Source organism: Carettochelys insculpta, chromosome 30 (assembly GCF_033958435.1).
Source record: "Carettochelys insculpta isolate YL-2023 chromosome 30, ASM3395843v1, whole genome shotgun sequence".
Lineage (NCBI taxonomy): Eukaryota > Metazoa > Chordata > Testudines > Carettochelyidae > Carettochelys > Carettochelys insculpta.
Genome location: NC_134166.1, coordinates 15,904,484 through 15,965,431, shown reverse-complemented (window position 1 = coordinate 15,965,431; position 60,948 = coordinate 15,904,484). Strand labels below are relative to the sequence as shown.

Here is a 60,948-nt window from a genome sequence, read left to right as displayed (position 1 = left end):
GACTTGGCCAGTCCCCAGAGCCCCCGGTCCTGAACGTGCCTTCCTTCAGCCAAGGCCTTGGCTATGGCAATGCGCCCCCCCCGCCCCCCTCCCCAGCCCAGCCTGTCTCATGGCCGCTCCCAGGCACCCCATGAGCCAACACCCCCAGGCCCGTCCAGGACTCCTCTCTGGCCCCTTGAGCATCACTCTAGTGAGTGCCGCCCTGCGCCCACAGCCCTCGTCCACCTGGGCCAACACCCCTGTTCTGTGCCATGGGCTCCCACCATCCCCACCCACCATCCCCACACTGAGCTGCAGCCTACACCTGAACATGTGGCCAGGGCAGGAGTGCGCTATGGGGTAGCGGTTAGCTATGGGGTTAGGGCAAATGGGCAGGGGTTAGCTATGGGGCAGGACTAGGGGTGAAGGCTATGAGGCAGGACAGGGATAAGGCTATGGGGCAGGGGTTAGCTGTGGGGCAGGACAGGGGTAAGACTATGGGGCAGGAGTTGGCTATGGGGCAGGACTAGGGGGTGAAGGCTATGGGGCAGAGGTTAGCTGTGGGGCAGGACAAGTAAGGCTATGGGGCAGGGGTTAGCTATGGGGCACGACGGGGGTAAGGCTATGGGGGGGTGCCTATGGGGCACGACGGGGGTAAGGCTATGGGGCAGGGGTTGGCTATGGGGTGAGGGTTTAGCTATGGGACAGAGCTGTGAGGCAGGGGGCTAGCTGTGAGGTGAGGGCCATGGGGCAGGAGCTAGCTATGGGGTTGAGAGCGACGCCCTGTGTCACCAGGGGAGCAGTGATCCCCTGGCCGCCCTACAGGGGGGATCGCTCCAGCCCGGCCTGCGCCTGACCACCAGCTCCTCTGCGGCAGTGTCAGGAACTGGGATCCCCCCATCCCGGCAGCTCCCTGAACCGGGGGAAGCTCCTGATGGTCACCCCCAGCTGGAGTCTCCGCAGAGCTCACCTGCCGGGTCTGCGGGGGCAGGCAGCTTTCCATAGAGGCGGGGCAGGGCGGATGGGGCCGCAGCGCACAGGGCCGGGGTGAGTTAAAGGGCATTTGGCAAAATGGTTGTGCCTCAGTTTCCCCTTCCATGCCGCACAATAGGTTTGGAAGGTTCCCCCTGTTGCGAGAGGTTACAAGACTCATTACAGGGAACAATGGTGAGTTTGCAGAATTACAAACTCCTTCAGGGTGCAATTTGTGCTTCTACATCCATGTCAACACCTTACATGGCTCTTTGCAAACATCTGGTACATGGTACCGTTCCACAGCTTTGGGTAGCAGCACCCATTGGCTACAGCAGTGAAACAACAATCGACCTCCCTCTGGCTTTACAGGGGCCCTGCTCCCCTGAGCCACAACCAACTCCTTCTGGGCTTCAGCTGCGCTCAGATCCAACTCTGGGATCTTATCACCATTTTGAGCCACCCTAGGCTCGGGCAAAGGACCAGCTTCCCCAGAAGCAGAAGCACCTTCCTCACACCAAGGAGCAGCGTCCTTATCAGGGATGTCACTGCCCAGCCCAGAGACATTCCCTCTGTTCCAGCCCTGCTGGCTGGTCTCTGCACACACACAGGTGAGGCAGCTTCTCTCACAGACAACTTGCCATTCCCCGTGGACAAGCTGCTTTCCTGCACAGACACACAGGCACCTTCCTCGGCCCAGGCCTGGAAAACTCTTCGCAGGCCTGTCTTCGGCACTAGTAGACGGTGGGTTGGAATCGCCCCTTCCCTTCTTGAGCTGCGGCAGGCCACTCGGTTCAGAGCTCCATGCGGTCCACGGCTCCCTGCCCCGATCTGGGCTCACCCCTGCAGGAGTTTCCTTGACCCTCAGCTCTGCCATTGCACATCCATGCAGCCTTGCCCAGCTCCTTTAATCTCAGTTCAGTTTCCACGCGCTGCTGCTTCACAGTGCAGCTGCTGAGCAGGGTTGCAGACTCACAGACCAATACTGCTGCCCCCACGATTCCTGGAAGAATCCCTTCAGTGTGCCAGACTCCTCGCAGGTCACATGTTCCCGGGGTTAGGCCATAGGCCCCTCTGCCCTCTGGGACCGACTCCAACAGACTCCCAGGAGTAACCCCTCCTCGGGTTTGACTCCCCTCTCGAGGACCACGACTGCACTCTCTCAGGTTCAGTCACAGGCCCCTCTGCCTCAGGGATCCGCACCTCACTGCCCGTCAGCACACGTGGGTCTCGCTGGCCCCCCTTCTTCCTGGGTCCCTGTCACTTACTGCTGGATGCTCCACCCCCAGGGTGCAGTACATCCCACTTCTCACACCAGCTGTAATGGGATTTGGGGGTCCCCAAGCTCTGCACCCATCCACAGGCAGGAGTGACTCTCACTCAGCAGGAGAACAGCGGGTTTATTAGCTGACAGGACACAGCGTCATACAGAGGAGTCAGTACAGCCAGCAGAGACAGCCAGTCCCATCCATGCTGGGGAGAGGAGGCCCCAAGGGCCCCCAGAGCCAGGGCCTTGTCCCCTCCTTTGTCTCTCTCTCTCCCAGCCCAGCCTCACTGCTTCCAACTCCCAGTTCCAATTCAAACCCCTCAGGCTCCACCTCCTCCTTTGTCTGCAGCCCAGAGGTGTCACCCGGTTGCCCGGTTACCCTCAGCAGGAGCCCCCCACCCTCTGTGAGCCCCCCCTCATGTATTGCCCACTATATCACACCTGGCAAGGAGCCCAGCTCAGCCCAGCTCCCATGGGCGTGGGCCAAGGGGGCACAGTGACACCCCAGCCTAGAGCAGCACCCTGGGAAGGGGAGCGGGGAGCCTGGGGCTCAGGTGGGAAGTGCAGAAGGGGGAGCCCAGTGGGGGTGTAAGAGGCTGGTAGAACCGGCACTGGGGGTCTGTACTCCCAGGGGCAGCGACTGTAGGGGGGGGGTCTCTGGAGGTCTCTGCCCCCAGGGCTGCTGCTGGTCCCCTGCACCCCCATCACACGGGCTCCATCTGCAGCTCCTCAGCCTCCCCCGCCTCCAGCTCATGGAAAGCAGCATGGGAGCCAATCACCACCAGGGTGGCACCTGTGGGGACAACAGAGTGAAGGGGTATCAGAGACCATCCCCTGCACCACCTCCCCTCCCCTCCCCCGCCACCCCCTGCTCCACCTCCCCTCCCCCACAGCCCCAGTGGATCCCATACAGCAAGGGGTGTGGGTACCCGTCGCATACAGTGGCACCCAGACCACTCACACAAACCCAACGACTCCATCACTGGAGCTATTTAAGAAGGGGTTAGATAGGTGGTTTTCAGGGATGGTCTAGAAAGTGCTTGGTCCTGCCATGAGGGTCCCATGAGGCCCCTTCCAGTCCTACTCTTCTATGATTCCCTGTTGCACCAGCACTGCCTCGACCCCATCGCTGCCCCCAGCTCCACCTCCCCTCCCCGGCTGCCCCATCGGGGGTTACACAGGTGGGGGAGGAGGGGTCAGGGATTCTGTGCCGTGGTGGGGGAGGGGAAGGGGTTGTGTGGGATGGTGGAGGAGGGGTCAGGGAGTCTGTGCCGTGGTGGGGGAAGGGCAGGGGTTGTGTGGGGTATGGGGGGTGGTTGAGATCATACAGGGTGGCAGGGAGGGGGCGGGGTCACGCAGGGTGTGGGGGAGGGGTTGCTTACCTAGCACCCAGAAGACGGCGGAGCCGGCACCTGCCAGCCAAAAGAAGGGGAAGGCAACGCCCCCGGCCAGCCCGTACTGGTGAGCGGTGCTGAGCTCCCGGCCTGGGGAGAGAGAGAGTCACATCCTGCACCTCGGGAGCGCCCACAACCCTCGAGAGCCTGGCTCAAGGTGCTGGTGGCGCCTGCGACAGCCCTGCCCGGCGCCGGAACCCACGGGCCCTGCCCAGAGCCCGGCAGCACAGACCCCAGCAGCTGCAAGGCCTCCTGAGGCACTCAGCCCCGCCCCATGCGCGCAGACCGTCCCCCCGAGCACACAGGGGGGCCCCTGCCAATGGAGCCACCAGCAGAGCAGATGGGCCCAGGCTCCAAGGGGGGAGATGTGCTGCAAACACCAGTCAGGGGTGCCTCGGTGCTGCCCCCAGTCTCACGTCACTACAGAGCAGGCTGCAGGCGTTTTACTGCCTTGGATAGCTGAGGACGGGGGGGGCTCAGCAGGTTCGCCTGTGGGGGGGGGGCACATGGGGTCACTGGTGTAACACGGGAGGGGACAGGGAGTTGGTTGTTACTGTAACAGTACAACCAAGATGGTTTCTCTTGCCAAATGGAGAGTCCTAGAGCTTTTCTGCAGCCAGACTAAAGAGCAGCAGCCACATGAACTGTGAAGCTACAAGTCACACACTCACATTCCATCTACATGTCAGTACAATAGTGTCACATCAGGCTGGTGAGAAGACAACATCCTAATTCCACTCGCTGTTAAACAGATCTCAAGAGGGCAAAGAAAACTTAGCTAACAGCATTTTGTCTGGCAGGCAACGACCTATCAGTAGCTGAGGTTGTGGAATCACCATTCTCTGATGATTGTCTTCACTTTTCTACTGTTTTCTGTATAATCTCTGTCTGGTTTGACATTGCTCCTAGCTGCTGCATAATTCATTTTGTTAGGTGTAAATCAGTTAAGGTGGTGGGTTGTGATTGGTTAGGTAATTCTGTTAGTATAGAAACAAAGAACAGTCAAGTAGCACTTTAAAGACTAGCAAAATAGTTTATTAGGTGAGCTTTCGTGGGACAGACCCACTTCTTCAGACCATAGCCAGACCAGAACAGAACTGAGTCTGTTCTGGTCTGGCTATGGTCTGTCCCACGAAAGCTCACCTAATAAACTATTTTGCTAGTCTTTAAAGTGCTACTTGACTGCTTTTTGTTTTGATAGTGTATAGACTAGCAGGGCTTTCTCTCTGTTTCTGTTAGTATAGGTTATGATTGGTTAGTAAAATTGTACTAAAATAATAATAAAACAATGGACTACTCCTTTTGAGCCTTTGTTCTGAAAACGACCTGACTATTACCAACACTCTGTTCCGACAAGCGGATAAATACAAAACAATGTGGATGCACCCTAGGTCTAAACAGCGGCATCGGATAGATTATGCCATTGTCAGAAGGCGAGACATCCGAGACGTACTGATCACCAGAGTAATGCGAGGTGCGGAGTGCTGGACAGATCACAGATTAGTCAGGATGTCTCTTCAACTTTACATTGCTCCCTCTCGGCACAAATGCCTTAAGCATGTGCGACCTGCTTTTAACATATTCAAACTGAAGGATGCCCAATGTTTAAACAATTTTGAGAAGAGTCTGGATGACAAATTAACATCCCACAGTCAACTGGTCGGTACTGTAACCAAAAAGGGGGATCAGTTCAAGCAGATAGTGACTGACACAGCAATAACATCGCTTGGACCAAAGAAAAGAATACATCGGGACTGGTTTGATGAGAACCAAGAAGAAATATGTTCAGCACTGGAACTAAAGAGAAAAGCCTTTATTGAATGGCAGAATGACCCCTCCTCAGCCTCCGAACGGGACCATTTCAAGCACCTTCAGAGCAGAACACAGAAAAACCTTTGTCAGATACAAGACAGCTGGTGGGAGAGCAAAGCCAAAGAAATTGAGCACTATGCTGAGACCCACAACTCAAAGATGTTCTTTAGTGCTATTAAGATTGTCTATGGACCTTCTAAACCAAGAACTACCCCATTGCTCTCATCAGACAACACAAGGCTGGTCAAAGACAAAGAGGGCATCAACGAAAGATGGCGAGAACACTTTAGCAACCTCCTTAACAGACCACTGACTGTGAATAATGACGTCCTCAATGAAATTCCACAACAACCCGTCCTGACAGATCTTGACTTTCCACCCACTACAGATGAGATCAAGAAAGCCGTTGGCCAGATGAGTTCAGGAAAAGCTCCTGGAAAGGATGGGACACCAGCAGCGATATATAAAGTGGCAGGTCCAGCAGCACTAGCAGCATTCCATAGCGTGATCTTCAGCATCTGGGAGGATGAAAACATACCACAGGACCTCCGCGATGCTATTATTGTCTCCCTCTTCAAGAATAAAGGCAGCAAAGCAGAATGTGGAAACTACAGAGGCACATCCCTCCTCTCAGTTGGAGGGAAGATCATCGCCCGCATCATCTTGAACCGCCTAAAAGCCAGTATTTCCGAGGCAAATCTACCTGAAAGTCAATGAGGTTTTCGACCTGGCCGGAGCACAGCTGATATGGTGTTTGCCGTCAGACAAATACAAGAGAAGTGCATTGACCAGAACATGCACCTGTATTCTGTCTTCATAGATCTGACAAAGGCATTTGATACTGTCAACAGGGAAGCCCTTTGGACCATTCTAATATGACCTGGCTGCCCAAGAAAATTTGTCCAGATTAAACTCCTTTTCCACGACAATATGACAGGCGAAGTACTGTCTGATGGAGCCACATCAGCCCCCGTCAACATCACCAACGGCGTGAAACAAGGATGTGTTCTCGCTCCTGTCTTATTTAACTTGTTCTTTGCATGCGTCCTTAACCATGCAATGAAAGATCTGGACCGAGGTATATACCTGAAATACCGGCACGATGGTTCATTTTTTGACCTCCGTCACCTGAACACAAAGACTAAGACAGTGCAGAAACTCCTTTCTGAGGCACTCTTTGCTGACGACTGTGCCCTTATGGCTCACACTAAAAACGATCTTCAGCACATTGTCAACAAGTTTGCTGAGGCCTCGCAACTTTTCGGACTAACTATCAGCCTCGGAAAGACAGAAGTTCTCCATCAACCTGCACCTGGATCAAACGCTCCTGTCCCGAGTATCTCCATTGACGGCACTCAGCTTAAAGTAGTGGAGACCTTTAAATACCTGGGTAGTGTCAAATCCAGTGATGAATTGCTGGATAATGAGATCAACGCGCGAATATCCAAAGCGAGCCAGGCACTTGGCTGTCTGCGTGTCAAAGTTCTAAACCACCATAACATCCGGATGTCAACAAAACTGCTTGTGTACAGAGCTGTTATTCTCTCATCTCTTTTGTACGGGTGCGAAACATGGACACTATATAGGCGTCACATCAAGCAGCTTGAAGCCTCCGTAACATCATGAAGATCCGCTGGCAAGACAAAGTGCCCACTCTTGAGGTCCTCGAGACAGCCCAGATGACAAGCATCGAAATGATGATTATGAAGTCACAACTACGTTGGACCGGTCATGTCAGCTGCATGGATGCCACCAGAATCCCTCTCCAGCTTCTGTATGGTGAACTCTCCCAGGGCATCCGGCGTGTAGGTCGTCCATGAAAACGCTACAAGGATACCATCAAAGCCAATCTGCAGTACAGCAGTATCAAACCTAGGGACCTTGAGGACGCCACCAGTGACAGAACATAGTGGCGTGCAACAGTCAGAAATACCTGCATTGCCTTTGAGGAAGACCGCTGCCGGCATCTACAAGAGGCACACGAACGACATCACAGAGCATCAGCAATGCACAACCCACAGATTGCAAACTTCCCATGCACCATCTGTGGCAAAATGTGCACCTCTAGAATTGGCTTATACAGTCACCAGAGGGCACACCATGAGACCAACAACAGATGATCTGCACAGATTTATCATTGGATCGATGGACTACCATTATTACTATAATAATTGGTCAAGGTAGAGCTAAGCAGGATTCAAGTTTCATTACTCAAACTGGGCTCCAAGATGGAAAAAAGGGGGAGAGAAGAATTGAACATCAAGCAGGAAGGAAAGGAAAGAACATCATGCAGGAAAGATGAAAGAGGGAACACCTTAAGGAGCACTTGACCCCCAAAACCCTGAGGTGCAGCAACGAGCATCCAGAGAGCGACTGTGTCCGTCCCAACAGGGGAAGGCTGCTGCCTTATTAGGATTGGTGAGCGTGATACCATGTGCTTAGTGTGTATTCTGCTTTCTTGGTAGTCGTAAATAAACAGAGAATAAGAATATTACTGTCTAAGGCCTTTTCAGCGGCACAGATCCTGCAGACCCGCAGGGAATTACGCCCTGAGCCCAGTTCCAGCCCTAGGAACTGGGTAGGGTGGGAGTTTAAATTAACAGGGTCACGCCATGAACACTATGGATTGGGTAAAGGTGTGTATGTTCCTGAGTGTGGAAGGGATGAGAAATTTGTGCGGGTTGTTTGAACCAAATTGATCGAGCCTAACACAGCAATAGGAGAAGCAGAATAGTGGTGGCATTGTGACATATGGTAAAATGTTCACCCCGAAGGAACACGAGAGAAAGGAAAACAAGCAAAGGGACCAAGGGGGCGGGTGTTAGCTGAAGAGCCCCCTCTCCTTGGTAAGTGGGTAGCAGAATGGGGACACGATTCTTTCCAGGGGAGGGAGGCCCTTGATTCTGCTGATAAGGGATTTGAAACATTCTGTAATGGCACAAAATAAAAACCCAAGAGAAAGGCTGTCAAAGCAGCAGCAGCCTGGGCATTGTGGAAAACTGTCACTCACCTCTCCAGCCTGGTAGCACATCAGGAAAGGCAAATGGAGGATTATAAATTTGAGCTGACTATTGTGAAGGACAATCTGCCTCAGTATAAGGCATCAGAGTGTGCCAGTGCAGCTTCAGCATTACAGAGTGCAACAGCTCTACAAGCAAAGACAGGAGAGTGTGAACAACTGACGCTCACAGTGGGAAGCCTGAATAGGGAGCTATCTACTTTGCAAATGGAGTTGCAGGATGCACAGGCAGCTGTGAGAGCAGTGTTACAGGAAGGTAAGGATCGGGCCCAGACAGGCAATGACGATTCAGTTTGCAGACAGCGAACAGAAAAGCTGGAAAACATGTTGGGAGCCCAGAAGGGCATAACAGCAGCAGTAAAGGGAGGTGTGAGTGTGGACCCTGGGGACACAGAGACCTGGGAGGAAACCTGGAATAAGAAAAGCTGGCTGGATCCTGAACAGAGGGGTCCTGGGTGCCCAGATCCCCCTGGTGCTTTTCCTGAGGGGCCCTATGCCCTGTACAAAGGGAACTGTAGGATTTAAAGGTAAAGGCACAAGAGCTCAATCCTGTGGCTCCAGTTATCACTAGGTGGTACCAAGAGCAGAACCCGACCCACAACAACAAAGGCAATTCATGCAAACCATTACTGAGGTTTCTGATTTGACCCCAGATCAGGTACGAGCATCTGCTCAGCAACTGGGACCCCTGGAAAAGGGCACAAGTCTGGACTGGGTGGGGAAGGTGTTGTCCCGGACTGGGAGGAGGGCAGCAGATTATGAGATTTTGGCCCAGGCCCAGGGGCTTCGGACTGGGCAGTGATACACAGCACTGAGGGGCGCTTAGGTGGCAATGGTGTTACTGCTACTGGCTGGGGCTGGGTGAAGGAAGTAAGGAAGGTTGTGATGTCAGCCAGACAGCTGGGGAAATTGTTTCATGTAACAGAACAGGGCCCTGGTGACTCCCCAGAGCTGTATGTTATTGAGAAGAAAACATTGGCCATGGCTTCTGGGGTTGTGCCAGTGGTACCAGCAACTGCCCTGATTTCAATACACTGGCCTGTAAGACTGCCTTGCTGGATGGCTTGAATTCAAAGATGAAGGTGATTTTAGGACCCATTGACCCGGGAGGGGATACCCAGAGTTAAAGCAGGATGTTTTCTGAGCAGCAGTAGTTTTTCAGGATGCACAGGGACAGGCAGGAAAAGGAAAGAAGGACAGGAGAATGGAGCCTGTACAGGCAGTAACTTTCGCCAACAATGGGCCCCCAGACCTTCCAGGGGAGCCAGTAGATAAGGGGTCTGGTGCACAGTGGCCTGGTAGAGGGAGAGGATGGAGCAGTGCAGTGAGCAACAGAGGAGTGAGAGGAAGGAATAAGTGTCAGATGCAGCATAGAGGTCATTGCACTGAGGGTACAAGAGATGCTTTGAGAGCAGAGGTCATGACGGCTGGGGAGCCAAAAGGGAGATGGGATGGGAAGCCCACCAGTGAGCTCCTGCAGAGGGCTGCCCAGTTAGAGAGGCAAGAGGAATGGACTGATGAGGCTCCTGTAAATCCCATAATAGACCCCGAGCCATCAGCACCACTCCAGTGGGGGTGCCCGTCTCCCCAGAACCCCCTTAAGGTTCTGGCTAAACTGCAGTATGACAAATGGGGGCGTTCCACTGTAGCAGCAATAATGGCGGGGGGGAAACAAACACGCCCCACTGTGCTAATTGACACTGGAGCATCAGTCTGTGTGCTGGGAGAGAAATGGCTTCCCAGGAATGGGGTAGAGACAGAAAATCCAGCACAGCTGGTATCACATACAGGGGAGACAAGGAAGGCACACGTCACAAGAGCAATCCTGACCTGTGTGGGGAATCAGGAGTCATGGATCAAATCCTGTGTTCAGAAACAGGATCAAACTGCTCGTGAGAACAAGGAGGGTGGAGCCCTGGGAACGCCTCACCTTAGTCAGGGGATAGTGGATTTAGCAGCTATAAAGGCCTCAGCAGGAGGCAAACAGGGAAGGGACCCAGGGGTGGGAAAGTTTCCTGGCGTTTGGACTAAGAATGAATTGGCATGTGGGCAAATGGATGCTCAGGTTGTAATTCGAGGGCCAGACCCTCCTCCCCAGCGTCAATATGAGTGTCCCCAAGAGGCAGAGGAAGCCCTGTTAACCCCAAGTGAGACAGAGGAGGAGGTGATCAGTGCAGTAACCAGAGCACAAAAGCAGGTGACGAGTCCAGAGACCTTGGATCTGCAAACACTACAGGAAGGGGACGAAGAGATTGAGCAAGTCCGGAGGCAAGGACTAGTGAGAGGGAAATGGGCTGTACACAGAGACTGCGAAGGGGCAGTGTGGGCCACTAAATGTGGCCCAGACCTTGGGGGCAGCGGAAGAGGTGGCTGGCACCTAAAAAGGTCAGAATGGAACTGGTTCAGTATGTTTTGGGGTGGACAAGACTGTGGGAGGGGTCAAAGACACAGGGTGGGGCCCACCTTACGGGGTGATGTAAAGCGGTGGTGTAATAATCGTTTGCAGTGTACTATGGTCAATGCCGACCCACAGACTCAAAGGATCCCATTGCTCACCAGAGAAGTGTGAGTCCCTGGACCCGGATACAGATGGGCTATATTGGACCCCTACCAGTGACTCCAAGAAACAACAAGTATTGTTTGGTAATTGTGGCTCCCTTTACAAAATGGGCAGAAGCCATCCCAACCAACACGAGCACAGCTTGAACTACAGCCAGGCACTCATGCAATGTGGTGTTTAGCCGGTGGGGGCTGCCAAAGAAAATTGATTCAGACCAAGGCCCACAATTCACTGGGGAAACTATGCAGGAACTATGTAAAATGCTGAGCATTAAGCAAAGGTTCCACACAGCAGGATACCCCTAGTCCTCAGGACAAGTGGAAAGAACTAACCGCACTCTAAAGGGTGTTCTACAAAAAATGGTAAAAGAAAATGGGAAAGACTGGGATGAAAAGCTGCCTATAATCCTAATGGCATTCAGGTCAGTCCCAGCAAGTCACGGTTGTACTCCTTGTATACCAGTGACAGGAAGAAACATGCGAACACCCCAGCAGTGGTGGTTAGATATTGATATTCCAGATGGGTAGCAACCCAAAGTCTTAAATGACCAGTGGATCCAGTCTCTGTTGGAGGCATTACCAGAAATCCATACGAAAATAGCAGAGCAGGTGGATGTGAACATAAAAAAGGTGAATAAAAGGCTGGGCTGGGTAAAAAGGCCGATCGAATGGGAGGTTGGAGATCAGGTGCTGTATCAGAAATTTGCAGAGCAAGAGCATTCCCTGGGAATGAAATGGGAAGGCCCAGTGCGTACTGTGGAGAAGGCCAGCCCAGCGGTGTACCAGGTACAAATCTGGTCCAAGAGGCTAAACATGCCAAAGTTAAAATGGTTCCATTCCTCACAGCTTAAACCCTGGAGAGGGGAGGCCAACCAGTAACCTTGGAGTGGCCCCATGCGGGGGGAGGGGAAGGAAGATGTCGATTTTTGTCTTTCAGAATTCTGAGAAAAGGCTGGTACCAGCAGGAAAACACAAGTGACCCGGGCACCATTATGAAGAAGCTGCTGTTGCGACTGTGTGTTTGTTTTATCCTACATGTTGTTTGTCTACTGGCTAACCCTATTCTCTGGCCTGTCAACATCCATGTCGTAAATTGCGTGGAAAAATAAGTCCTGGGGAATGACACAATGCTGGATCAATCCAGTGGTATTCAATCACACCAGCTGTTGCTTGTGGTGGGAAAGGGGCTTTGCCCATTACTGTAACAGAACAACTGGTGGGCTGTCACCAGGTGCCCTACCACAGTCTAAGTTGTCATTAATGAGTGGATATTCTGACACTATGATGGGAAACTGTACAGGACCAAAAACTACCATATACAATATTGACTGCCTGAAGCTCACACAGAAAACAAGAAATCAATATGCTTAAAGATCCTGTGTTCTCTCCAAAACGTGGGATATTAAAAGTTACGGGGTTTGCATGGCAGCCAGGAGGGGACACTGACATTAGGATGTTAATGGGGTTTAATGAACCTCACCTGCATCAAATCTGGGAATTAAGGCGCAGCACCCTGACAAGTCCCTCAGGGAAACAATTGCAAATAACAGGAAACTGCACTAACACACCATGGCAGGTGGATATCCAGGACATAGGGGAACTGGGACCTCAGAAATGGATTCAACAAACACAGGGCAGAAATTGTGTTAAAAGACAGACTGAAGTTCAATTACAAACTCAGTGTCTGATTAACTTTCTTGCTATCCCTACTGAAGAAGGTGCATATATATTGCAAGGCCTTTGGGTAAAATTAAATTTTAAAATAATTGCAAAATTTACAAGAAAAGGATGAATGTTTCTATGTAAAGGACAAAGGAATCCAAAGATGTGTGTTTGATATATTCACTGAACAAAAGTCAGCTGTTGTATATGCAGGAAGGGGATGTGTTTGTGTAAGAAGTCATTGTCCAACTGCAGTAGTAGATGATAAGGAATTACATTTTATGGCTCATTTAGTTAATAGATGTTTTTGTAACATTACAAAGATTAAGAGTTGTGATTTTCAATATTATGTACCTGTGTGGACTATCGACTATATGAGGTCTAAACCACAATTGTATCACAATGTAACACCTGTAACCTTAGGTATGAATACGACTAATATGAAAATTGATGATCCATCTTATGTTACAGTCACATTTACAGTATATTACACAAACAGGAGAACAAATACGTATTGAATAATGCAGAAATCACTCATGTACCAAACACCATTGCAAATGCAGGATATCACTCCTGGGCTGTGTCTACACTAGCCCCAAACTTCGAAATGGCCATGCAAATGGCCATTTCGAAGTTTACTAATGAAGCGCTGAAATGCATATTCAGTGCTTCAGTAGCATGCAGGCGGCCGCGGCACTTCGAAATTGACGTGCCTCACTGCCGCGCATCTCGTCCAGATGGGGCTCCTTTTCGAAAGGACGCCGCCTACTTCGAAGTCCCCTTATTCCCATCAGCTCAAGGGAATAAGGGGACTTCGAAGTAGGTGAGGTCCTTTAGAAAAGGAGCCCCGTCGGGACAAGCCGCGCAGCGGTGAGGTGCGTCAATTTCGAAGTGCCGCAGCCGCCTGCATGCTAATGAAGAGCTGAATATGCATTTCAGCGCTTCATTAGTAGACTTCGAAATGGCCATTTGCATGGCCATTTCGAAGTTTGGGGCTAGTGTAGACGTAGCCCTGGCGGGAAACACTATTAGGTTGGTCGCGTTCTGCAACAGACCTGCTAAATATTATGGTTCACCCCTTGGTGGTGATCATTGGAATCCAATTGGCATTACTAGTGAGTATAGTCGCTAGGGCTTGCTGGATGAAGAGAACTGTGCGCAGGATTGTGATGGAGTGGGGGGGGTGCAAATGCGAGACTCAGGCTGGATGTGAGAGACAAGCAGAATAGCTCCCAGTGGCTAAGGATGACCCTGGGGCTACAACTGGCAGGTAACACCTCTGCCCTGAACAAAGAGGAGGGAGGAGCCGAGCTGGTTTTTTGAATCAGGGGACGGCAGTTAGAGGCTAGGGAAAGAGAGAGCTGGAAGGCAGCCAGCCTGAGGAGGGGGAAAGCTACACCCCAGAGGGGCACCCCTCGGGGTCTTCTCCCCAGGACGGGTTGGAAGGACTGTCTCTGACTGCTGTACTGGCGCTTCTGTAAGAAACTGGGCATCTGTTGCCTAATAAACCTCCTGTTGTACCTGCTGAGAGTCACTCCTGCCAGCGGATGGGGTGCAGTGCAGGGGGACCCCTGAACCCCATCACAAGGATACAGGAAGCTGGCATGCAAAGTGAAATAAGGCCATTGTTAATAATACCCAGGAGGCAAGACCACGCTCAGCAAGTCTGAGTATTGGACTCCTGCAATAGCAATGACAGCTTTAATAAAAGCGTCATTAAGGAGGGAAGTGTAACAGGATAGCCAATATGGTTTCTCTCACCAAATGGAGAGTCCTAGAGCTTTTCTGCAGCCAGACTAAAGAGCAGCAGCCACATGAACTGTGAAGCTACAAGTCACACACTCACATTCCATCTACATGTCAGTACAATAGTGTCACATCAGGCTAGTGAGAATACAACATCCTAATTCCACTCGCTGTTAAACAGATCTCAAGAGGGCAAAGAAAACTTAGCTAACAGCATTTTGTCTGGCAGGCAACGACCTATCAATAGCTGAGGTTGTGGAATCACCATTCTCTGATGATTGTCTTCACTTTTCTACTGTTTTCTGTATAATCTCTGTCTGGTTTGACATTGCTCCTAGCCGCTGCATAATTCATTTTGTTAGGTAGGTGTAAATCAGTTAAGGTGGTGGGTTGTGATTGGTTAGGTAATTCTGTTAGCATAGGTTATGATTGGTTAGTAAAATTGTACTAAAATAATTGGTCAAGGTAGAGCTAAGCAGGACTCAAGTTTCACTACTTAAACTGGGCTCCAAGAAGGAAAAAGGCGGGAGAGAAGAACAGAAGATCAAGCAGGAAAGATGGAAGAGGGAACACCTTAAGGAGGACTCGCCTCCCAAGACCCTGAGGTGCAGCAATCAGCATCCAGAGAAAGCCGTCCAATAGCACTTTAAAGACTAATAAATTATTTTGTTACTCTTTAAAGTACTACCCGACTGCTTGTTTTGATAATATATAGACTAACACGGCTATCTGCTACTATTCAGCATCCAGAGAGTGACTGTGTCTGTCCCAATAGGGGAAGGCTGCTGCCTTAACAGGACTGATGAGCATGATACTATGTGCTTAGCATGTATTCTGCTTTCTTGGTAGTTGTAAATAAATAGAGAATAAGAATATTACTGTCTAAGGCTTTTTCGGTGGCACAGATTCTGCAGACCTGCAGGGAATTACACTCTGAGCCCTAAGAATTGGGTAGGGTGGGAATTTAAGAGGGTCAGGCCTTGAGCCCTATGAATTGGGTAAAGGTGTGTGTGTGTGTCCCTCAGTGTGGAAGGGATGAGAAATTTCTGTAGCTAACAGTAACAGGGACCAGCACAGAACTGGGGCCCTGGCCAGCAGCAGCCGAAGAAGAGAGACCCCAGTGACTGGTGCCCTGGTGCCCGGCAGATCCAGTGTGGGTGGCACAGCCGGGCCTGGCCAGGAGGAGGACAAGGGGCTGCGGAGAGCGGAGCCCTGCCCAGCAGGTCCCAGTCGGAGGTGGGAGGGGGAACAAAGGCCGGAGGAGAGGCGAGGCGGAGGAGAGGGGCCCAGGCGCCCCTGGTTACCTGGCGGAGGACGAAGGAGGCGGGAGGGGCCGCTGGGGGTGTCAGAGGCTCTGCTGGAAGCAGGGGCTGTGGGATGGGGTGGGGCAGAGATCAGGCAGAGGGGCCCCCCGCCCCAGCCACAGGGCAGACTCAGCCAGGCAGCACCGCAAGGGCCCAGGCCCACAGGCCGGAGAGGTCTGTGCTGGGGTCAGTGCTGAATAATCTGTGTGAGGCCGGCTGAGCGTCACTCTGGACTGGGGCACAGGGCCGCGTTGCTCCCTCAGGGCGTGGGGGGCAGAGTGAGGGGACTCCCCAAGGGTCCTGGAAGAGACAGGAATGTGAGACGCTCAGAGAGTGCAGGCCCAGGAGGCTGAGAGGTTGAACCCCTGAGAGACAGGGGCCGTCGCACTGAGAGGGGTCCCTCCAAGGACATGGCAGTCAGTGACAGTAACGGACCTTTTGCCCATCACTTAGGCTCTTTTGCAGTCAGTGATCTGGCGCGTGCCACTGCCAGCAGACAGGACACAGGCTTGAGGGGCCCTGGGCCTGCCCCACCTGGTTGCTCTCAGGAGTTTGCTCAGAGACTCAGGCGGTAGTGTCCTGTCCCATGGCTGAAGGGCAGAACCAGTGAATGGTTGGGGGATTCGGCAGGTGCCAGCGTCTGATCTGCAAGTGGCTCTGGGGCATTCCTGCTCTGCACCTGGGCACACCCGGGCTGTGCTGAGCGACAGCAGCTCCTGGCCACAGGTGAGGCATTGGAGAGACAGCACAGGCTGGCGAGCTAAGGGGGAGCCCCAACACCCCCTAAGCCACCCCAAGGCTGGATGAGGTTCTGGTGGCTCCTAGAGGGAAAGGCTCCATGTCCCAGGGCCCTGGGCCAGCCAGTCCCTGCCCTGGCACCAGCCCCACATCACACTCACCTAACAGCACCAGCCGGGACTGCTGGGTGCGCAGGTAGATGAGGTAACAGGCCCCAAAGAAGACAGCCAGCGCCACCAGGAGCAGGGGGGAGGTGATGCTGCAGGGGGATGGCCAGAGGTTGGGGGCGCAGGGCACATCCCTCCATACCCTGCCCCCCACTACTCACATCACCCCACTCTCCCCACTGTGTACAGATGCCCCAGCTCCCACCTCCCCATTCCAGAGCCTCCCCCACCCCACACCTTTGCAGAACCAGCTTCTTCTAGGCCCAGGTATGGCCCCCAGCCCCTGTGTTTCTGAGCCTCTTCCACCTATCTCAACCTTCAGCCCTGGGCCTGCCTTCTGCTATACCCACTGCCCCAGTCCTCTACCATCCCCGTGGCCCCAAGACACCCGTCTCCTGCTGGCCTGCAGCTCTCCAGCCCCTGATCCCGCCCAGCCCTGCAACTCCCCAGCCCCCTGCCCCCCCCCCAGCCCTCTGGTCCCCCACCCCCAGCTCCACAGCCCCCTGGTACCTCCAGCCCTCTTGTAGCCTCCTGCCCCTGGTCCCTCCCAGCCCCGCAGCCCAGCTCACAGGCAGTAGAGAATGAGTCCAAGGAAGACGAAGATGTAGTTGCTCTGGAAATACTCCACGTTGTGCACCAGCCGCTTGCAGAGCTCCCCAAAGTTGCGTGGCTTCTTGAACCGCCGCTGGTCCAGAAAGCTGCCCCAGGGCCGCACAGTGGCGCGGCGCTGCTCCAGCCACTTCTTGGCTGGGCCCTGGGGTAGCAGTGCTGGGAGAAGGAGCCTGGGCAGAGCAGAGAGGGGGTGAGTCACAGCACTCCACTGACCCCCTGCCTTGCTCCCTGCCCTACAGCACCCCACTGATCCCTGCCCCGCTGCCTGCCCCACAGCACCCCACTGACCCGTACCTCACTCCCTGCCCCACAGCACCCCACTGAAACCCTGCCCCACAGCACCTCACCGACACCCTGCATTGCTCCGTGCCCCACCGCGACCCACTGACGCCCAGCCCTGCTCCCCACCCCACAGCGCCAAATTGACGCCCCCCACTCTTGGCCTCACGCTCCCTACTTGGTGCCGAGGGGTCCCACAGGCTCCTCCTCGGCAGTCGCGTTGAAGAGATGCTCGGTGGCAGCTTTCCCGGCCATGGGGCTCCGCGTCCGAGGCTGCGGGAAAGGGGGAGGTGAAATAAAACCAGGCCCCGAGCCCCGGCTGGGCGGGACGGGGACGGGACCGGGGACGGGCGCTCAGCGACGCAGGAAGGGCCGGGGCGGGCGGGATGCCGGAGGATGCGGGACTCTTGCACCCGGGGTTGCCATGGCGACGCCCCTCACCTGCCCCCTGGTCCAGCGCGAGCAGGCGACTCCAGCCTCGACGTGGCAAGCGGGAAGTGGGAGGAGCGAGCGGTGCATGCTGGGAAATGGAGTCGGGCTGCAAAGGCCTGTGGGAAGTGGAGTCCCGCACCCCGCAGCGGGACCGGCAGTTCTCAGCCCCGCCGCTCTCTCCGCCTCTGGCGTAAATTACTCCTGGGCTCATCTGCGTGTATGCAAATGTCCGGGTCCCCTTGGGAAGAGCCAGGCCCCGCAACGGGCCACAGCGACCCCGCCTCCCGCCGCAGCGCGCCCCGGCTTCCCCGTCACACCTCTGCCTCCCGCGCCCGCCCCGCGGCAGGAGCCCCCGCCCGACGCTCTGCCAGCCCCGCTCCTGGGGCGGATCCCGCACACGGCTCCGCAGCTGCTGCCCGGGTCCAACGAACCTGCTCCCTGGAGAGCCGCTGCGCCAGCCGCGAGGGCACCGGGAGCCTCTAACCCGCAACCGCACAACCCGCGTGTGTGTGTGTGTCCGCCTGCACCCGCAACCGCACAACCCGTGTGTGTGTGTGTCCGCCTGCACCCGCAACTGCACAACCTGTGCGTGTGTGTCCACCTACACGCGCAACTGCACAACCTGTGTGTGTATGTCCGCCTGCACGCGCAACTGCACAACCCGTGTGTGTGTGTGTGTCCGCCTGCACCCGCAACTGCACAACCTGTGTGTGTGTGTCCACCTACACCCGCAACTGCACAACCTGTGTGTGTGTGTCCGCCTGCACCCGCAACTGCACAACCTGTGTGTGTGTGTCCACCTGCACCCGCAACCGCACAAACTGTGTGTCTGCCTGCACCCGCAACCGCACAACCTGTGTGTGCGTGTGTCCACCTATACCCGCAACCGCACAACCTGTGTGTGTCCACCTGCACCCACAACCGCACAACCTGTGTGTGTCTGCCTGCACCTGCAACTGCACAACCTGTTTGTGTGTGCCGCCTGCAAAAGCAACCACACAACCTGTGTGTGTGTCTGCCTCCACCTGCAACCGCACAACCTGTGTGTGCGTGTGTCCACCTATACCCGCAACCGCACAACCTGTGTGTGTCCACCTGCACCCGCAACCTCACAACCTGTGTGTGTCTGCCTGCACCTGCAACTGCACAACCTGTTTGTGTGTGCCGCCTGCAAAAGCAACCACACAACCTGTGTGTGTGTCCGCCTGCACCCGCAACCGCACAGCCTGTGTGTGCGTGTGTTCACCTCAACCCGCAACCGCACAACCTGTGTGTGTGTGTCCGCCTGCACCCGCAACCGCACAACCTGTGTGTGTGTGCCGCCTGCAAAAGCAACCACGCAACCTCTGTGTGTGTCCACCTGCACCCGCAACCGCACAACCTGTCTGTGTGAATGCCTGCACCCGCAACTGCACAACCTGTGTGTGTGCCGCCTGCACCTGCAACTGCACAACCCGTGTGTGTCCACCTAAACCCGCAACCGCACAACTTTTGTGTGTCCGCCTGCACCCGCAACTGCACAACCTGTGTGTGTGCCGCCTGCAAAAGCAACCGCGCAACCTCTGTGTGTGTCCGCCTGCACCTGCAACCGCACAACCTGTCTGTGTGAACGCCTGCACCCGCAACCGCACAAGCTCTGTGTTTCTCCACCTGCCCCCGCAACCGCACAACCTGTGTGTGTGCCGCCTGCACCCGCAACCGCACAACCCGTGTGTGTCCACCTGAACCCGCAACCGCACAACCTTTGTGTGTGTCCGCCTGCACCCGCAACCGCACAACCTGTGTGTGTGTGTCACCTTCACCCGCAACCGCACAACCCGTGTGTGTCTGCCTGCACCCGCAACCGCACAATCCGTGTGTATGCCGCCTGCACCCGCAACCACACAACCTGTGTGTGTCTGCCTTCACCCACAACCGCACAACCTGTGTGTGTGCCGCCTACACCCGCAACCACACAACCTGTGTGTGTCCGCCTGCGCCCGCAACCGCACAACCTATGTGTGTGTTTGCCTGCACCCGCAACCGCACAACCCGTGTGTGTCCGCCTGCACTCGCAACCGCACACCCTGTGTGTGTGTCCGCCTGCACCCGCAACTACAAAATGCATGGGAGCGTGTCCGCCTGTACCCGCAACTGCACAACCTGTGTGTGTTTCCGCCTGCACCTGCAACCACACAACCTGTGTGTGTGTGTCGCCTGCACCCACAAACGCACAACGTGTGTGTGCCGCCTGCAAAAGCAACCGTACAGCCTCTGTGTGTGTCCGCCTGCACCCGCAATCGCACAACCTGTCTGTGTGTACACCTGCACCTGCAACCTCACAACCTCTGTGTGTGTCCGCCTGTACCCGCAACCGCAGAACCTGTGTGTGTGCCGCCTGTACCCGCAACCGCAAAACATGTGTATCCACCTGCCCCCGCAACCGCACAACCTGTGTGTGTGTGCCGCCTGCAAAAGCAACCGTGCAACCTCTGTTTGTGTCCGCCTGCACCCACAACTGCACAAACTGTCTGTGTGTACGCCTGCACCCGCAACCACACACCCCGTGTGTGTGTGCTGCGTGCACCTGCAACTGCACAACCCGTGTGTGTGTTCCGCCTGCACGCGCAACCACACAACCTGTGTGTGTCCGCCTGCACCCGAAACTGCACAACCTGTGTGTGTGTCTGCCTGCACCCGCAACTGCGCAAACTGTGTGTGTCCGCCTCCACCCACAACTGCACAACCCGTGTGTGTGTGTCCGCCTGCACCCAACACTGCACACCCTTGTGTGTCCGCCTGTACCCGACACTGCAGAACCTGTGTGTGTCCGCTCCTCCCGCAACTGTGCAACCTGTGTGTGTGTCTGTCTGCACCCGAAACTGCACAATCTGTGTGTGTGTCCTCCTGCACCCGCAACTGCACAAACTGTGTGTGTGTCTGCATCCACCCACAATTGCACAACCTGTGTGTGTGTCCGCCTGCCCCCGACACTGCACAACCTGTGTGTGTCCGTCTGTATCCACAACTGCATAACCTGTGTGTGTGTCCGCCTACACCTAACACTGCACAACCTGTTTGTGTGTCCGCCTGCACCCAACACTGCACAACCTGTGTGTGTCCGCCTGCACCCGCAAATGCACAACCAGTGTGTGTCCGCCTGCACCCGCAACTGCACAACCTGTGTGTGTGTCCTTCTGCACCTGACACTGCACAACCCGTGTGTGTCCGTCTGTACCCGACACTGCACAACATGTGTGTGTCCGCCTCCACCTGCAACTGCACAACCTGTGTGTGTCCGCCTGCACTTGCAAATGCACGACCTGTGTGTGTCCGCCTGCACCCGCCACTGTACATGTGTGGCCGCCTGCACCCAATACTGCACAACCTGTGTGTGTCCGCCTGCACCCGCAAATGCACAACCAGTGTGTGTCCGCCTGCACCCGCAACTGCACAACCTGTGTGTGTGTCCTTCTGCACCTGACACTGCACAACCCGTGTGTGTCCGTCTGTACCCGACACTGCACAACATGTGTGTGTCCGCCTCCACCTGCAACTGCACAACCCGTGTGTGTCTGCCTGCACTTGCAAATGCATGACCTGTGTGTGTCCGCCTGCACCCGCCACTGTACAACATGTGTGGCCGCCTGCACCCAATACTGCACAACCTGTGTGTGTGTCTGTCTGCACCCGCAACTGCACAACGTGTGTGTCTGCCTGCACTTGACACTGCACAACCTGTGTGTGTGTCCGCCTGCACCCGACACTGCACAACCTGTGTGTGTCCGCCTGCACCCGCAACTACAGATCCTGTGTGTCCGCCTGTACCCACAACTGCACAACCTGTGTGTGTGTCCACCTGCACCCGCAACTGCACAACCTGTGTATGTGTCTGCCTTCACCCGACACTGCACAACCTGTGTGTGTCTGCCTGCACCCGACACTGCACAACCTGTGTGTGTCCGCCTGCACCTGATACTGCACAACCTGTTTGTGTGTCCGCCTACACCCAAAACTGCATAACCTGTGTGTGTGTCTGCCTGCACAGGACACTGCACAGCCTGTGTGTGTGTTTTCCTGAACCCGCAACTGTGCAGCCATTGTGTGCGTCCGCTTGCACCTGCCACTGCACAACTGGTGTGTGTGTCCGCCTGCACCCGACACTTCACAATATGTGTGTGTGTCCGCCTGCACCCAACACTGCATAACCTGTGTGTGTCTGCCTGCACAGGACACTGCACAGCCTGTGTGTGTGTTTTCCTGAACCCGCAACTGTGCAGCCATTGTGTGCGTCCGCTTGCACCTGCCACTGCACAACTGGTGTGTGTGTCCGCCTGCACCCGACACTTCACAATATGTGTGTGTGTCCGCCTGCACCCAACACTGCACAACCTGTGTGTGTCCGCCTGCACCCAACACTGCAGGACCTGTGTGTGTCCGCCTGCACCCGACACTGCACAACCTGTGTGTGTGTGTCCACCTGCAACTGCACAACCTGTGTGTGTGTCTGCCTACTCCCGACACTGCACAACCTGTATGTGTGTCCGCCTGCACCTGCAACTGCACAACCTGTGTGTGTTTCCACGTGCACCTGCAACTGCAGAACCTGTGTGTGTGTCCGCCTGCACCCGCAACTGCACAACCTGTGTGTGTGTCCACCTGCACCTGCCACTGCACAACCTGTGTGTGTCCGTCTGCACCCACAAGTGCATAACCTGTGTGTGTGTCCGCCTGCCCCCACCTGCAGTTATGGGTGCAGGTGGACACACATACAGGTTGTGCAGTCGTGGGTATAGGCGGACACACACAGGTTGTGCAGTGGTAGGTGCAGGCAGACCTGCTCAGAGAAGTGTGGTAGGGGACGGCCTCTCCTAAAGGGGAGTCAGTGGTACAGTATGTACTGACCTTCCAGGAAAAACTCACCGAGCTCATGGGCCTGGCCAGGGAGAACGTCTCCAGGGCCCAATGGAAACAAAAGGTCTGGTATGACCGTAACGCCCGGGCCCGAGCCTCTGCCACCGGGGACCAAGTGATGGTTCTCATACCCGTGTGACGGAACAAGCTGCAAGTGGCCTGGGATAGCCCCCTTCAAGGTCATCAAACAGCTGAACGAGGTGAACTATGTGGTGGAACTGTCGAACCGGGCCCACAGCCACCGGGTCTATCAACATGATGAAACCTTACTGGGACAGGGAGAACTTGATGCTGGCCGTGTGCAGGCCCTGGGAGGGGCAGGGGGATGATGCCTTGGTGGATTTGCTCAAAGGGACTGGAGCCGGCTCCTTGCTGGAGTCTATTCCCCTCTCAGACCAGCTGACCCCTGCCCAGCAGATGGAGATCAAGGAGGTGCTGTTTTCACATCAACAGCTGTTCTCGGACAGACCCGGATGCACTGACCTGGCTGGATACAGACAGGCACCCACACCCCTATCAAGTGTGTGCCATTCAGAGCCACAGGGAGGACGGCTCAGGACATAGAGCGGGAGGTTGAAGACATGCTGGCTCTGGGGGTGATCCAACCCTCCTCCAGCCCCTGGGCCTCTCCCGTGGTGTTAGTCCCTAAAAAAGATGGGTCTGTTCGGTTTTGTGTAGACTATCGCAAGCTTAACGCCATCACTGTCTCGGACGCCTACCCCACGCCCAGGCCTGAGAACCTCTTAGACAAGCTGGGGGGAGCCCGTTACCTCACCACCATAGACCTCACCAAGGGGTACTGGCAAGTGCCATTAGACCAAGATGCCCGGCTCAAGTCGGCTTTCATCACCCCTATGGGGCTCTGCGAGTTCCTGGTCCTGCCCTTCGGCCTCAAGGGGGCACCCGCTACCTTCCAGCGTCTGGTGGACCAGCTACTGAAAGGGATGGAGAGCTTTGCCCTGGCTTACATGGAAGACATTTGCATCTTCAGCCAGACGTGGGAGGACCGTGTGTCCCAGGTTAAGCAGGTGCTGGACCGACTCCAGAAGGCCGGGCTGACTATCAAGGCAGGGAAGTGCCAGGTGGGGATGGCTGAGGCGACCTACCCGGGCCACAAGGTGGGCAGTGGCTGCTTAAAGCCAGAGCCAGCTAAAGTGGAGGCTGTCAAAGATTGGCCAACACCCCAGACTAAGAAGCAGGTCCAGGCCTTCATTGGGATGGAGGGGTACTAATGGAGGTTTGTGCCCCACTTTAGTTCCATTGCAGCCCCCCTCACGGAGCTGTGTAAGAACTAGGTGGTCTGGACTGAGCAGTGCCGGGGGCTCTCTGTGTGCTGAAGGAGCCTCTGGGCAGGGACCCAGTGCTGGCAAACCCAGACTTGGACAAGCCCTTCCTGGTGTTCACCGATGCCTCAGACGTGGGGCTGGGGGTGGTGCTAATGCAGGTGAATGCTGGCAGGTAACACCTCTGACCTGAACAAAGAGCAGGGAGGAGCGGAGCTGGGTTTGAACTGGAGGTGGCAGTTACAAGCTGGGGAGAGAGGGAGTTGGAAGGCAGCCAGCCTGTCTAGGGGGAAAGCTACACCCCAGAGGGGCACCCCTCAGGCTCCTCTCCCCAGGATGGGTGGAATGACTGTCTCTGCCAGCTGTACTGACACCTCTGTGCTGAGCTGTGCCTCTGTTGCCTAATAAACTTCCTGTTCTACCCGCTGAGTGAGTCACTCCTGCCTGCGGACGGGGTGCAGAGCTTGGGGACCCCTGAACCCCATCACACTGGTGTCAGCAGTGGGATGCAAACCCTGAGTGCGCGCCTGTATCTATAACTCCAAATCCTCTGTGTGTCCTTTTTGCACCTATAACTCCAGATCCTGTGAGTGCACCTGTACCCATAACTCCACGTCTGGTCTGGTCTGGCTCTGGTCTGAAGAAGTGGGTCTGTCCCATGAAAGCTCATCTAATAAACTATTTTGCTAGTCTTTAAAGTGCTACTTGACTGCTCTTTGTTTCCAAACCTTCTGCATGTCTGCCTATAGCAATAACGTCATACCCTGTGTGTGCTTTCACCTGGAACTCCAAGCCCTTTTTTTGTGTCCGTCTGTAGCCATAACATCACATCCTGTGTGCGCTTGCACCTGTACCCAGAACTCCAAACGCTGTCTGCACCCCTGTACCTGTAAATCCAAGCCCACAGTGTGTTTGCCTGTAGCCATAACTTCAAACCCTGTGTGCGCACCTCTACCCGTAACGCCAAATCCTCTGTGTTTGTCCACCCGTATCTGCAAATCCAAATCGTCTGTATGCGTCCACCTGTACCCATAACTCCAAACCCTGTGTGCACACCTGTAAATGTAACTCCAAACCCTCAGTGTGTGTCTGCCTGTAGCCGTAACTTCAAACCATGTGTGTGTCCTCCTGTAGCCGTAACTTCAAAGTGTGTGTGTGCTGGTACCCGTAACTCCAAACCCTATGTGTGCGTGCCTGTAGCTGTAACTTCTAACTCTCTATATGCACCTTACCCCTAACTCCAAACTGTGTGTGCGCGCGTGTGCCTGCAGGCATGACTTCAAACCCTGTGTGTTTCCACCTGTAGCCGTAACTTCAATACTTGTGCGTGTCTGCCTGTAGCTATAACATCAAACTTTGTGCATGCGCATGTACCCATGACTTCAAACCCTCTGTGTGTGTCTGCCTATAGCTGTAACGCCAAACCCTGTGTGTGCACCTGTACCCATAACTCCAAACCCTATGGGTGTCCTCCTGTAGCTGTTACACCAAACCCTGTGTGCGTGCCTGTACTGGTAACTCAAAAGTATCTGTGTGTGTCCTCCTGTAGCCATAACGTCAAACCCTGTATGCGTACTTGTACCTGTAACTCCAAACACTCTGTGTGTGTCAGCCTGTACCCGTGACGTCAAACTCTGTATTTGTTCCTGTACCCTTAATTCCAAAACCTCTGTGTGTGTCCTCCTGTAGCCGAAACTTCAACCCATGTGTGTTCCGGTGCCCGTAACACCAAACCTTGTGTCTGCCTGTACCCCTTACTCCAAACCCTGTGTGCCTGCTTGTAGCCGTAACTTCAAAACTCTGTGTGCACCTGTAGCCATAACTCCAAACCCTGTGTGTGTGTGGGTGTGTGTGTGTGTGCGTGCACGTGCGTCTGCAGGCATAACTTCAAACCCTGTGTGTGCGTGCGCGTGCGTGCGCGTACGTCTGCAGGCATAACTTCAAACCCTGTGTGTGTCCATCTGTAGCTGTAATTCAAACCCTGGATGTTTGCAGGCAGGAGTTACTCTCGCTCATCTGGAGAACAGGATGTTTATTAGTTGAAAGAGACACAGCGCAGTGCAGAGGTGCCAGTAGAGCCAGCAGAGACAGTCAGTCCAACCCATCTTGGGTATCGGATGCCCAAGGGGTGCCCACCTCCGGGATCCAGCCTCCCCACCATAGGCTGGCTGCCTTCCCAGTCTTCCCACAGCTTCCAGCTGCTGCTTCAGATTCAAAACCCAGCCCAGCTCCTCCCTGCTCCCTGTTCAGGGACAGAGGTGTTGCCTGCAGGCTTAGGTTACAGACAACAGAGGGTCATCCACAGCCTGTGTGAGCTGGTCAGCCTGTCACACGTACATCCAGTCTGACCCCCCCCCCCCGACTCCATCACAGTCTGCCTGTAGCAATAACTCTAAACCCTGTGTATGTCTGTCTGTGCTTACCTCCAACCTCTGTGAGTCCGCCTGTAGCCATAACTTCAAACCCTGGGTGTGTGCCTGTACCTCTAACTCTAAACCCTGAGAGTGCACCTGTACCTATAACGCCAAAGTGTCTGTTTGTCTGCTTGTAGCTGTAACTCCAAGCTCTCTCTGTGTCCACCTGTACCCCACCCATAATTCCAAACCCTGTGTGTGCCTGTAGCTGTAACCCCAAAGCCCCTGTATACACGCCTTGTACCCTTACTGCAAGCCCCGTGTGTGCATGCCAAACTCAGTGTGTGCTTGTACACCTGTACCATTACAGCACCTGCCTATGTATATGCCTGCACCCTTAAGTCCAAGCCCAGCATGTGTTTGCACTTTGTGCTTCACCCCTGCAGCCGTTATGGGTGCACCTGTACTCTGAAGTCCAAACCCTGTGTGTGTGTGTGTGTGCGCGCACGCACCACATCGTATATAGGCATCTGTGCACTTGACACGCCTCACAGGGCTTGTGCCCATGCACCTTTTACCGCCCCCCCATTGGTTGGTACGTCCCTGTACCATAAGAACATAAGAATGGCCATACTGGGTCAGACCAAAGGTCCATCCAGCCCAGTATCTCGTCTGCCAACAGTGGCCAATGCCAGGTGCCCCAGAGAAGGAGAACAGAAGACAATGACCAAGTGATTTATCTCCTGCCATCCATCTCCTGCCCTTGTACTGAAGGCTGGGGCACCATACTTTACCCCTGGCTAATAGCCATCTATGGACCTAACCTGCAAAAATTTATCGAGCTCTTTTTTAAACCCTAATAGAGTCCTGGCCTTCACAGCCTCCTCCGGCAAGGAGTTCCACAGGTTGACTGTGCGCTGTGTGAAGAAAAATTTCCTTTTATTAGTTTTGAACCTACTACCCATCAATTTCATTTGGTGTCCCCTAGTTCTTGTATTATGGGAAAAGGTAAATAATTTTTCTATATTCACTTTCTCCACACCATTCATGATTTTATATACCTCTATCACATCGCCCGTCAATCGCCTCTTTTCCAGACTGAAAAGTTCCAGTCTCTCTAGCCTCTCCCCATATGGGACCCGTTCCAACCCCCTAATCATCTTAGTTGCCCTTTTCTGAACCTTTTCTAATGCCAATATATCTTTTTTGAGGTGAGGAGACCACATCTGCACACAGTACTCAAGATGTGGGTGTACCATAGTTTATATAGGGGAAGTATGATATCTTTTGTCTTATTATCGATCCCTTTTTTAATAATTCCTAACATCCTATTTGCTTTACTAACTGCCGCTGCACACTGCGTGGATGTCTTCAGAGAACTATCCACTATAACTCCAAGATCCCTTTCCTGATCTGTCGTAGCTAAATTTGACCCCATCATGTTGTATGTGTAATTTGGGTTATTTTTTCCAACATGCATTACCTTACACTTACCCACATTAAATTTCATTTGCCATTTTGCTGCCCAATCACTCAGTTTGCTGAGATCTTTTTGTAGTTCTTCACAATCCCTTTTGGTCTTGACTGTCCTAAAGAACTTGGTGTCATCTGCAAACTTTGCCACCTCACCGCTCACCTCATTTTCTAGATCATTGATGAACAAGTTGAACAGGATCGGTCCCAGGACTGACCCCTGGGGAACACCACTAGTTACCCTCCCCCATTGTGAAAATTTACCATTTATTCCAACCCTTTGTTTCCTGTCTTTTAACCAATTCCCGATCCATGAAAGGATCTTTCCTCCTATCCCATGACCGCCTAATTTACATAAAAGCCTTTGGTGTGGGACCATGTCAAAGGCTTTCTGGAAATCTAGGTATATTATGTCCACTGGGTGCCCCTTGTCCGCATGTTCATTAACCCCTTCAAAGAATTCTAATAGATTAGTTAGACACGACTTCCCTTTGCAGAAACCATGCTGACTTTTGCCCAACAATTCGTGCTCTTCTACGTGCCTTGCAATTTTATTCTTTACTATTGTTTCTACTAATTTGCCTGGTACTGATGTTAGACTTACCGGTCTGTAATTGCCAGGGTCTCCTCTAGAGCCTTTTTTAAATATTGGCATTATATTGGCCGTCTTCCAGTCATTGGGTACCGAAGCGGATTTAAAGGATAGGTTACAAACCACTGTTAATAACTCTGCAATTTCACATTTGAGTTCTTTCAGAACCCTTGGGTGAATACCGTCCGGTCATGGAGACTTGTTACTATTCAGCTTATCAATTAACTCCAAAACCTCCTCTAATGTCACTTCAATCTGGTAGAGTTCCTCAGATTTGTCACCTAACCATTGTTACCCTCTGTGCAGCCAGCTGTTCCTTTAACTTCCCTCTAGTGGAAGCGCCTGTAGTCTGAACGCCAAACCCAGGCTATGTGCCTGCACCTTGTACACAGACCTGTGGTGTGCGTGCAGCCGTATTCTTAACACCAAGTACCGTGTGCACCCGTACACTTGAACACTTACCACCTCCCCACCCAGTGTGTGCACCGCTGTACCATTAACTCCAAACACAACATATGTATGTGCCTGTAGCCGACACCTGCCCCACCCTATGTGTGTGTGCACCTGTACCCGACACCTGCCCCACCCTGTGTGTGTGTGTGCGCCTGTACCCAACACCTGCCCCACCCTAGCTGTGTCTACACGTGCACGCTACTTCGAAGTAACGGCACTAACTTCGAAATAGCGCCCGTCGCGGCTACACACGTCGGGTGCTATTTCGAAGTTAACTTCGACGTTAGGCGGCGAGACGTCGAAGTCGCTAACCTCATGAGGGGATCGGAATAGCGCCCTACTTCGACGTTCAACGTCGAAGTAGGGACCGTGTAGACGATCCGCGTCCCGCAACGTCGAAGTTGCCGGGTCCTCCATGGTGGCCATGAGCTGAGGGGTTGAGAGACGCTCTCTCTCCAGCCCCTGTGGGGCTCTATGGTCACCGTGCACAGCAGCCCTTAGCCCAGGGCTTCTGGCTGCTGCTGCGGCAGGTGGGGATCTATGCTGCAGGCACAGGGTCTGCAACCAGTTGTCGGCTCTGTGTATCTTGTGTCGTTTAGTGCAACTGTGTCTGGGAGGGGCCCTTTAAGGGAGTGGCTTGCTGTTGAGTCCGCCCTGTGACCCTGTCTGCAGCTGTGCCTGGCACCCTTATTTCGATGTGTGCTACTTTGGCGTGTAGACGTACCCTCGCAGCGCCTATTTCGATGTGGTGCCGTGCAACGTCGAAGTTGAACATCGACGTTGCCAGCCCTGGAGGACGTGTAGACGTTATTCATCGAAATAGCCTATTTCGATGTTGCTACATTGAAATAAGCTATTTCGATGTTGGCTTCACGTGTAGACGTAGCCCCTGTGTGTGTGCCTGTACCCGACACCTGCCCCACCCAGTGTGTGTGTGTGCCTCTACCCAACACCTGACCCACCCTGTGTGTGCCTGTACCCGACACCTGCCTCACCCTGTGTGTGTGTGTGTGTGTCTGTGGCGCCTGTACCCGACACCTGCCCCACCGTGTGTGTGTGCCTGTACCTGACACCTGCCCCACCCTGTGTGTGTGTGTGCGCCTGTACGCAACACCTGCCCCACCCTGTGTGTGCGCGCCTGTACCCGACACCTGCCCCACCCTGTGTGTGTGTGTGTACCTGTACCCGACACCTGCCCCACCCTGTGTGTGTGTGTGCGTGCGTGCCTGTAGCCGACACCTGCCCCACCCTGTGTGTGTGTGTGCTGTAGCCGACACCTGCCCCACCCTGTGTGTGTGTGTGTGTGTGTGTGTGTGTGCACCTGCACCCAACACCTGCCCCACCCTGTGTGTGTGCCTGTACCCAACACCTGCCCCACCCTGTGTGTGTGTGTGTGTGTGTGTGTGGCGCCTGTACCCGACACCTGCCCCACCCTGTGTGTGTGCGCCTGTACCCGACACCTGCACCACCCTGTGTGTGTGTGTGTGTACCTGTACCCGACACCTGCCCCACCCTGTGTGTGTGTGAGTGTGTGCGCCTGTACCCGACACCTGACCCACCCTGTGTGTGTGTGCCTGTACCCGACACCTGCCCCACCCTGTGTGTGTGTGTGTGTGTGGCGCCTGTACCCGACACCTGCCCCACCGTGTGTGTGTGCCTGTACCTGACACCTGCCCCACCCTGTGTGTGTGTGTGTGCGCCTGTACCCGACACCTGCCCCACCCTGTGTGTGTGCGCCTGTACCCGAAACCTGCCCCACCCTGTGTGTGTGTGTGTGTGTACCTGTACCCGACACCTGTGTGTGTGTGCGTGCGTGCCTGTAGTCGACACCTGCCCCACCCTGTGTGTGTGTGTGTGCCTGTACCCGACACCTGACCCACTCTGTGTGTGTGTGCCTGTAGCCAACACCTGCCCCACCCTGTGTGTGTGTGTGCCTGTACCCGACACCTGACCCACCCTGTGTGTGTATGTGTGTGTGTGTGCGTGCCTGTACCCGACACCTGCCCCACCCTGTGTGTGTGTGTGTGTGTGTGCCTGTAACCAACACCTGCCCCACCCTGTGTGTGTGTGTGTGCACCTGTACCCGACACCTGCCCCACCCTGTGTGTGTGTGTGTGCCTGTAGCCGACACCTGCCCCACCCTGTGTGTGTGTGTGTGCCTGTACCCGACACCTGCCCCACCCTGTGTGTGTGTGCGTGCGTGCCTGTAGCCGACACCTGCCCCACCCTGTGTGTGTGTGCACCTGTAGCCGACACCTGCCCCACCCTGTGTGTGTGTGTGCGCCTGTACCCGACACCTGCCCCACCCTGTGTGTGTGTGTGTGTGTGCCTGTACCTGACACCTGCCCCACCCTGTGTGTGTGCGTGCGCCTGTACCTGACACCTGCCCCACCCTGTGTGTGTGCGTGCACCTGTACCCGACACCTGCCCCACCCTGTGTGTGTGTGCGTGCCTGTAGCTGACACCTGCCCCAACCTGTGTGTGTGTGTGTGTGTGTGTGCCTGTGTGCACCTGTAGCCGACACCTGCCCCACCCTGTGTGTGTGTGCCTGTACCCAACACCTGCCCCACCCTGTGTGTGTGTGTGTGTGTGTGCACGCGCCTGTACCCACAATGCCAGCCCCAGGATGTGGGAGAAGCTATACTTTTCACTCATTAGCTGGGGTGTGTGCCCCTGGACCAGCTCCAAAACCAGTCTGTGTGTGTGTGTGAGAGAGTGTGTGTGTGTGTTCATCTGTAACTGTAACATCCAGCCAAGTGTGTGTGCCTGTCCCTTAATGCACCAGCCAGTGTGTGCATGGGCATGTAACCTAATGCACTGCACTGCCTGCTGTGTGTGTGTGCGCGCCTGGCCCCTGAGCCCCGCCCTCGTGCCTGCCTGCCTTGACCTTGTGTGTACACACGCATGTCCTGCAACTTGCCAGCTGGTGTGTGCGCCTGCGCCTTTAACTCTCCTGCCAGTTTGTACATACATGTACGCTGCGTCCAGCGCCGTGCGCACCTGGAGCACAGTGTGTGTGACTACACCGCTGGCTGTCACAGGACTTGGCCCCTCCACTCCCCGCCCCTCCCTGCAGTGCACCAGCCCCTTCTCGGGGGCCACGTTCCCCCCCCCCGGGTCAACCCCTCGGCTTCTTGGGACCCCACTGCTGAGCCCCCAGTGCCTGTCTCTGCCGGGGCCCTTGGGGCATCCCCTCGCTCTGCCCCCACACCCCCATGCCCCAGGGAGCAGCGCAGCCCTGTGCCCCAGCCCAGAGCCACGCTCAGTCGGCCTCACACAGGAGGTTACTGAGCACTGAGCCCAGCACAGAGCTCCCAGCCTGTGGGCCTGGCCCCCCCAGCACCGTCCGGCTGAGTCTGCCCTGCGGCTGGGGGGCTCTGCCTGGGCTCTGCCCCGCCCCATCCCACAGCCCCTCCTTCCAGCAGCGCCTCTGAGACCCCCCAGCGGCCCCTCCTCCGTCCTTTGTCCTCTGCCAGGTAACCAGGGGCGCCTGGGCCCCTCCTCCGCCTCGCCCCTCCTCCGGCCTTTGTCCCCCACCTTGGCTGGGACCTGCTGGGCCGGGCACTGGGATCCTCTCTCTGCAGCCCCTTGTCCTCCCCCGGCCAGGCCCGGCTGTGCCACCTGTGCTCCATGAACTTTCCTTCCCCCCATTGGAGGGGCCTGTTCCAGGGCCCCTCGGATTTGTCATTCCCTGGGTGGAACACGTTCTGGTCTGTGCACTGGGCCGAGCCCTTTCCTACCCTGTGTCCTTCAGTCGCCCCCAGCAGCGGGCACCTGTGCATGTCCTACCCTGGCACCCCGCACGCACCCCTCTTGTACCCCTGCCTGTCGCCGTAGCGCCCCAGTCTGTGTGTGCTTGTGCCCTGACCCCCACCCTGGAAGTCTGCCTGTACGTTCACCCCGTCCCCAGCACATCCGTGTCTGTAGCTGGTCCCTGGGTGCCTTCCCCTTGAATCACTCCGCCATGTGCGTGTGGTCCCGAACCTCCCCCCCGCATGCGCCTGTCCTAGTTACTCGCCCCCCGCTAGAGAGCACCTGCGTGGTCCTGAGCCGTTCCTCCTGCCCAGTGCCTGCAGCTGGCCCAGAACGTCCCCGCCCAGCAGGCGCCAGCCTGGAGCCTCCGCTCATCCGCCGGTGTGTGCGCCAGTCCCCTGGGCACCCACCGCTCCTCCCCCTCAGTCTGTACCCCGCCCCCATGAGCCTGCTCCCACATCCTTAACCCGCCCCATGGCTGGACCCTTAACTCTGCCCCAGCTCCATTCATCCCCCGTCCCCCTCCCATCCCCCAAGGGCACAGGGCCCCACATCGGCACAGGCACCGGCCAGGAGCTGGAGGCTGTTTATGTAAGTGTGTGGGACCCAAAGAGGGCTGGGGGGGCGGGGGCGGCTTCTCTTCCTGCCACCTGGTGCCCTCATTTCCGGAGGGTCAGCTCCCGGGCCATCTGGCACAGGCCGCAGGGCCCACAGCAGCTCATCACCAGCCAGTCGTCACAGACAGAGCCCTGTGGGGACAGGGAGTTACAAGGCCCAGCTCACCCCGCGTGACCCCCGCACCCCACCCCCACCCCGGCCACGGGGGGCGCCCAGTGGGACCAAAGCCCAGCTCTGGGGATCCCGGGTGCCTGGCGGTGCTGGGCGAGCAGGGGCGTTAACTCCACGCCGAGCGTGGGAGCCAGGCGGGAGCAGGGCTGAGCCCGGGGCAGGGTGAGCAGGGGCTGCCGGCGGGCCCAGGCGCCCGGCAGTGGGAGGAAGCAGCTTCAGGGCGCAGTCGCTGAGAGCGGCTGCGGGAGCCAGGGAGCGAGGGAGGAAGCCACAGGCGAAGGCAGAGCAGAAACCCGGCACCTCGCCCCTTCCACAGGGACCTCGGCCTGGCCCGAAGGAACCTGGTCCCCAGGCCCCTCAGGCCTCACTCGCTCGGCTGACTCACGAAAGTGAGCCCCAGCCTGGGAACATGGATGGGCACGACAGTGTGTGTGCAGGTGTGGGGGGGGGCACGTGGGTAGGGGGGGTGGGCACGGCGGCGGGGGGGGCACATGGGTGTGGGGAGTGTGTGGGCACAGTGGTGTGTGGGGTGCATGGGTGCATGTGGGGGGTGTGGGCATGGCACTGCAGGCAGGGGGCGTGTGGGTGTGGGCACGGCGGCATGGGGGGTATGTGGGCATGTGGGTATGGCGGCGTGAGGGGGCGTGGGGGGTGGTCATGGTGGTGTGAGGGGAGAGTGGGTGTGGGGGGTGGGCATGGCAGCCTGGGGGGGGGTTGGCTGCATGTGGGGGGTGTGGGAACAGTGGGGTGGGTGCATGTGTGAGGGTGTGGGCATGGCGGCATGGGGGATGTGTGGGCTTGGGGGGATGTGGGCATGGCAGCGCGGGGGGCGCGTGGGTGCGTGTGTGGGGGGTGGGCATGGTGCCATGGGTGAGCGTGAGGGGGTGTGGGCACAGCGGCGTGGGGGGCGTGTGGTTGTGTGTGGGGAAGTGGGCATGGCACCGTGGGTGCGTGTGTGGATGGGGGGGTGGGCACGGTGGCGTGTGGGGTGTGTGGATGTGGAGGGGGCGGGCACAGCGGCGTGGGGCCGTGTGGGGGGTGTGGGGACAGCGGCATGGGTGCATGTGTGGGGGTGTGGGCACGGCGCGTTGGGGGGGCGTGTGGATGTGGGGGGTGGGCACGGTGCCATGTGGGGGGTGTGGGCACGGCACCATGGATGCATGTGTGGGGGTGCGGGCACGGCGCCGTGGGTGCATGTGTGGGGGTGTGGGCACAGCAGCGTGGGGGGGTGTGGGCATGGTGCCGTGCGGGGTGTGTGGATGTGGGGGGGGTGGGCACATGGGGGGCGTGGGGGTGTGTGGGCATGGTGCCGTGGGTGCATGTGTGGATGTGGTGGGTGGGCACAGTGGCATGGGGGGCACGTGTGGGTTGTGGGCACGGCGGTGTGGGTGCGTGTGGGGGGGGGTGTGGCCACGACGGCGTGGGGGGCGTGTAGGGGTGTGGGCACAGAGGTGTGGGGGGATTGCGGACGTGGGGGGGGCACGGCGGTGTAGGTGCGTGTGTGGGGGTGTGGGCACGTCGGCTTGGGGGGGGGTGTGAATGTGGGGGGGTGGGCACGGCAGCATGGGGGGCGGACAGCCGCTGCTTTCCTACTGCACTCTCTGTCGGGGCAGCGTGTTGCGCGCCGGAGAAGGGGCCTGCGTGCGCTGGCGGCAGAGCGCAGCCAGGCTTGGGCCAGGAGGCCAGGCTGGCCAGGCCCAGCGCAGGGCTGGAAGGGCCCCAGGGCAGCGCCAGAGACCCCCGCCCCACGGCACGGCACGGCACGGCACGGCACGGCACGGCACGGCACGGCGGGGGCTCCCGGCCCAGGAAGGAATCGGCGCAGGGTTCTCTGCTGGAATTTGGCCGGTTCAAACTGGTTGCGGGTGCAGGGGGCGGCTTTGAGCTTTTGTGCAGCTGGCGTGACTCAGTTTCTCTCTGGTTCGGTTCGCTCCGCCCTGGGTACACACAGGCCTGGCCCACGGCAGGGGCAGGGGCAGAGGGCGAGGAGGTGATGGCAGCCCCAGGAGGGCAGAGCTGCAGCTGGAGAGGCCCCTGGGCAGGACCCGGCTCGCCCTCAGCCTCACCTGGATGCGGTGACGTTCCCGCAGGCCTGTGCGCAGCCCCAGCAGGGCACCGGGCAGGCAGGCCAGGCAGCACGACTCCCCGAAGTCCTGCGCGACCTGGCAGGCCAGCACGCAGGGCACGAAGGTGCCACAGAGACCTGGGGGGAAGGGAAGGGGGTTACAGACCCCAACTGGGACCCTGCCCTGAGCCCCCCCCGCCCCTGCCCCCTCACCTGCCCCTGCCCGCTCACCTCCCCCTGCCCCCCGCCCCCTCACCTCCCCCAGCTCCCCGCCCTCTCACCTGCCCCTGCCCCCTCACCTGCCCCTGCCCGCTCACCTCCCCCTGCCCCCGCCCCCTCACCTCCCCCCGCCCCCCACCTCCTCACCTGCCCCAGCTCCCCGCCCTCTCACCTCCCCCTGCCCCCCGCCCCCTCACCTCCCCCTGCCCCCGCCCCCTCACCTCCCCCAGCTCCCTGCCCCCTCACCTGCCCCAGCTCCCCGCCCTCTCACCTGCCCCTGCCCCCTCACCTGCCCCTGCCCGCTCACCTCCCCCTGCCCCCGCCCCCTCACCTCCCCCCGCCCCCCACCTCCTCACCTGCCCCAGCTCCCCGCCCTCTCACCTCCCCCTGCCCCCCGCCCTCTCACCTCCCCCTGCCCCTGCCCCCTCACCTCCCCCCGCCCCCCACCTCCTCACCTCCCTCAGCTCCCTGCCCCCTCACCTGCTCCAGCTCCCCGCCCTCTCACCTTCCCCTGCCCCCTCACCTCCCCCTGCCCCCTGCCCCCTCACCTCCCCCAGCTCCCCACCCCCTCACCTGCCCCTGCCCCCTCAACTCCCCCTGCCCCCGCCCCCTCACCTCCCCCCGCCCCCTGCCCCTTCACCTCCCCCAGCTCCCCACCCCCTCACCTGCCCCTGCCCCCTCACCTCCCCCAGCTCCCTGCCCCCTCACCTGCCCCAGCTCCCCGCCCTCCTCACCTGCCCCTGCCCCTGCCCCCTCACCTCCCCCCCGCCCCCCACCCCCTCACCTGCCCTGCCCCCAGACCTGCAGCCCCACTCACAGATGCCCATGTCGGCACAGCAGTCGCAGAGGCCAGAGTGCCAGGTGCTCATGGGGGCTTGGGAGCAGCTGGTCTGCACAGGGCCAGGCTGCGCCCCCTGGACCCTCTCGCCCACGTAGGCCATGCTGGAGCCTGCGGGCATGGGGAGGGGGTCAGCCACGCCGGGACCCCAACCAAGGCTGCAGCCCACCGAGCCCAGCGCCAGACATGGCCCACCCCCCCCACCCCAAGGGAGCAGCTGGCACGGCCAGGCTGGGCACGGGCGGGGGGGAGGGAGACAAGGAACTGTACAAGCATTGCTGAGATTGGGGGGCAGCCTGGGGGGTGAGGGGCCCCAGCTGATCTGGGGAGGCCAGGGTGGGGTGGGGGTGGGGGTGAGGGGCCCCAGCTGATCTGGGGAGGCCAGGGTGGGGTGGGGGTGGGGGTGAGGGGCCCCAGGTGAGCTGGGGGTGCCAGGGTGGGGTGGGGGTGGGGGTGAGGGGCACTGGCCAAGGGGGCTGTGTTGTTCCCATTTGGTGGGTTCCTGCAGCTGCACTAACAAATTGAACCAGGGCAGAAACTGGGGGCAGCAGCCGGGGGGTGTTGGGAGGAACATCCCACAGAGCCTGGACCCTGCAGCCAGCCCTAGAGACCACTGCTGAGCTCTGCCAGAGCCCCTCGCTCCCGCCCCACAGCCCCGCCCAGCCAAGTGCCCCTCGCTCCCGCCCCACAGCCCTGCCCCCAGCCCAGCCAGAGCCCCTCACTCCCACCCCACAGCCCCTCACTCCCACCCCACAGCCCCGCGCAGCCAAGTGCCCCTCGCTCCCGCCCCACAGCCCCTCACTCCCACCCCACAGCCCTGCCCCCAGCCCAGCCAGAGCCCCTCACTCCCACCCCACAGCCCCGCCCAGCCAAGTGCCCCTCACTCCCGCCCCACAGCCCTGCCCCCAGCCCAGCCAGAGCCCCTCACTCCCGCCCCACAGCCCCTCACTCCCACCCCACAGCCCTGCCCCCAGTCTAGCCAGAGCCCCTCACTCCTGCCCCACAGCCCTGCCCCCCGCCCAGACGGTGCCCCTCGCTCCCACCCACAGCCCTGCCCCCTGGCCCAGACGGTGCCCCTCGCTCCCACCCACAGCCCTGCCCCCAGCCCAGCTGGTGCCCCTCGCTCCTGCCCCACAGCCCTGCCCCCAGCCCAGCCGGTGCCCCTCGCTCCCGCCCCACAGCCCCTGCCCCCAGCCCAGCCCAGCCAGTGCCCCTCGCTCCCCTGCCCATGCCGTCTGCTCCAAGGGTGACTGGTGCCTGCAGTAAGGGCCACCCAGAGGGCAGGGGCACCCACTCTGCAGTTGCGGGGGGCTGGGGGGCAGTGGTGCCAGAACTCACCTTCTCCTGTGCTGCAAGCTGGGCAGCTGGGCACTGGGCTGGCAGGGCCGAAAGCACCTTGGCTGCTGGTTGCTGGGCGCAGCCCCGCGGTCACCAGGCGTGAAATTCACAGGGTGCAGCCGGGGTGGGGGCTGGGCTGGGGATGGGCCCAAGGGGGGCAGGGCTGAACCCTTGGCCTGGGCCTTGGCTCCAGGGCTGCAGCTGGAGGCCCCTGGATGGCACCCAGCCCCCTTTAGCTGCACCCCACTGAGAGGCGTCCCACAGGCCTGGCTGGAGCTGGCGCTCGGACGGGAGTGGGGATCGCAACAGCGGAGCTGGCAGCCAGGACTCCTGGGTTCCCTGCTGAGCGGGGAAGGGGGACTGGTGGGTTGGGCTCTGTGGAAGCCTGTATCCCCCAGCACATGCACCCCCAACCTCTACACCCCAATCTCTGCACCCCCAAACTTTGCACCCCCTCAGTGCCTGCACCCCCAAGCCTACACTCCTCCAGCTCCTTCACCCCTAACCTCTGCACCCCCAGTGCCTGCACCCTAACCTCTGCAGCCCAAAGCCCCCACCCCCTCACCAGTGCACCCCACAGTGCCTGCACACACTACAGCCAGCACTCCCAACCTCTGCACCCTCATGCACCTACACCCCCCAAAACCACTGCACTTCCCAGTACCTGCACTCCAGGCACCTGCACCCTCTAACCTCTGTACTCCAGCACCTATACCCTCTAACCTTGCACCCCTAGTGCCTGCACCCCCTAAAATCTGCAACCCCAGCACTGGCACCCACCAGACCCTGGACCACCTAATTGTTGCACCCCCAGCACCTGCACTGCCCATCCTCTGCACCCCCAAACGTTTGGTCCCCCCAGGCACCTGTACCACCTACTCTCTGCACCTCCAGCACCTATACCCCAACCCTGCACCCCCCCAGTGTCCACACCAACCAACCCCCTGAACTGCCTAACCACTGCACCCAGTTGTCTGCATCCTCTAAAGCCTGCATCCCAACTTCTGCACACCCCAGCACCTGCAACCCTGCCCTTGTCATGGGGCTCAGTGGTCCCCAAGCTCTGCACCCCACCTGCAGGCGGGAGTGACTCTCACTCAGCAGGAGAACAGCGGGTTTATTAGCTGACAGGACACAGCGTCGTACAGGGGAGTCAGTACAGCCGGCAGAGACAGCCAGTCCCATCCACGTTGGGGAGAGGAGGCCCCGAGGGACCCGCCAGAGCCAGGGCCTTGCCCCCTCCTTTGTCTCTCTCCTCCCAGCCCAGACTCACTGCTTCCAACTCCCAGTTCCAATTCAAACCCCTCAGGCTCCACCTCCCTCTTTGTCTGCAGCCCAGAGGTGTCACCTGGTTGCCACGGTTACCCTCAGCAGGAGCCCCACACCCTCTGTAAGCTACACACCCCACCCACACACGCACACACACACCCCTCTCTGTCTCTCTCTCTCTCTCTCTCTCACCTTCCTGAGCGGGGTCACTCAGCCAGTGAGCTGGGGAAGTTCAGGGCCCCCCCCACATGCCGGGGCATCGGCTGTACCCTCGGTGCTCCTCTGGGTGTGCACCACCTCCATGTTACAATCCTGCAGGGGAGGCTCCACGTCGGGACCCTGGCATTGGCCCCTTTCATGTGATGCAGCCGGGCAAGTCCCGTTGGTTCCCTTGGGTTGGTCGGTCTCCCTGCTTCAGCCTCTGGCCCATCAGTCGCATTCTCAAGTCGGGCAGGCAAAGCCCGTACAGCTGCTCCAGCACCAGCAGATAAAACAGCTCATCTCTGGTCTGGGCCCTGCCCCGTCTGCCCACCAGCCCATACAGCTGCTCCAGCAAACGTCTGGAATTCAGTTACAGTCCAGTAAAGGAAGGTACAAATGCGTCCACCCTTGGCATTTAGCCAGACCACCAAAATGGTTGTGTGCCTCAGTTTCCCCTTCCATGCCACACAATAGGTTTGGAATGTTCCTTCTCATGTGAGAGTTTGCAAGTTACAGGGAACAACGGTGACATTTCAGAATTACAAATGCCTTCAGCACACAATTCATGCTTATACATCAATGTCAACAAGTCACATGGTTCTTTCCAAACATTCAGTACATGGTACAATTGTACAGCTTTTGGTAGCAGCACCCCTTGGTTACAGCAGTCAGCGTGAGTAACAAGAACAACCCCATTGCAATTGTACATTCACGTTGCTCTTTGCTCGACCACAACCTTTGTGTAACATCCTTGAGCATCTGTCATTTTGGGGCCATATGGCTTTGCACCATCAAGTTCTAACTTCCCCGTTGCTGTGTGGGCGTGCCCTCCCTTCTAACAATGGCTATAGCAATCCACCTGGAAATTTGCCATTTCACCCACCTCAAGCTGCTTCCCTGAAGCTGCTCTGTGAGTTTGAGACAAAGCACCCACCTGAAGCAATCTCTTTTTAACCCTTTCTGGCCCATAGTTCCTTTGTTCTCTGACCTCCCACGTCCGTTCCTGCTTGGAATCAGAAGAGGAGTCCACTAAAAGAATACAAGGCCCTACAGTGTCTGCAGATGGGACAGTGCTCACGCACTTCTGCCTTTTGCAGAAATCAACCACACGGCTGTTCTGCTCCACATACTTAGCCATGCAATCTTTCCTCTGAACTTGAGACCCACTTACCCCAGCGACCAGGATCAGGACCACACCCCCAGTACGCTGCTCACACCCTGTCACTTGGATATCACAGGGCTGCTCACATTCCCTCACAGCTGTCACTTTACCTGGACCAACTTCCAGTTCATGAGGCTCCTTTACACTGCCTCCTCCGGCCCCTTGCAGAGCACAGCCAGTGGTCTCACACTCAGGCAGGTCCTGGCCATCAGGAATTGGAACAAACTTCTCCCCAGTCAAACTGCTGCCTTCTACAGACAGACACTTCCCTGATCACTTTTCCCTTGCTCCTGTCCCCTGCGGTTACCACAGACTGCTCAGGAAACTCCCCGGGGGAGCCCCTTCCTCAGGAGTTCCCTCAAACAACAATCGACCTCCATCCGGCTTTACATGGCCCTGCTCCCTTGAGCCACAGTGAACTCCTTCTGGGCTTCAGCTGCACTCAGATCCAAGTCAGATCCTACCACCATTTTGAGCCACCCTAGGCTCAGGCAAAGAACCAGCTTCCCCAGAAGTAGAAGCACCTTCCTCGCACCAAGGACCAGCCTCCTTAGCAGGGATACCACTGCCCATCTCAGAGCCATTCCCTCTGTTCCAGCCCCCATGGCTGGGTTCAGAGTCACACCTGGAATGCTCTTTCTTGGTGGTTCCCTCTCCAGCCACCGCAGGCTGGGGGAATCTTCCTCAGACAATGGGCTAGTTTCCTCGTTGGCACCTTTTCCAAATGCAGGCTCTGCTCTCTCCCCAGGCTGCTGCGATGGAGTGTGTGTGGAGGGGGGTGCAAGTGAGACTCAGGCTGGATGTGTGTGTCAGGCAGAGCAGCTCCCAGTGGCTAAGGATGACCCTGGGGCTGTAACCTAAGCTGGCAGGTAACACAGAGCAGGGAGGAGCGGAGCTGGGTTTGAATTGGCAGTGACAGTTAGAAGCTGGGGAGAGAGGGAGTTGGAAGGCAGCCAGCCTGGCTAGGGGGAAAGCTACAACCCAGAGGGACACCCCTCGGGCTCCTCTCCCCAGGACGGGTTGGAATGACTGTCTCTGCCGGCTGTACTGACACCTCTGCACTGAGCTGGAACTCTGTCGCCTAATAAACTTCCTGTTCTACCTGCTGAGCGAGTCACTCCTGCCTGAAGATGGGGTGCAGAGCTTGGGGACCCCTGAACCCCACCACACTGGTGTCAGGAGTAGGATGCACTGCACCCACGGATGAGCTCCCAGCAGTGGCTGACTGAGCGCAAGAGAAGGAAGGAGCCTCACAACAGCCAGGGGTGCTGGAGGTGGAACAGAGCGATTTTTGGGAGCCTTGTGGTGCTGCAGCTTTTGCCAGTGAGTTGATAACCCGGGAGATGGTGAGATGGATTATACTGGACTCCCGAAGGCAGAGCTAGTGGGGCTGTGAAGAGAGAGGGGCCTGACCGTGGGGAAGGCGACCAAGGCCCAGCTGATTGCCCAGCTGGAAGAGAATGACCGATCCAGGGGGCCAGAGCCTGTCCTGGCAGAAAGTGGCCAGTCACACCCTTGGGAGCGTTTTGGATTCTCCGACAGGAGTGGGGGCTCGACGCCGTCAGACAGACGCGGTGCCCACCAGGTCACGCTCAGCTCATGGGAGTCCATTGTGGGCAGAGTCCCCCACCGCAGAGCTGCGACGGCTGGAGCTCGAGGTGCGATTAAAGGAACCAGAAGCCCAGGAACAGGAGAGACAGCAGGAGGAGAGAGAGCGAGAGTGGGAGGAGAGAGAGCAAGAGCGGGAGCATGAACGGGCCATGGCAGAGGTGAGACGCCAAGAGGCCCCAGCTGTGGTAAGCGGGGAGAGGACCAGGCAGCTCGGGGTGGCCAGTCACTTGGAGGCGTGCGTGCTGGCCCAGTGTCAGGAACCAGGGGATATAGACGGGTTCCTTACCGCTTTTGATTGAGCCTGTGGGTTACACGAGGTCCCCCCAGCTGAATGGTTCCGACACCTCACCCCCTTGCTGGACCAGAAGGCCGCAGCGGTGCTCAGCCAGCTGGAGGGGCTGCAGCCTGGGGACTATGAACAGGTCGAATAGGCCCTGCTGCATAAGTTCGGGCTGTCTCCTGAGGTGTGCAAGAAGAAGTTCCAGGAGGAGCAGAAGAGGCCAGAGGAAACCTATGTAGATGTGGTCTCCCGCCTGACGCAACACTACCACACTACCAAAAGTGGGTGTTCAGGATGGGAGCCCATAAATGACCTGGTTAAGCTGATGGTCCTGGAACGACCTGAGGGTCTGGCTTGAGGACCAGAAGCCAAGGGACCCACACAGCGTGGGGCAGCTGGCAGAAGACTTCACAAACAGCTGGGAGAGGTTTGAAAGTGAGCCCCAGAAAGACAGGGAGTCCTGGAGAGAAAGGGAGTCTCAGAGAGACCGGTTCCTGGCTGTACGACAGAGGGGATCACCTATTGGGCAAGCCCAGGAAAGAGGGGCCGGCCACCCACCCCCCAGAGGGCCAGCCAGGGCCTGGACAGAGCAGCCGGCCCGAGGGACACAGCAATATCTGGGCTGTTATCACTGTGGGCGGAAGGGGCGTAGAGCAGCCCAGTGCCCCAAGCTCCCAGACAGGTTGAGCAGGCCAGGGGGTCATGGAGTCAACCGGGTGGGGTCCCAGAAGCCAGAGGGGCTGGCGGCCAAGGCAGGTGGTGCTGACAGTGGATACTCGGATTGGGCCGAGTCTGCCCCACAGACCAGCTCCTCGGGGGGGCCAAATGCTCAGAGGTCAGTTTACAGCATGGGGACAGCGCTGCCGCTGCGGAGCGAGTGTCACGCCCCTTGAGGTAGACGGGAGAAAGGCCACAGGGTTCTGGGACACAGGCGCGGACCTGACGCTGGCCTGGCCCAGGGTGGTGGCACCGGGCTGCATGATACCCAATTCCCACCTGACTGTAACAGGAATCGCCAGGACCCCTTTCAAGGTGCCCGTGTCGAGGGTACAGCTGAAATGGGGGGATAAGGGAGGCCCCAAGGAGGTGGGCGTGCACAGCCATTTGCCTGCTGATGTACTAATGGGGGGTGATTTGGAGAACTGGCCAGGTGAACACCCTCGTGCCCTGGTCTTGACCTGCAGCCAAAGAAGGCGAGGGGGGATCTCCCCAAGTTCGAGGGTGGATACCCAGCCAAAGCCACAGAAGCCACAGGGGCTGACCTTGGGAGAAAGGGGGCCCCCAAAAACCAGGTTTCACAAGCCGGTGGTCCTGGAGCCAGGCAGGGAGTGGTAAGTGGCTTCAGCCCCTGCCCCACCCGAAGACTTCCAGGCAGAGCGGCAGAGACACCCCTCCTTGCAGAAGATGAGGGAACTGGCCAGTCTCAGCCCAGCTCCAGGGCAGCAGGGAGAGATTCCCGTGGGAGAAGGGATTCCTGTACCGGGAATGGGTTCCCAGACACAAAGCAGAGCCATGGGAGGTCCAGAAGCAACTGGTGGTTCCCCAAAAGTATCAGTGCAGGCTGCTGTACCTAGCCCATGATGTCCCGCTCGCAGGACACCAGGGGATCCACCGCACCAGGAAGAGGCTGCTACAGAACTTTTTCTGCCCAGGTACCTTTGCAGCTGTCTGTCAACATTGCCTGTCCTGTGATCCCTGCCAGAGGGTGGGGAAGACCCGGGACAAGGGGAAAGACGCCCTGAGGCTATTGCCCATCATAGAGGAGCCTTTCCAGAAAGTGGCTATGGACATAGTGAGACCCTTCAGTAAGGCAACGTGTTCTGGGAAGAAATATATCTTGGTGGTGGTAGATTTTGCCACGCGATACCCAGAAGCAGCGGCCCTGACCTCTATCGACGCTGACACCGTGGCAGATGCACTGCTGTCCATTTTCAGCAGAGTGGGGTTCCCCAAGGAGGTCCTCACAGATCAGGGGTCCAACTTCATGTTGGCCCTGCTGCAAAGCTTGTGGGACAAGTGTGGGGTCTGGCACACCTGGGCCACAGCCTACCACCCGCAGACCAATGGGCTGGTGGAGAGGTTCAATGGGACTCTAAAGCAGATGCTGAGAACCTTTATGAATCAGCACCCCCATGACTGGGACAAGTACTTACCCCACCTGCTGTTTGCATACAGGGAGGTGCCCCAGGAATCCATGGGGTTCTCCCCATTTGAGCTGCTGTATGGAAGGAGGGTGCGGGGACCCCTGGACTTGCTCAGAGAAGAGTGGGAGGGGACGGCCTCTGCTGAAGGGGAGTCAGTGGTACAGTATGTACTGACCTTCCGAGAAAAACTCACCGAGCTCATGGGCCTGGCCAGGGAGAACCTCTCCATGGCCCAAAGGAAGCAAAAGGTCTGGTATGACTGTAACGCCCAGGCCCGAGCCTATGCCACCAGGGACCAAGTGATGGTTCTCATACCCATGCAGCAGAACAAGCAGGAAGCAACATGGGATGGCCCCTTCAAGGTCGTCAGATAGCTAAATGAGGTGAACTATGTGGTGGAACTGTCGAACCGGCTCGCAGCCATCAGGTCTATCACATGAACATGATGAAACCGTACTGGGACAGAGAGAACTTGGTGCTGGCCCTGTGCAGGCACTGGGAGGGGCGGGGGATGATCCCTTTGTGGATTTGCTCACAAGGACTGGAGCCGGCTCCTTGCTGGAGTCTACTCCCCTCTCGGACCAGCTGACCCCTGCCCAGCAGACGGAGATCAGGGAGGTGCTGTGTTCACTCCAACAGCTGTTCTCTGACAGACCCAGATGCACTGTTTTGGCTGTCCACCGAGCAAAGACAGGCACCCACGCCCCTATCAAGTGTGTGCCGTTCAAAGCAACAGGGAAGACGGCTCAGGGCATAGAATGGGAGGTGCAAGACATACTGACTCTGGGGGTGATCCGACCCTTCTCCAGCCCCTGTGCCTTTCCCATGGTGCTGGTCCTCAAAAAGGTGGGTTAGTCCATAGAATCATAGAATCCTAGGGCTGGAAGGGACCTCAGGAGGTCATCTAGTCCAGCCCCCTGCTCCAAACAGGATCAACACCAACTAAGTCATCCCAGCCAGGACCTTGTCCGGTCAGGACTTAAAAGCCTCCAGGGATGGAGAATCCACCACCTCTCTCAGCAACACATTCCAGTGCTTCTCCACCCGCCTGGCAAAGTAGTTTTTCCTAATATCTAACCTACACCTCTCCCTCTTCAACTTCAGACCATGGCTCCTTGTTCTGCCATCTGACACCACTGAGAACAGTTTCTCACCCTCCTCTTTAGAGCTCCCCTTCAGGAAGTTGAAGGCTGCTATTAAATCACCCCTCAGTCTTCTCTTCTGTAAACTAAACAAGCCCAAATTCCTCAGCCTCTCCTCATAGGTCTTCTAAGAGCACAGACACTCACGAAAGCTCATGCTCAAAACTTTTCTGTTAGTCTATAAGCTGCCACAGGACCCTTCGTTGCTGTTACAGATCCAGACTAACCCAGCTCCCCCTCCGGTACTCATAGGTCTTGTGCTCCAGCCCCTTAATCACTTTTGTTGCCCTCTGCTAAACCTGCTCCAGCAAATCCACATCCTTTTATACCAAGGGACAAAACTGGACACAATATTCCAGATTTGGCCTCACCGGTGCCAAATAGAGGGGAACAACCACTTCTCTGGATCTGCTCAAAATGCTCCTCTTAATGCACCCTAATATGCAGTTAGCCTTCTTGGCTACAAGGGCCCACTGTTTACTCATTTCCAGCCTCTCCTCCACCATAACCCCTAGGTCCCTTTCTGTCGTACTACTGCAGAGCCAATCGGTCCCCAGTCTATAACAATGCTTGGGATTCTTCCGGCCCAGGTACAGGACTCTACACTTCTGTGATGGGGTTCAGGGGTCCCCATGCATTGCACCCTGTCCACTGGCAGGAGTGACTCTCACTCAGCAGGTACAACTGGAGGTTTATTAGGCAACAGATGCCCAGTATCTCACAGAAGCGTCAGTACAGCAGCCAGAGACAGTCATTCCAACCCGTCTTGGGGAGAGGAGCCCAAGGGGTGCCCCTCTGGAGTGTAGCTTCCCCCGTCCTCAGGCTGGCTGCCTTCCAGATCCCTCTCCCCCCAGCTTCTAACTGCTGCCTCCGATTCAAAACCAGCTCGGCTCCACCCTCCTCTTTGTTCAGGGCTGAGGTGTTACCTGCCAGCCTAGGTTATAGCCTCAGGGTCGTCCTTAGCCACTGGGAGCTGCTCTGCTTGTCTCACACACATCCAGCCTGAGTCTCACCCATGCACTCCCCCCACTTACTCCATCACAACTTCTCCTTGTTGGACCACACCAGATTTCTTTTGGCCCAGTCCTCCAATTTATCCAGGTCACTCTGGACCCTATCCCTACCCTCCAACATACTTACCTCTCCCCCTAGCTGAGTGTCATCCCCAGACTTGCTGAGGGTGCAAGCCAGTCCCTCATTCAGGTCATGAATAAAGACGTTGAATAACACCGGCCCCAGAACCGATCTTTGTGGCACTCTGCTTGAAAGCAGCCGCCATCCAGATATTGAGCCATTGACCACTATCTGCTGGGCCTGACCATCAAGCCAGCTTTCTAGCCATCTTATGGTCCAAGGATCCAGTCCGTATTTCCTTAACTTATGAGCAAGAATGTTGTGGGAGGCTGTATCAAAAGCTTTGCTGAAGTCAAGGTTCATCACATCCACTGACTTCCCCGTGGCCACAGAGCCTCTTACCTCATCATAGAAGCTAATCAGATTGGTCAGGCAGGACTTGTTTTTGGTGAATCCGTGTTGGCTGCTTTTGATCAGTAGTAGCAGTAGGCATCCTTCAGTCTGCATAGACTATGGATCGCGCCCTTTCAAGTTTCAATTGAGGACTTCATTTACAGTGTCTATTGTGACTATGAAGACCCACACGAGAGTGACAGTCCTTGCTGCATCTCTTGCAGATGTAGTGGGTGTCTGGCAAGTCCTTATTGTGCTTTCTGTGCACTCACTTCTCCTCTGCTAGCTGTCTGACCCTCATCTCGCCCTTCTGAAGGCCCTTGTGTAACCCCTGCCTCCATCTGCTGCGGTCGTCTGCTAGTTCTTCCCAGTTGTCCAGCTCGATGTCTACCTCTCTGAGGTCTCTCTTGCAGACATCTTTGTAGTGCAACTGGGGGCGTCCGGGAGGTCTTTTGCCAGAGGCTAGCTCGCCATACAGGATGTCTTTTGGAATCCTTCCATCATTCATCCTGTGGACGTGGCCAAGCCAGCGGAGCCGACGCTGCCTGAGGAGGGGGTGCATGATCACTTTTGACCACTTTCCCCTCTTCCAAGTGCTCCAAAATGGATTCCTTGAGGATCCCCTCCATGATTTTCCCAGGGACTGAGCTAAGGCTGACCCGTCTATAGGTCCCTGGATTGTCCTTTTTTTAAAGATGGGCACTACATTTGTGTGATGGAGGGGGGGGAGTACCTGTGTGAGACTCAGGCTGGATGTGAGAGACAAGCAGAGCAGCTCCCAGTGGCTAAGGATGACCCTGGGGCTATAACCCAGGCTGGAAGGTAACACCTCTGCCCTGAACAAAGAGGAGGGAGGAGCCAGGCTGGTTTTTGAATCGGGCACAGCAGTTAGAGGCTTGGGGGTGGGGGGAGAGGGAGCTGGAAGGAGCCAGCCGGAGAAGGGGGAAAGCTACACCCCAGAGGGGCACCCCTCGGGCTCTTCTCCCCAGGATGGGTTGGAAGGACTGTCTCTGACTGCTGTACTGATGCTTCTGTGAGAAACTGGGCATCTGTTGCCTAATAAACCTCCTGTTGTACCTGCTGAGTGAGAGTCACTCCTGCCAGCGGACGGGTTGCAGTGCAGGGGGACCCCTGAACCCCATCACACTGGTGTCAGGAGTGGGATGCACTGCACCCACAGATGAGCTCCCAGCAGTGGCTGACTGAGCGCAAGAGAAGGAAGGAGCCTCACAAGAGCCAGAGGGGGAACAGAGCCATTCCTGCAGCTGCTGCTGGTGAGTGGGTACCCCGGAAGACAGTGCGGAGATGGATTATACCCGACTCCTGAAGGCAGAGCAAGCGGGGCTGTGCAGAGGGGCCTGACTGTGGGGAAGGCAACCAAGGCCCAGCTGATTGCCCAGCTGGAAGAGAATGACCGATCCGGGGGGGCAGAGCCTGTCCCAGCAGGAAGTGGCCGGTCACCCTCGGGAAGCGTTTCGGATTCTCCGACAGGAGCCGGGGCTCGACGCCGTCAGACAGACACGGTGCCCGCCAGGTCGCGCTCAGCTAGCGGTGGTCCATCGCGGGCAGAGTCCCCCGCCACAGAGCTGCGACGGCTGGAGCTCGAGGTGAGATTAAAGGAACTGGAAGCCCAGGAACGGCAGAGGGAACATGAGCGCCACGAACGGGACAGAGAGTGTGAACACGAGCTCCAGGAACGGGAAAGAGCGTAAGCACGAGCACCAGCTACAAGAGAGACAGCGGGAGGAGAGAGAGCAAGAGCGGGAGCATGAGCAGGCCATGGCGGAGGCAAGATGCCAAGAGGCCCCAGCTGCAGTAAGCGGGGAGAGGGCCAGACGGATCGGGGTGGCCAGTCACTTGGAGACGCATGTGCTGGCCCAGTGTCAGGACCCAGGGGACATGGACGAGTTCCTTACCGCCTTTGAGCAAGCCTGTGAGTTGCACGAGGTTTCCCCAGCCGAGTGGCTCCGGCACCTCACCCCCTTGCTGGGTCAGAAGGCCACAGCGGTGCTCAGCCAGCTGGAGGGGCTGCAGCCTGGGGACTATGAATGGGTCAAACAGGCCCTACTGCATAAGTTCGGGCTGACTCCGGAGATGTACAAAAAGAGGTTCCAGGAGGCGCAGAAGAGGCCAGAGGAAACCTATGTAGATGCGGCCTCCCGCCTGAGGCAATACTACCGGAAGTGGGTGTTCGGGATGGGGGTCCAGTCCGTAGAGGACCTGGTCGAGCTGGCAGTCCTGGAGCAATTCTATGAGATGTGCTCACCTGATCTGAGCGTGTGGCTCGTGAACCGGAGGCCTGGGGATTCACACAACGCAGGGAAACTGGCAGATGACTTCACAAACAGCTGGGCCATGTTTGAAAGTGAGCCCCACAAAGAGAGGGAGTCCTGGAGGGAGAGGGAGTCCCAGAGAGACCGAGAATCTCAGAGAGACCGGATCCTGACCGTACGACAGAGGGGACCAGCTCTTGGGCGAGCCCAGGAAAGAGGGGCCGGCCACCCACCCCCCAGAGAGCCAAGCAGAGCCTGGACAGAGCAGCCGGCCCGAGGGACACAACAAGACCCAGGCTGTTATCGCTCTGGGCAGAAGGGGCATAGAGCAGCCCAGTGCCCCAAGCTCCCAGACAGGTTGAGCAGGCCCGGGGGGGTCATGGAGTCAACTGGGTGGGGTCCCAGAAGCCAGAGGGGCTGGCGGCCAAGGCGGGTGATGCTGACAGTAGGTACTCGGATTGGGCCGAGTCCGCCCCACAGACCAGCTCCTCAGGGGGACCAAATGCTCAGAGGTTAGTTTACAGAGTGGGGGCGGCACTGCCTCTGTGGAGCGAGTGTCTCACACCCCTTGAGGTAGACGGGAAAAAGGTCACGGGGTTCTGGGACACAGGTGCTGACGTGACGCTGGCCCGACCCGGGGTGGTGGCACCGGGCTGCATGATACCCGATTCCCACCTGACGATAACAGGAATTGAGGGGACCCCTTTCGAGGTGCCCATGGTGAGGGTGCACCTGAAATGGGGGGACAAGGAAGGCCCCAAGGAGGTGGGCGTGCACAGCCATTTGCCAGCAGATGTACTGATGGGGGCTGACCTAGAGAACTGGCCAGGTGAACGCCCTTGTGCCCTGGTCCTGACCCGTAGCCAAAGAAAATGAGGGGTGCGTTCCCCAGATTTGGGGGTACAGCCCCAGCCAAAGACACAGAAGCCACAGGGGCCAACCCTGAGAGAAAGGGGGCCCCCAAAAACTAGATCTCGCAGGCCAGTGGTGCTGGAGCCAGGCAGGGATGGGAAAGTGGCTTCCGCCCTTGCCCCGGCTGAAGAGTTCCAGGCAGAGCAGCAGAGAGACCCCTCCTTGCAGAAGCTGAGGGAACTGGCCAGTCTCAGCCCAGCTCCACAGCTGGGGGAGGGCTGCAGGGAGAGATTCTTGTGGGAGAAGGGATTCCTGTACCGGGAATGGGCTCCTAGACACAAAGCGGAGCCATGGAAGGTCCAGAGGCAACTGGTGGTTCCCCAAAAGTACCGGCGCAGGTTGCTGTACCTAGCTCATGACATCCCGCTCGCAGGACACCAGGGGATCCACCGCACCAGGAGAAGGTTGTTACAGAACTTTTTTTGGCCAGGGATCTTTGCAGCTGTCCGTCTGTATTGCCTGTCTTGCGACCCCTGCCAGAGGGTGGGGAAGACCCGAGACAAGGGGAAAGCTGCCCTAAGGCCACTGCCCATCATAGAGGAGCCTTTCCAGAAAGTGGCTACGGACATAGTGGGACCCTTCAGCAAGGCAACGCGTTCGGGGAAGAAATATATTTTGGTGGTGGTAGATTTTGCCTCGCGATACCCAGAAGCAGTGGCCTTGACCTCTGTCGACGCTGACACCGTGGCGGATGCACTGCTGTCCATTTTCAGCAGAGTGGGGTTCCCCAAGGAGCTTCTCACGGATCAGGGGTCCAACTTCATGTCGGCCCTGCTGCAAAGCTTGTGGGACAAGTGTGGGCTCCGGCACACCTGGGCCACAGCCTACCAGCCCCAGACCAATGGGCTGGTGGAGAGGTTCAATGGGACTCTGAAGCAGATGCTGAGAACCTTCAAGAATCAATACGCCCATGACTGGGACAAGTACTTACCCCACCTGCTGTTTGCATACAGGGAGGTGCCTCAGGAATCCACAGGGTTCTCCCCGTTTGAGCTGCTGTACGGAAGGAGGGTGTGGGGACCCTTGGACTTGCTCAGAGAAGAGTGGGAGGGGACGGCCTCTCCTGAAGGGGAGTCAGTGGTACAGTATGTACTGACCTTCCAGGAAATACTTACCAAGCTCATAGGCCTTGCCCGGGAGAACCTCTCCATGGCCCAAAGCAAGCAAAAGGTCTGGTATGACTGTAATGCCCAGGCCCAAGCCTATGCCACTGGGGACCAAGTAATGGTTCTCGTACCTGTGTGGCGGAACAAGCTGCAAGCGGCCTGGGATGGCCCCTTCAAGGTCGTCAAACAGCTGAATGAGGTGAATTATGTGGTGGAACTGTCGAACCAGGCCCACAGCCACCAGGTCTATCATGTGAACATGATGAAAACTTACTGGGACAGACAGAACTTGGTGCTGGCCATGTGCAGGCACTGGGAGGGGCAGGGGAATGATCCCTTGGTGGATTTGGTCACAGGGACTAGAGCCGGCTCCTTGCTGGAGTCTATTCCCCTCTCAGACCAGCTGATCCCCTGCCCAGCAGATGGAGACCAGGGAGGTGCTGTGTTCACACCAATAGCTGTTCTCTGACAGACCCGGATGCACTGACCTGGCTGTCCACCGAATAGAGACAGGCACCCACACCCCTATCAAGTGTGTGCCATTCAGAGCCACAGGGAGGACGGCTCAGGACACAGAGCGGGAGGTCGAACACATGCTGGCTCTGGGGGTGATCCAACCCTCATTCAGCCCCTGGGCCTCTCCCGTGGTGTTAGTCCTTAAAAAAGATGGGTCTGTTCGGTTTTGTGTGGACTATAGAATCATAGAACACTAGGACCGGAAGGGGCCTTGAGAGGCCATCGAGTTCAGTCCCCTGCCCCGATGGCAGGACCGACCACTATCTACACCATCCCTGACAGACATCTATCCAACCTGTTCTTAAATATCTCCAGCGAGGGAGATTCCACAACCTCCCTTGGCAACTTATCCCAGTACTTGACCACCCTGACAGTTAGGAACTTTTTCCTAATGTCCAACCTAAACTTCCCTTGCTGCAGTTTAAGTCCATTGCCTCTTGTTCTCTCCTCAGAGGCCAAGAAGAACAAGTTTTCTCCCTTCTCCTTATGACACCCTTTAAGGTATCTGAAAACCGCTATCATGTCCCCCCTCAATCTTCTTTTTTCCAAGCTAAACAAGCCCAATTCTTTCAGCCTTTCTTCATAAGTCATGTTCTCCAGACCTTTTATCATTCTAGTTGCTCTTCTCTGGACCTTCTCTAATTTCTCCACATCTTTCTTGAATTGGGGTGCCCAGAACTGGACACAATATTCCAGCTGAGGCCTAACCAGCGCAGAGTAGAGCGGAAGAATGATTTCTCGTGTCTTGTTCACAACACACCTGCTAATGCATCCCAGAATCGTGTTTGCTTTTTTTGCAACAGCATCACACTGTTGACTCATATTTAACTTGTGATCTACTATAACCCCTAGGTCCCTTTCTGCTGTACTCCTTCCTAGACAGTCTTTTCCCATTCTGTACGTGTGAAACAGATTATTCCTTCCTAAGTGCAGCACCTTACATTTATCTTTATTAAACTTCATCCTGTTTACTTCAGACCATTTCTCTAATTTATCTAGATCATTCTGAATTATGACCCTATCCTCCAAAGTAGTTGCAACCCCTCCCAGCTTGGTATCATCTGCAAACTTAATAAGCGTACTTTCTATGCCAATATCCAAATCATTAACGAAGATATTGAACAGAACTGGTCCCAAAACAGACCCCTGCGGAACCCCACTTGTTATGCTTTTCCAGCAGGATTGAGCACCATTAACAACTACTCTCTGGGTACGATTTGCCAGCCAGTTATGCACCCACCTTATTGCAGCCCCATTTAAGTTGGACTTGCCTAGTTTGTCGATAAGAATATTATGCGAGACCGTATCAAATGCTTTACTAAAGTCTAGGTATACCACATCCACTGCTTCTTCCTTATCTACGAGTCTCGTTATCGCTATCGCAAGCTTAACACCATCACTGTATTGGACGCCTACCCCATGCCCAGGCCTGATGACCTTTTAGACAAGCTGGGGGGAGCCCGTTACCTCACCACCATAGACCTCACCAAGGGGTACTGGCAAGTGCCATTAGACCAGGATGCCCGGCTCAAGTCGGCTTTCATCACCCCTGTGGGGCTCTACGAGTTCCTGCTCCTGCCCTTCGGCCTCAAGGGGGCACCTGCCACCTTTGAACGTCTGGTGGACCAGCTACTGAAAGGGATGGAGAGCTTTGCCCTGGCTTACATGGGCGACATTTGCATCTTCAGCCAGACGTGGGAGGACCATGTGTCCCAGGTCAAGCAGGTGCTGGACCAACTTTAGAAGGCCGGTCTGACTATCAAGGCAGGGAAGTGCAAGGTGGGGATGGCTGAGGTGACCTACCTGGGCCACAAGGTGGGCAGTGGCCGCTTAAAGCCGGAGCGAGCTAAAGTGGAGGCTGTCAGAGACTGGTTGGTACCCCAGACTAACAAGCAGGTCCAGGCCTTCATTGGGATGGCGGGGTACTACCGGAGGTTTGTGCCCCACTTTAGCTCCATCACAGCTGCCCTCACAGGGCTGTGTAAAAAGGGAAAGCCTGACAAGGTGGTCTGGGCCGAGCAGTGCCAAGAGGCCCTCTGCGCGCTGAAGGAGGCTCTGGTCAGGGCCACAGTGCTGGCAAATCCAGACTTCAGCAAACCCTTCCTGGTGTCCACCGATGCCTCAGACGTGGGGCTGGGGGCGGTGCTAATGCAGGTGAATGACAAGGGGGAGAAACACCCCATCGTGTACCTGAGCAAGAAGCTGCTGCCCCGGGAGCAGAGCTACGCAGCCATAGAGAAGGAATGTCTGGCCATGGTGTGGGCACTGGGGAAGCTGCAGCCGTACCTGTTTGGACGGCGTTTCACCGTGTACACCGATCACTCACCCCTGACCTGGCTGCATCACATGAAAGGGGCCAACACCAAGCTCCTGCGGTGGAGTCTGCTCCTGCAGGACTACGACATGGAGGTGGTCCATGTCAAGGGGAACAACAACACCATAGCCGATACCCTGTCACGCAGGGAGGGCCCTGAACTGCCCCAGGTCACTGGCTGAGTGACCCCCCTCAGTTCGGTTTGGAAGGGGGGAGAGATGTGATGGAGTGGGGGGGGTGCATGTGTGAGACTCAGGCTGGATGTGTGAGACAAGCAGAGCAGCTCTCAGTGGCTAAGGATGACCCTGGGGCTACAACCTAGGCTGGCAGGTAACACCTCAGCCCTGAACAAAGAGGAGGGAGGAGCTGAGCTGGTTTTTTAATTGGGCGCAGCAGTTAGAGGCTTGGAGGGAGAGGGAGCTGGAAGGCAGCCAGCCTGAGGAGGGGGAAAGCTACACCCCAGAGGGGCACCCCTCGGGCTCTTCTCCCCGGGACAGGTTGGAATGACTGTCTCTGACTGCTGCACTGACGCTTCTGTGAGAAACTGGTCATCTGTCGCCTAATAAACCTCCTGTTGTACCTGCTGAGTGACAGTCACTCCTGCCAGCGGACGGGGTGCAGTGCAGGGGGACCCCTGAACCCCATCATAGTTTGCCTTTTTCCAGGCATCCAGGATCTCTCCCGATCTCCAAGAGTCTTCAAAGATAATGACCAAAGGTTCAGCAATGATATCTGCCAATTCCCTTAGTACCCTTGGGTGCATTATATCCACCCCCATGGATTTGTGCAGATCTAGTATTTTTAGATAGCTCAGAACTTGTTCCTTCCCCACAGATGGCTGCCCTCCACCTTCCCATACTGCATTGTCTAGGACAGTCCTGTGGCAGTTGACTTTGTCTGTAAAGACTGAGGCAAAAAAAGCGTTGAGTACTTCAGCTTTTCTTAAATCATCTGTCACTAGGTTACCTCCCTCATCCAGTAACGGCCCCACCTTCTCTGATAACCTGTTTATTGTTAACATGCCTGTAGAAACCCTACTTGTTACTCTTCATATCCCTTGCCAGCTGCAGTTCCAATTGTGCTCTCGCTTTCCTGATTACTGCCCGGCATTCTCCAGCCGTATGTTTATACTCCTCCTTAGTCAACTGTCCATGTTTCCATTTCTTGTATGCATCCTTTTTGAGTTTAAGCTGACTAAGGATTTCCCTGTTAAGCCAAGCTGGTTGCCCACCATGTTTGCATTTCTTACTATGCAGTGGGGTGGTTTGTTCCTGTGCCTTTAGCAAGACATTTTAAAATACTGCCAGTTCTCTCTTCATTTCCCAAGGGATCCTGCCCATCAGTTCTCTCAGGAGTCGAAGTCTGCTCTTTTGAAATCAAGGGTCTGTATGTTACTGCTCATCCTTCTTCCTTTAGCCCGGTTCCTGAATTCTGTGCACTCATGGTCGCTGCAGCCCAGGTTTCCATCCACTTCCGCTTCTCCTACTAGTTCTTCCCTGTTTGTGAGCAGCAGGTCAAGTTGTGCACGGCCCCTGGTCAATTCCTTCAGCACTTGTACCAAGAAGTTATCCCCAACATTCTCCAAAACCTTCCTGGATTGTCTGTGTGCTGCTGTGTTGGTCTCCCAACAGATGTCCAGAGGGTTAAAGTCTCCCATGAGAACCAGGGCCTGTGATTTGGAAGCTTCACTTAGCTGTGTGAAGAAATCCTCATCTACCCCACGTCCCTGATCTGGCGTCTATAGCAGACACCAACTACAGCATCGCCTCTGTTACTTCCACCTCTAAGCTTAACCCAAAGACACCCAACTGGATTTTCTCCCCTCCTATACTGGAGCTCTGAGCAATCACACTGCTCCCTCACGCAGAGCGCAACTCTTCCTCCTTTCTCCTGTCTGTCCTTCCTGAACAGTTTATAACCTTCCATGACCTGCTCCAGTTATGCAAATCATCCCACCAAGTCTCCGATATTCCAACCACCTCATACTTGTGTGACTGTGCCAGGGCCTCTAATTCTTCCTGGTTGTTCCCCAGGCTTCTGGCGCTTGTATACAAGCACCTTAGAGAAGTGACTGATTGGCCCAGTTTTGTTCGGACTATCACAGGCTCAACGCCATCACCGTATTGGATGCTTATCCCCTGCCCAGACCTGATGACCTCCTGGACAAGCTTGAGGGAGCCCATTACCTCACCACCATAGACCTCACCAAGAGGTACTGGCAAGTGCCATCGGACCAGGATGCCCGGCTCAAATCGGCTTTCACCGCCCCATGGGGCTCCACGAGTTCCTGCTTCTGCCCTTTGGCCTCAAGGGGGCACCCGCTACCTTCCAGCACCTGGAGGACCAGCTACTGAGAGGGATGGAGAGCTTTGCCCTGGCTTACATGGACATTTGCATCTTCAGCCAGACGTGGGAAGACCATGCATCCCAGGTGAGCCAAGGGCTGGACTGACTTCAGGAGGCTGGGCTGACTTCAAAGTGCAAAGTGGGGATGGCCAAGGTGACCTACCTGGGCCACAAGGTGGGCAGTGGCTGCTTAAAGCCAGAGCCAGCTAAAGTGGGGCTATCAGAGACTGGCTGGTGCCCCAGACTAAGAAGCAGGTCCAGGCCTTCATAGGGATGGCGGGGTGCTACCAGAGCTTTGTGCCCCATTTTAGTTCCATCGCAGCCCCCCTCAGGGATATGTGAAAGAAAGGGAAGCCCAACAAGGTGGTCTGAACGGAGCAGTGCCAAGAGGCCCTCTGCGCACTAAAGGAGGCTCTGAGCAGGGCCCCAGTGCTGGCAAACCCAAACTTCGACAAGCCCTTCCTGGTGTTCACTGATGCCTCAGACGTGGGGCTGGGGGCTGTGCTAATGCAAGTGAACGACAAGGGGGAGAAACACCCCATCATGTACCTGAGCAAGAAGCTGCTGCCCCGGGAGCAGAACTACGCGGCCATAGAGAATGAATGTCTGGCCATGGTGTGGGCGCTGGGGAAGCTGCAGCCGTACCTGTTTGGACGGCGTTTCACCGTGTACACCGATCACTCACCCCAGACCTGGCTGCACCACATGAAAGGGGCCAACGCCAAGCTCCTGCGGTGGAGTCTGCTCCTGCAGGACTACGACATGGAGGTGGTCCACGTCAAGGGGAACAACAACACCATAGCCGATGCCCTGTCACGCAGGGGTGGCGCAGTGGTTTGTGCATTGGCCCACTAAGCCCACGGTTGTGAGCAAAATCCTTGAGGAGGCCATTTAGGCTCTTGGGAAAATATATTTAAATTAAAAAATAAAGTCTTTCGGGGATGGTGCTTGGCCCTGTCAAGAGGGCAGGGGACTCAACTCGATGACCTCCCAAGGTCACCTTCCAGCTCTGTGAGATGTGTCATGCAGGGAGGGCCCTGAACTTCCCCAGGCCTCTGGCTGAGTGGACCTGCTCAGATGGGCCTGGACGCAGGGCGAGATGTGAGGGGGTGGATGTGAGTGAGTGATGGGCTGGCTTCGGCTCACCCGCTGGCAGGGAGAAGGAGCGCAGCTGCATTTGAATGAGAGGCAGCAGCTGGAAGCTCGGGGATAGTGGCAAGGCAGCCTGTGCCAAGGGGAGGCTAGACCCCAGCAGGGGACACCCCCCAGCTCCTCTCCCCAGGATGGATCAGAATGACTGACTGGCGGTTAATAAACCTCCAGCTCTACCTGTGGATGGGGTGCAGAGCTTGGGGACCCCAGAGTGCCATCACACTCTGCAACACCCAGCTTCTGCACTGACCACCCCCTAGTGCCCACAGCTCCAACCTCTGCACCCCCCAGCACCCAGGTCTGCCCACTGCCTGCACCCCACAATTCCTGCACCACTCCGCACCCAAAACCCTGTTGCTCACCACCAAACCTCTGCACCTCCAGCAGCTCCTGGAATGGGGTTCAGGTGTCCCCAGGCTCTGCCCCCACCCCCAGGCAGGAGTGACTCTGGCTCAGCAGGTGGAACAGGGAGTTTATGAGCCGCCAGGGACACAGGGCAGTGCAGGGGGGTCAGTGCAGGCAGCAGAGCCCGTCAGCCACAGCCATCCCGGGGAGGGGAGCCCCGTCTGGGGTCTAGCCCCCCACAGCCCAGGCCAACTGCCTTCCACTGTCCCCCCAGCTTCCAACTGCCACCACCCATGCAAACCAGCCGGGCTGTCCCCCCTCTGTGTACAGGACAGAGGCATTACCTGCCAGCTTCCCTTGTGGCCAGCCAGAGGGAGCTTCTCCACTCACACACATCCCTTAGTCCAGCACACCTCTGCCCCACCCCCTCGCATCTGCACCCCCCAACCTCTGCACCCTTTAAACCTCCTCATCCCCCAGGCACCAGCACCCCCTAACCTCTGCATGTCCAGCTTCTGTGCCCTGCACCCCCCAACTTCACCCCCTCACCTCTGCACCCCCACATCTCCCAGCCTCTCAGCCCTCTGCACCCCCACCCCCAAACCCATACGAGCCCCTTCACCCCCACCCCCAGCCCTGCCCAGCCATCACCCCCATGCCCCGACCCCAGCCCCCAAGCACCCTCCCCCCGACGGCAGCCCCCGGCCCCCCCCTTCCTGGCCGCTTCATTAGCCGGCGGCCCGGCTCCCCCATGCATGGCAACGGCCTGATTTAATTTGGGAGCCGCGAATCGATTCTGCCAGCGGAGCCGCGCCGGGCGGATTAAGGGGCGGAAATTAACTCGGAAAATGTTTGTGATGGAGTGCGGCGCAGTGCGGCCGCCGCGGGCGCTGCAAAGTGGGACGGATGGCGGGCGAGCCGCGGCGCGACAGGCCCTCTCCATCTTCCCATTAGCCGCTAATGGGAAAGGTCCCGCGCCCGGCCCGGCCCGGGATTAATCACAGCCCGGCTTTATGAAGATTTATGGCCGCGGCCGCGCCAGATGAAGTCATAACGCGGGGGGAGGGGCCGGAGTCGGCGGGGGCGGGGCCCCGAGCGCGGAGAGGACCCAGGAGTCCGGGCGGGAGAGGCTCTCCCAGGCCCCCTGGGTGTTCCCGTTGGGCCCGGCTGAGGGAGGGGAGTTTGAGCTGCCCCCCCGCGCCCATCCCTGCCTGGCAGCCCCATTGACAACCATCACTCCTGGCAGTGGGGGGCGGAGTTAACCCCTGCTGGGCGCGGGGTCTCGCTCGGGAACTCCTCAGGTGAGAACCCAGGAGTCCTGGCTCCCAACCCCAGCCATTCCTTGGGCCCCAAACCCACAGCTGCCAGCCCAGCCTGGTACCACCTCCACGCCACGCCTGTCCTGGCCAGCCGCCCCCCAGGGCCTCCAGCCCCCTCCCCTGAGCCTCCAGCCCCCCCCCCGAGCTCCCAGCCGCCCCCCAGGGCCTCCAGCCCCCTCCCCCGAGCCTCCAGCCCCCTCCCCCGAGCTCCCAGCCGCCCCCCAGGGCCTCCAGCCCCCTCCCCCGAGCCTCCAGCCCCCCCGAGCTCCCAGCCGCCCCCCAGGGCCTCCAGCCCCCCCCCCGAGCCTCCAGCCCCCCCCCCGAGCTCCCAGCCGCCCCCCAGGGCCTCCAGCCCCCTCCCCTGAGCCTCCAGCCCCCACTGAGCTCCCAGCCCCCTCCCCAGGGCCTCCAGCCCCCTCCCCCGAGCCTCCAGCCCCCTCCCCCGAGCTCCCAGCCGCCCCCCAGGGCCTCCAGCCCCCTCCCCCGAGCTCCCAGCCGCCCCCCAGGGCCTCCAGCCCCCTCCCCCGAGCCTCCAGCCGCCCCCCCGGGCCTCCAGCCCCCCCCCGAGCCTCCAGCCCCCCCCGAGCTCCCAGCCGCCCCCCCAGGGCCTCCAGCCCCCCCCCCCGAGCCTCCAGCCCCCCCCCGAGCTCCCAGCCGCCCCCCAGGGCCTCCAGCCCCCCCCCGAGCCTCCGCCCCCCCCCGAGCTCCCAGCCGCCCCCCAGGGCCTCCAGCCCCCCCCCCCGAGCCTCCAGCCCCCCCCCCCCGAGCTCCCAGCCGCCCCCCAGGGCCTCCAGCCCCCCCCCTGAGCTCCCAGCCGCCCCCCAGGGCCTCCAGCCCCCCCCCCCGAGCTCCCAGCCACCCCCCAGGGCCTCCAGCCCCTCCCCCGAGCCTCCGGCCCCCCCAGAGCTCCCAGCCGCCCCCCGAGCCTCCAGCCCCCCCCAGGGCCACCAGCCCCCGCCACTCACCGGCGTCGTTGAGCCACTTCTCCAGCAGGGGCTTGAGCTTGCACATGTTCTTGCAGCTGAGGTTCAGGGCCTCGAAGCGGGAGATGGTTGTCTGGCTGAAATCGTTCCCGTAGAGCTTCCCCATGGCCAGCCCCACATCGCCCTGGGGTGGGGAGAGAGTCACAGCAGGGCCCCCCTCCAAGAGAGTCCTGGCTCCCAGCTCCCCTGCCCTAAGCACGAGCCACCACCCCAGAGCCAGGAGTCCAGGTGCCCCTCCCCCAACCATTAGGCTCCACTCCCACCCCAGAGCCAGGAGAGAACCCAGGAGTCCGGGCACAGCCCCCTCCCTGGCTGGGCTGAAAAGCTCCTCTGCCACAGGGTGCAGGGGAGAGAAGATTCACACTGTGCCCTGACCCATGGCCCAGCTGGTGCTACGGCCATGGGAGGGGGGCA

At 57.6% G+C, this 60,948-nt stretch overlaps 2 protein-coding genes across 2 annotated transcripts; both read right to left on the bottom strand.

Moving 5' to 3' along the window:
* Positions 1–2,331: 2,331 nt before the first annotated feature.
* Positions 2,332–18,029, bottom strand: RABAC1 (Rab acceptor 1). The gene is made up of 6 exons (XM_074981504.1): positions 17,952–18,029; positions 17,689–17,783; positions 17,189–17,401; positions 16,614–16,711; positions 3,601–3,702; positions 2,332–3,011 (listed from the first exon to the last, which is right to left on the bottom strand). Exons 1-6 carry the CDS (start codon positions 18,027–18,029, stop codon positions 2,923–2,925), a joined length of 675 nt encoding a protein of 224 aa, XP_074837605.1. The 3' UTR covers positions 2,332–2,922.
* Positions 18,030–33,313: 15,284 nt separating this feature from the next.
* Positions 33,314–60,626, bottom strand: CNFN (cornifelin). The gene is made up of 4 exons (XM_074981247.1): positions 60,517–60,626; positions 36,634–36,765; positions 35,599–35,735; positions 33,314–33,492 (listed from the first exon to the last, which is right to left on the bottom strand). The coding sequence occupies exons 1-4, from the start codon at positions 60,560–60,562 to the stop codon at positions 33,403–33,405; spliced, it is 405 nt and encodes a 134-aa protein (XP_074837348.1). The 5' UTR covers positions 60,563–60,626; the 3' UTR covers positions 33,314–33,402.
* Between the last annotated feature and the right edge of the window lie 322 nt (positions 60,627–60,948).

Bases quoted from the DNA above. Each gene is read 5' to 3' on its own strand.
- CNFN (XM_074981247.1), bottom strand. From the start codon at position 60,562: ATGTGCAAGCTCAAGCCCCTGCTGGAGAAGTGGCTCAACGACGCCG. The intron at 36,766-60,516 runs GTGAGTGGCGGG...CCATGCCCGCAG, and splicing joins GAAGTGGCTCAACGACGCCG to GCTCCAGCATGGCCTACGTG. The intron at 33,493-35,598 runs GTGAGGCTGAGG...CTGTCCCCACAG, and splicing joins GGGAACGTCACCGCATCCAG to GGCTCTGTCTGTGACGACTG.
- RABAC1 (XM_074981504.1), bottom strand. From the start codon at position 18,029: ATGCACCGCTCGCTCCTCCCACTTCCCGCTTGCCACGTCGAGGCTGGA. The intron at 17,784-17,951 runs GTGAGGGGCGTC...CCTTTCCCGCAG, and splicing joins CGCGCTGGACCAGGGGGCAG to CCTCGGACGCGGAGCCCCAT. The intron at 16,712-17,188 runs GTGAGCTGGGCT...ATCCCCCTGCAG, and splicing joins GGACTCATTCTCTACTGCCT to CATCACCTCCCCCCTGCTCC.